The sequence below is a fragment of the Seriola dumerili genome, unplaced genomic scaffold, assembly GCF_002260705.1.
Source record: "Seriola dumerili isolate Sdu_G_001 unplaced genomic scaffold, Sdu_1.0 BDQW01000088.1, whole genome shotgun sequence".
NCBI classification, from domain to species: Eukaryota; Metazoa; Chordata; class Actinopteri; order Carangiformes; family Carangidae; genus Seriola; species Seriola dumerili.
In genome coordinates this window covers 3,799,426-3,866,546 of record NW_019174343.1, presented here as the reverse complement: position 1 = coordinate 3,866,546, position 67,121 = coordinate 3,799,426, and the positions used below count along the sequence as shown (strand labels likewise).

Sequence of the window (67,121 nt, the reverse complement as noted above, 5' to 3'; positions counted from 1 at the left end):
AGTCATTCAGTCTTCTTACCTTGTTCACCTGACCGAGGAACAAATCCTTCGCATAAACGAGGTTTCTTGAGTGAGTTTTGAAGGACCTCCGCTGCTGGAGGTTCAGCACTTCTTTCCCAGCATGCCTGACGTTACAGGAGAGAAGCTGCTTTCCTGCTTGAACAGTTTTAGAGAAGACGATCAATCTGTTTACATTCATCATTCTTCCTTCGTCAACCTCTACTTCCTCTGTCCATTGATGTACTGCTATTATGTTGCACAGACGGGTACCTTTCACCCGTTTCTGTCTCATCTGATGACATAGGCACACTGATGGTTAGATAACACGTTCAAGGACCCTCGGAAACGGGGACTTCAGTTGAGCAAAAGGCTGGCCTTAACGCTTCCAACGTTTAATAGCATATAGCACATAAAAATGTAGAAAACAACGAAGTATGCTTATGACTTTGGTCAACTAGTCCTATTTTTGACAGGATTTTCATATTTTCCGGTATTATAAAACCCAAAAAGTCCAAATTCTTCTGAAAAGGTCCACAATGTATTATAAAATATGTAATTGTTTTATTTACTCTTTTAACAGTTCCGTTACATTTGTGATTTTTTTTCACAACACACTCTTCTATTTTCAATCTTTCCCACCCTGACAGAAAAGGGACTCTTACTGCTTATTCAATATTTGAATAGAGTGAATCTACAAAAAAGAACTTAATATGTCTATAAAATGCTCACTATTATCTTTTTATTGTTGAATCGAAAAGAACAGCGAGGTTGCTAAAAGCGAAATCCCCCAAACAAAACGTTCTAAATGTCATGGATCACAGAAAATTCTGGCACTCCTTTATTATATCGAGTATTGCTGACTTTGCTATATGAATATTTTCCGACAACACTTGAACGCACCATAACAATGCTGCGAGAACACCAGTCGGTGGCGCAATGTGCAAAGGAACTGAGCTACGGAGCAGTGGATGGTTATATGAATAAATATAAGTGTGTCAAAAATGATGTAGAACTTGGTTTAAAGGTGAAGAACTTTCAGCCACAAAACAAAGACTTTAAAAGTGTAAAAATGAAAAAAAAAAAAACAATATATAAATAAGTGAAAATAAATAAATAAATAAATAAATCAGTGGTCTGTGTAGTTTAAGTATCACTGACTAACAGGTCTATAATACAAACCAAAGTTTGCCGGCGGAGGAAATGAAGAAGCCGTGTGTTCGTCCGTCCCAGCTGCACGGTGACGTCGTCCTGCTACAATAATTGGTGTGGCCCTCAAAGCTGTGATCTATTTTTAGCTCCAACCTCAAGGGCCAGATAGACAAACAGGGCAAAACTGTCACTCAGACCACTGCCACAGTCAGAGCGAGCAGCCAGGGCGTGTTGGCTGTGCAACACACAAGAAAAGAAATTAGTGTGCTGCTGCTTTGACTTCATCAGCAGTGACGACGACCAGAGAATTTTGTTTAGGTTTGATACTAACGCCTCACTCTCTGAAGGAGGCCTCTGTGTTGTTGGATAGCTGAGGGTGGAGTAAAACACAAACATGGTTTGCGTCACTTTAGGGCAGCACTGTGGGAGACACAGAGTTTTGTCCTCAGGAAATGTTTGTTGGGATTTTAAAGGGGAATTCCACCAATAATACACCCAGAGTTTAATTTAGGCCCACTCGTCATGGGGTGTACCCACCCTTGTGAAAAATAGCTGTATGTTGTCTTCTTCGGCTCTGAAGGGAGCGTCATCAAGTCAAAGAGAAAAAAAACCCAAATAATGTCATCAGGGTTATTTTAGCTTGAGCCAGGAGACAAACACCTTATGATAGAAAGCCTATGTCACAAACTGTGGGTGGTGAGTTTTTATTCAGGGAGGGTCTAAACAAAAGATGTTACTGAGTGCATTATGAAAAGGTGCAGCAGGAATGACGGGCAAGGGTCAAGTTTCTAATTCGGCAATTACGCACAAATTACACATCACATTGTTTTATGAACCAATTTTACTTATTTGAACAGTTTTTAGGCAATAAATAGATTAGATAGATAGATAGATAGTAGATAGATAGATAGATAGATAGATAGATAGATAGATAGATATATGATTAAAAACATTGAATTGAAATAAATTGGGAACACCTATCTCCTCCACTTAGGACTATGAGTACAGGATAGGACTCTAGGAAACAACTTTAAGATAGAAAAGCATCAATAAGTGCGATACATCCTAGGACTCCTAGAAAAACTTTCCTGTTTTTTTGTAAGTTGGACCACTTTTAGGTAAAAGAAGGTCACTGCTAGGACTCTAGGGGCCACTAAAAGAAAAGCCTAATGTGGTCTTAAGGCACCACATGTAGATGGAAAAGCTACAGAAAGGTGTGGTTAGACCTACCCAGTTTATTGCAGCAGATAAGCTTTGTATATGGAAGGTTATTGTGCATTTATGATGAAGCATGAAACTTTTCTCCTCTGCTTCTATAAACCATGAAGTTTATTTTAGATGTGGAGGCATTCCAGATTGACCCTGGGACAGGGCAGAGCCCCCTGAGTAATGAGTGTGACCAGACCCAATAGCATGCTAGCTTCTGATTAGAATGTTCGCTAATGTGCTAGCTAGTCATGTGACTTCATAGAACACACAGCAGAAGTTTTCAGTGTTTTTAACGAGCTATAGTACCTCAACACCTGGGAAATGAAGGGGCCCGCAGTCCCCTGGCAAATATGGTGGTCTAAGCAAAATTATGTTTACATGACCATAGCAGCAAATAAGCATCTTTTTTGAACAAAAATGCCATTTGTGCAAAGATATACATGATTATTACAGAGTGATGGGGCAAAAACTGGAAAAATGCAGTGCTTATATACAAAGCGCCTCCATGTCTGAATTAAACCTTGGGGTATGTAGATTGTATGCTGAAACTTTCACGCTTTTAGTCATAAAATGCATAATTGGTTTGCCCATCTGGCCCACTAAGTCATTGAACCAGAGACCAAGAAATGGACAAAGCAGGGAGACTCAGAAGCAGCTCAGATTTTACAGTATATCGCTTTATTTTTGCGTTCTCAAATGAAAAAAAAAATTATATTCTGTCAGCATGAGGCTCTAACATAACATATTCATATTTATAATTACAGAGAATATTTGAGTTTTTTTTTTTAATTAACATAAATTTACGACTTAAATACCTTTTCTAATAAATTTACAACTTTAACTCTTGAACATTACCCCAGCTGGGGCAACCGGAATTTTTACCTTCAGATGCCCTCATACAGTAGATTAGGTTAGCAGCTGAGGTTAGACCAGATTTTTATAGGTTAACCAAAGAGGAAAAGGGGCTTCACCCGCCCATCACTGGCGACGACAATCATTCAGTCTTCTTACCTTGTTCACCTGACCGAGGAACAAATCCTTCGCATAAACGAGGTTTCTTGAGTGAGTTTTGAAGGACCTCCGCTGCTGGAGGTTCAGCACTTCTTTCCCAGCATGCCTGACGTTACAGGAGAGAAGCTGCTTTCCTGCTTGAACAGTTTTAGAGAAGACGATCAATCTGTTTACATTCATCATTCTTCCTTCGTCAACCTCTACTTCCTCTGGTCCATTGATGTACTGCTATTATGTTGCACAGACGGGTACCTTTCACCCGTTTCTGTCTCATGCTGATGACATAGGCACACTGATGGTTAGATAACACGTTCAAGGACCCTCGGAAACGGGGGACTTCAGTTGAGCAAATAGGCTGGCCTTAACGCTTCCAACGTTTAATAGCATATAGCACATAAAAATGTAGAAACAACGAAGTATGCTTATGACTTTGGTCAACTAGTCCTATTTTTGACAGGATTTTCATATTTTCCGTATTATAAAACCCAAAAAGTCCAAATTCTTCTGAAAAGATCCACAATGTATTATACAATATGTAATGTTTTATTTACTCTTTTAACAGTTCCGTTACATTGTGATTTTTTTTCACAACACACTTTCTATTTTCAATCTTCTCCACCCTGACAGAAAAGGGACTCTTATGGGGAACTGCTTATTCAATATTTGAATAGAGTGAATCTACAAAAAGAACTTAATATGTCTATAAAATGCTCACTATTATCTTTTTATTGTTGAATCGAAAGAACAGCGAGGTTGCTAAAAGCAAAATCCCCCGAAACAAAACGTCTAAATGTCATGGATCAGAGAAAATTCTGGCACTCCTATTATATCGAGTATGCTGACTTTGCTATATGAATATTTTCCGACAACACTTGAACGCACCATAACAATGCTGCGAGAACACCAGTCGGTGGCGCAATGTGCAAAGGAACTGAGCTACGGAGCAGTGATGGTTATATGAATAAATATAAGTGTGTCAAAAATGATGTAGAACTTGGGTTTAAAGGTGAAGAACTTTCAGCCACAAAACAAAGACTTTAAAAGGTGTAAAAATGAAAAAAAAAAAAACATATATAAATAAGTGAATAAATAAATAAATAAATAAATCAGTGGTCTGTGTAGTTTAAGTATCACTGACTAAACAGGTCTATAATACAAACCATAGTTTGCCGGCGGAGGAAATGAAGCCGTGTGTTCGTCCGTCCCAGCTGCACGGTGACGTCGTCCTGCTGACAATAATGGTGTGGCCCTCAAAGCTGTGATCTATTTTTAGCTCCAACCTCAAGGGCCAGATAGACAAACAGGGCAAACTGTCACTCAGACCACCTGCCACAGTCAGGCGAGCAGCCAGGCGTGTTGGCTGTGCAACACCAAGAAAAGAATTAGTGTGCTGCTGCTTTGACCTTCATCAGCAGTGACGACGACCAGAGAATTTTGTTTAGGTTGATACTAACGCCTCACTGTCTCTGAAGGAGGCCTCTGTGTTGTTGGATAGCTGAGGGTGGAGTAAAACACAAACATGGTTGCGTCACTTTAGGGCAGCACTGTGGAGAACACAGATGTTTTGTCCTCAGGAAATGTTTGTTGGGATTTTAAAGGGGAATTCCACCAATAATACACCCAGAGTTTAATTTAGGCCACTCGTCATGGGGTGTACCCACCCTGTGAAAATAGCTGTATGTTGTCTTCTTCGGCTCTGAAGGGAGCGTCATCAAGTCAAAGAGAAAAAAAACCCAAATGATGTCATCAGGGTTATTTTAGCTTGAGCCAGGAGACAACACGTTTATGATAGAAAGCCTATGTCACAAACTGTGGGTGTGAGTTTTTATTCAGGGAGGGTCTAACAAAAGATGTTACTGAGTGCATTATGGAAAGGGTGCAGCAGGACCTGACGGCCAAGGGTCAAGTTTCTATTCGGCAATTACGCACAAATTACACATCACATTGTTTTTAGAACCAATTTTACTTATTTGACAGTTTTAGGCAATAAATAGATAGATAGATAGATAGATAGATAGATAGATAGATATATAGATTAAAAACATTGAATTGAATAAATTGGGAACACCTATCTCCTCCACTTAGGACTATGAGTACAGGATAGGACTCTAGGAAACAACTTTAAGATAGAAAAGCATCAATAAGTGCGATACATCCTAGGACTCCTAGAAAAACTTTCCTGTTTTTTTGTAAGTTGGACCACTTTTAGGTAAAAAGAAGGTCACTGCTAGGACTCTAGGGGCCACTAAAAGAAAAGCCTAATGTGGTCTTAGGCACCACATGTAGATGGAAAAGCTCACAGAAGGTGTGGTTAGACCTACCCAGTTATTGCAGCAGATAAGCTTGTATATGGAAGGTTATTGTGCATTTTATGACTGAAGCATGAAACTTTCTCCTCTGCTTCTATAAACCATGAAGTTTATTTTAAGATGTGGAGGCATTCCAGATGTGACCCCTGGGACAGGGCAGAGCCCCCTGGAGTAATGAGTGTGACCCAGACCCAACTAGCATGCTAGCTTCTGATTAGAATGTTCGCTAATGTGCTAGCTAGTCATGTGACTTCATAGAACACACAGCAGAAGTTTTCAGTGTTTTTAACGAGCTATAGCTACCTCAACACCTGGAAATGAAGGGGCCCGCAGTCCCCTGGCAAATATGGTGGTCTAAGCAAAATTATGTTACATGACCATAGCAGCAAATAAGCATCTTTTTTTGAACAAAAATGCCATTTTGGCAAAGATATACATGATTATTACAGAGTGATGGGGCAAAAACTGGAAAAATGCAGTGCTTATATACAAAGCGCCTCCATGTCTGAATTAAAACCTTGGGGTATGTAGATTGTATGCTGAAACTTTCACGCTTTAGTCATAAAATGCATAATTGGTTTGCCCATCTGGCCCACTAAGTCATTGAACCGAGACCAAGAAATGGACAAAGCAGGGAGACTCAGAAGCAGCTCAGATTTTACAGTATATCGCTTTATTTTGCGTTCTCAACATTGTCACAGTACTAGTTTTACATCAATAGGGTTTTGTCTACTTAGAAACAGAATGCATAATAAAATAAGAGCACTCCTCCCTTCCCTTTGACTTCAAAAGTGGGCTGTGAGTGTGAGAGAACAGGAGTGTCCCAGGACATAAGTCAGAAGCGGTGTTAACTGTGTAACAGTTGGCTGTTCATCTCTAGATCCTATGATAATTCAGTCCTGACGGAGGCAGAGAGAAGCAGTTTGATGATTATGTAAATATCAGAGGGGAGCAGGAATGCACCTTCAATGTAACTGCAGACACTGAGTAGTAGTAGTAGTAGTAGTAATAATAATAATAATAATTTACAGAGTATTTACATATGTTTTCTCATTCTTTACTTCCCACCCACCCTTAAAACATTTCCTCCCTTTCAAACCCTCTTTACTTCATCAAGTAACATTAGATTTCCCAAGATGGATTTGCTATTTACACTCAGCAGTATACTGCAATGTCTTTATATTGTACAGTGAAAATAGAGGTGAAATGCATGCCGGAGTCGAATGACACAACTTTAAATGAAGACACACACTAGCAGGCCAGAAATCATCTAAATGTAAACAAGCATCAGTCAGAGAAATCAAAACTACACTGAAAGTTTAGGTTCAGGTCGAGCCTGCTGCTCAACAGAACGACAGTTACAGAAAAGAAAAAGAGAAAAAAAAGAAAAGGAAAAGAGACGGTAGGCATCAATGGCATGCGACAAAGCACCTCACACAGAATCTGGACAGGTTTGACAATAGATCAGTCTTCTGAGGGAAGAGGGGTGTGACTGAAAACACTTTGATTAGACGTTTTTTATCGAACTATCGATATCAAATAAAAGCTACGTTTCTTCTCAGCTGGTGTCCGCACCATTGTTCCATGATGACTAGATGGTAATCAGCTGCTGGTCTGATGACAGAATTACTGATTGGTCAAACGTGGGGTTGTGGTGGGTCGGTTTAATTTGGTCTCCAATTTATTTGGTATAAAACTGATTTTAAAATTTAATGACCAAGCAATATTGGCACTTTCCTGACTCCGTAGGTCATAAACTACACTGAATTAAAATCATGTACAAGCAGCATATCTGACAGATCAAGAGTCAAATATATCAGACTGTAGAGTGACCTACAGCACATAAAGTACTGCAAAAAACATTTTGGATCATGAGATATTTCGAAAATGGTTCCACTTTCTAATTAGACACCATTCATAAATTATTTACAGGTGGTTTCATTAATGGCAATTAAATACCGATGCTTTGTAGATTAGTAATAAGCGATTGATAAGGACAACATCTGCATTGCCAGGTTGTGAAAGGTTATCCTCCTCCAGCAAGGTTTTGCACAAAGATCTCAAAGTGTCTCTGTTTAATTTAGTTAGTGGAGGACGGCCTAAGCAACAGCTGATGTCAGTAAATATATTTACTGTGAGACTTGAGGGAAACCCGGGCCAGCATGACATGTGCTTGATGTTTTTTAGTTAGTTTAGCTCTTTAGTTCATCATGAAGACTGACCACTTAAAGCTGCCCCATCTTATCTTTACATTCAGTATTTGTGTGTGCTTGTGTGCATTCTCTTCCTCATCAAATATTTACAAAGCTGACTTTGTGGCATATTTTACATTGTGCAACGTTTACATTCATGTTTGCTTATTCGTCTTCTTCGCTGCCTTTGCCTTTGCTTTGCTCCATCTGCCAACTGTCGATCAGCGGACCAGTGTGCGACTGGGAAAACAGGAATGTGAATTACATCCTCCATGTGCTCGAGAGCACGTATGTGTTTTCTTGTGTGCGTGCACAATAGAAACAAAACAGGGAGCCACTCGTGTGAACGTTGCTCCACAGTGCTACTAGAGGTCAAAAACTCCACAGGGTTCCCTTTAACTTCTTGATCTAAGATCTATATAACAATATCTTATTAACATTTACAACTGCAGACTGGATGGATTATTGGAAACTAAAACATTTATAACTGTAGATGATTTCATAACATTTGCTGGAGGATAAACACCAGGCTAGGGGACGTTTTCAGAACTTGGTAACCCATATGTTCTTGTCAATGGCTTCTTATGGATGTATAAAGCATCAGGATTTATTAACCATTCATAAAGTTAACAGTTAATTAACTTAATTGATTCATTAGATTAGTAGAGAGTATTAGATTACCCATTATAAAGGAGGCATTATTAGAAGGTGGTGCCTTGAAAACTTGAACCTTGAGGAAAGAAGTATTTCTATTTAAGAATACTGATCTACTGGATATCACTTAACAACAGTAATGTGTGAGCCATTGACAGAGACAGATGATAAATATGAAGTCATTCATTATACTCAAAGCTGTCTGTCAATTAGCACTTTGATTTCCAGATGACAAGAGTATATACTTCCTCATGCCAGCTGTAAAAAACTTTTTTTTTTTTGTTGGCCTCTTACAGCTGTGATACAGATGTGGCAGCTTTAACTGCTGCTGTTCACCAAGATCCATTAAACTACGGTATGTGGATCAGGAGAAGATACAGATTTGGTTATCGTCTAGAGTGACACAGATACATAGCGGACTTCAGTTAGATGTAATTGAAGAAGTCAAAAATATTCTACCATTCATTTTGAACAACTGTGGACTGTAACTCTGATATAGTTTGGGAATACACAATGGTTATAAAATAGCCTGAAAATACATTGTTACATGCAACTATTTTCTTTGACATTCTTCTTCTCTGACATTCTATCAGTATGGAAAGTCCAGTCGAAATCAATGTGGATACTTGCACTTCAGTGATACATCGAGGAAGAAATGACAAAGGACTCTGGAGGGAAAAAAAAGACAAACTCAACAGAACTAAAGAAAATGGAACAACCACTAATTTGCAATTGCTCTTAGACAAAAAAGTAAATACATATTGCACAAGTTAAAAATTCCATCTCAGTCTTTAAGCAGATGCAGACTAACTTCTGCCTTTGATATCAACTAAGTAAAACAAGTGCTGTGTCTATCACTTCCAACAGAACATGTGCTCCGGCACACCAGCCCTCTGCCTCCGCTCTGCACACACACACACACAACAGATACTGTGCTCAGGATGGCCGGAAGGTACAACCAGCACATCCCATAATATGTCAGAACAACGATTGATATAAAACTGCCATTTGTGGTGAGTGAAGCGTAAGAATGCTATCACCATCACATAGTGATAATTATTGATTTCTGTACTGTGGCATCTGTGTGGCTCCGAGAAAATGTCCGATGGAGGGAGTGAACAGCGCTGCTCGACGCACTCGCTGCGCGACAGACACACAATGAACCTAAGGAGGGAACAGGGCACACTCAGCCAGCTGAGAGCTTCCGTATCAGGAGAGACACTTGGACAGTCATGTTGCTGTTTCCCTGCTACACAGTTTGCACAGACTCCTTCAGTTCCTATGAAAAACATTGTGAACCTCCTCCTCCTCCTCCTCCTCTTCCTGCAAAACAGACTGAAGGAATCCCACCAGGGTGCAGTAGAACATATAGGGCATTTCTTAGTGTTTATTGGACTCTAAAAAAATAGTTAAAAAAAAAAAAAGACTGTGGACAAGCAGCCACTCTTGAAGGGTGGACATTCAGATGAATCTGTCTGCTCAGCAGCTCGCTGTGGCTTCCTTTCTCCAGAGCGAGAGAGATGAGTCTGAACCGATGAAGTGCAGTGGATGAGACTGTGTGCACGCTGGTTGTGCACCAGCCCTCGTCAATCTTAACAGAGTTCTAACTCAAAGGCAACCATTTACAGTAGTGTTCCAGCTTACTGAATTACCTAACTAATAAAAGCTTTGATTGGTTTCTTAACAGTGAAACTACGCCACCTATGTGCGAGTATAATACTGAGAGTTTTAATTGATGTTTAATTGTTCTGTAATAATAATAATTATAATAACAGCTGATATTATTATTTTACAAAATACTATGCACAATATACATAAAGCGATTTTTGTGACTAAATTAGTAAATGCTTCAATAATTGGCACATTTATCACTGCTAACAGAGATATCACAGTGCACTGTGAGCTACTGCTACATTAAATACTCCTACAGCTACTGCTGAGGCAGACCACCTGTCTGTCTGTCTGTCTGTCTGTCTGTCCGTCCGTCTGTCTCTGTTCAGCCAAAACACTCTCACACTAGATTAAATCACTTTGTAGACATTGAAGTTTAGATTACTGTTTACTTCTTCTGTAAAATACTAGTAAGTGAGATATTTGATCATGTTCTTTAATTTACTGAGGAGGAACAGTAGTTGTGGTCTTTGTGCATGCTCTCGCGTTGTCGTCTGCTGCTCATGAAGCAGGCAGACATGATTTATGACCTGAAACCAAAATGAAAGGAACAACAGGAAAATAAATGTGTTTGGGTTGAATAGACTGCCCCCGTGACGAGCATAACAAAAAATGCTGAAGGAGACACAGGATCTCGTCTGGTTTCACATCCCCAGACCGGTGACGCACAGTGTGACCGTCTCATCAGCCGAGAGCCTCGGAGGAAAAAAATCAAAGTTCAGCAGGAGAGCCCAGAAAGGCCCCTGTGCCGCCTCACACCACCGTACTGATGCCACTGTGCTTGGGCTTGGTGCTGCTGGAGGCCTGGGAGGGTGGTGGTGGCGGGCCATGGTGGTGTGAGCCATGAGGAGGGTGGGAGGAGTGGCTCCCGTGGCCGTGCTGCGTGTGCGGTGGGTAGGGCGGCTGCTGGCCGTGAGATGAGGCCGGGTGGAACTGGTGTGGAGGGTGCTGCAAGTGGGCCGGCGGGTGGTAGTGGTGGTGGTGGTGGTAAGGCGGGGGGTTCTGGGTCATGTGGCAGAACTGGGCGTGGTGTGGGTGCATGGGGCCCGGCGTGTCCGTCTCGACCCGGGCCGTGTGGTGCAGATTGGCGGGGTGCGGGGTGTGGGAGATGAGGGTGGGGTGCAGGGCCTGAGGGGTGGGGCTGGGGGACTTCACACGCCTGGTGCCAAACAAAGATCCGAGCAGAGAGGAGGAGTTGGGCAGGGACTGGCCGCTGTGGCGGGACGGGCAGTCTCGGCTGGAGGGGGTTCTCCGCCGCATGTGAGGACTGCTAATGATGGACCCCTGAAAGAGAGAGGACAGTCAGAACACAACAGCAGAGAGTCCACTCCTGCTATCCAGTGGGAAACAGCAGAAAAAGTCGAAATATACTTACTGCAGATTCTAATTTCTGCAGTTTTATGCCGACTGAAAACATATTTGTGGAAGTGGAAACACAGCAGAACTACCTGCATGACCAGCTACAGCTGATCTCAAATCTCATGTGATTGCTTGTCTTGCCTCGTGGAAAAGCGTCTCCATTTCCTTTTGCCGCTCACTGCCTTTGTTTGTCTATCCATGCTAACATCTCACGCTCGACTCTCTTTTAACGGTTCGGAGGCTTTGCTTGCTGAGCTGGTGAGAGTCGGCGTATCTGCTCTGTCATGAACAGACAGCTTCTAAGTCTTTAGACGCGCTTTGCCTGCTGATATTGTTGTGAATTCCTGTCACTATTATATCTGGTTTCCAAGGTTACAGTATCCTATTTAATATTCACATGCCCCCAGTTTGGATCCTTTAAATAAAAATGTGACACAGCAGACTGTATACAGTACACACATTTGCGTGCATTACCATCCTGAGCTGTCATGTTTAGGTTCACTGTAAGTGCACTACTGACTTAATTGACACGTGCTGATGTTTCTAAATCCCTGCTCAGCAAGACAAACAAAAAAAATCTTCACAGGATTTTTTTTTTTTTCTGAGGACCCAAAGCACAGAAACACAGTTTAACAAGATAAATACAGAACAATTAAAAAAAAGGGTTTATGTTAAAGAAATCAAGCAAATATTTCAGAGCCATGCACTTCATGCAAACTGAACTATTCATCAAAAATATCCACAGTCTTGAATTATGATGCGTTCACATGTTTCCATAAATCATTCATTCAAATCTTTGACCATAGTGATAGGGCAGTGTGACCTGTTCACTGACTCTTACATAAAGTCCAGAACATTTGTTCTATAATCCACCCGGACATATATTTCATTATATGATATCTTCATCTTCATGGAACTTTTCACAGCACTAGCAGTGTGCTAAAGTTCTTGTAGTGCTAGCATCCTGAGTGCTAACAACTAGAAACCCAAAACAATATGGAGTGTGTGTGAGTCCTGTTGAGTCACATCATATATCCTGATCACTGATCACTCCACCAGTCTCTAAGCCAAACGATACAGGGACCAGGGCCTAGTTCTTCATGTGCCTAACTGATTCAGGCTAACATGTTAGTCAGCTAACAGGTAGCTTAATTAAACTCTGATATTTATTGAGGATTATTCAGTAACCTACAGTGCCAGCTATGTCAGGAAATTAAGATTAGATGAATACATTTTTTTTTTTATATTTCCATTTTGAGCAGGAACTAATGAGCTTCAGGCTGAGTACCACAGACAGTGTGGAAAATACTGACAGATAGACTAACACATTATTGGTCTTTTTGTGGGTTTTGTTGACAGGAAGAAATATATAAAAAAGTGACAGCCTTATCCTTTAAAGGTCCCATTTTACACTTGATCCATAAGAAAAATATATTTGTTTATTTAAGAACCAAAAAAACATCTCAATATAGTTTTACATCTCCTCGCGCTTCTTTATGAAGCTCTAGCAAGAACAAGGTGTTTTGTTTCGGTCTCTGAGCCGCCCACCTGATTGACTGACTGTTTTCTGAGTGACCAGGTCCTGGTCAGTCAGCGCTGAAAAGAGCCAGATGGTCAAATTTGGTCTCGCTGTGCAGTAATATTTTGGCTTCCTGACAGTGTTTTCCTCTGATTTTATGTCTTGTAGTTTGCTTGCTCAGTGATGCAATGACCTTTTGGTGTTGTGTCATTAATGGTTAAAACAGCACCAATAAAAAAAGGTTGGACAGTAAGTCTGTGTGGACCTTGCTGGGGACATGGCTGAGGACGATGACCGTATGGTTGTGACATCAAAAGTTAAGGGACTCCTGACAGGCACATTTTTGGATACAGACTGTGTGCATTTCCAAAAAGACATGGAAATATCACTTTCTATAATATGGAGCCTTTAAGGTCCTGTTGTGACAACAGCTTCACATTCAAACTAGCATTGAAAATTTAGACTTGTGTCAAATTATCAACAATCAAATCAAGCTAAGTCAGTTAGCCACATACAAATGGCCCTGGTCACACATATTGTCTGGCTTGTCTGGCTCAGATTCTTTCACTGCAGTACACTGATGTCTAAGTGCGACAAGGTCAGGGGTCAATAAAAGGAAGCAGTGCGAGTCAGTCACTTCAAACTGTGAGCATGCAGGAGCTGGAACTAAAGCACAGCCAGGTTAACTTTGAATGAACACAAAGGAGACAAAACTCAGAAAATGGCTAAAAATCTAACCCAATGAACAAGAGAGGGTGACTCAAAGGTGAGGGTCTAACATCAACATGGAGCAGCGCGTATGTGAGTCAAGACTATTGTTAGTCATGCCATGCTGTGTCAGCCCGGTGCATGCATGGTGTCCAAGGTGCTCACAACAAAAACACCAAAGCAGAGAAGAAAACTCAAAAGTACAGAGAAACAATAACACAGAGACTTGTGTGTTCAGGATGAACAACATAAAGTCAGAGGACAGCTCGACATCAGTTGCGTCCTACTTACTTCCATATTGCTGTCTAGTGATCCTGCACTGCTGCGTCTCCCACGCTTGCCTGCCCAGAACATGTAACATGACAGATTAGACACGCCTGGTAAACACGTGAAGGTGCACACATCCCCGTGTCTAGTATGGGAGGACACTAGTTCTCTAAGGTGACGAAGATGGCACATGACTAACTAGCAGCAGACTGTCAGACTGGCAGAGGGAGGTGAGTAAGGACTAAAGAAAGGGGAAGAAGCGAGTCACTGCTACAACTCCACAACAAGCTCAGCCTCTGGGAAACTCTAGCTAATCTCTTTAGGTGTCTACACAGCGACTTCAGGCACAGCTGGCAGGACACCATCCCATTAGTAAAAGACTTGCAATCTCGCGGCTCCAGTCCACATGTCAAAGTGTTCTTGGGCAAGATACTGGACCCCAAATTTCCCCCTATGGCTGAGTGTGTATATCAGTGGGTGAATGTGGCGCTTTGAGTGGTTGATAAGACTATAAGAGCGTTATATACAGTAAGTGCAGTCCACTGACCATTTGCCATATCCTGAATTTTGGTCCAGAGTCTCACTCCAAAAACACTGGATCCTACATTTCCCACAATGCAACCAACAGCATTTTTCATGTGATTTTTATTTTGGTTGGTAACTGACCACATCTTTCAAACTCCACGCCTCCAGTTTCTAATGGAAGCCTTGTGTTAAAAATTTGTAGTCTCTAAAACCAAGGTGAGATTACGCTGATGACATCACTATGACATCAACAGGGTTATTTTCTTCAACTTGACAGGGCTAATCAAGAGCCACAGAAGGCACAGTTAGCCTTAAAAGGCAGAGGAAGATGTATCAATACCAGTCACGTTTACACACACCAAAGCCAACTGCAAACCTTGTCAATTTCATTTCAGGGACGCTGTGATCCTTAAACAACTCTGAAAGAAAACACAGGCCTGAAACATACGGTACTGATCGTGCTCTATAAAAGCCACCGCTAAAATACATGGATCCAGAACAACCGTCTTCATTTCATTCTGTGATGCTGCTTCACTAGTCTAAACCCAGTGGTGAGGTCACTGAGTGTGTTTGTGCACTGTGGAGGCGACTCTCTGCACCCTGTCTGAATCAACTGCACAACATTAATTCCTCTTACCGCTAAGACGCTCAAATTGATTGCAGTGACCTACATAGCACTGTCTCCTCCCCTGCTGGTGACACAGGATTATTAGTGGATAGCCTCTAGTAAATTACACCTTGGTCCATTAGCAAACACACCCGTCACTATCTCCCTTGCTTCACCGTCGGCCTCACTCAGAGACTCTGCTTTGGCAGGACAGTTGCCGTGGATACCACCTGAATCAAACCTGTGCGGCAACAGGAACACGACCTCTTCTGACTTTCCAGAACAATTAACATCCAAAGAGATGTGAGTAGTGTCATGCCAGCATTCAGCTCGGGTATACACTGTACTTTGTCTAGCGCAGGGATGAGACGTTACATAGAGTGTTACCATGGCAACCCCCCCCCTTTTTACCTGCATCTGAGAGGTCACGTAGAGAGCTGCTCAGGGCGCTCCTCTTCAAACCTTCACCAATCGCGTAGCTGTCGTCAAGGCTCGCTCGGCTCAGGTTGCCGTTTCCCGTGTCCTTCTTTAACCCAGAACTCTGGGACATGCTGGGCCTCACCACCCCCTTCTGTTTTTCAAGCTCCGCTGTGGAGGGAAACATAAGCAAAGCTGACTCCATTTGTCCACATATGATATTTTTTACCAAGGTGAATGAGTCAGATTGGATTGAACAATGCCAAATGTCCTTGTAAAAAGGAAACTCTTGCTCACACTCTATCCGATACTTCTCCATCTCTTGGACTTCAGCGATTGATTCTCGCAGATCATCTGTGAACTTTTTGCGGTCCTGAGGATTGGGTGCATTAAAGTTGATGAGGACTTTGATGTCAGCTCCTGGAATGGCCGAAGTCAGACGGACTCCATTGGGATAATCTAAAGAGTGAAGATATCAACACTTTAAACCCCTGTCCAGACAAAACACACAGAGCACAAAACTAGGGGCTTTTAATAACTGACAGAAGTAATGCCACCATGAGGGTGAAATCAGACAAGCACGCCCACCTAATGCAGCGACTGGCTCGGTGCGCAAGATACCATGCTTGTATGAAAGTGTATGCTGTTATTCCCGTACGTAAAATTCACTGTGTGCTGTGCCTCTCTATGACAGCAGCCTTTCTGCCCTGCGTGAGTGTGACCCTTAAAACAGGCATTTCCTCACTCAGACGACACAGACCAGTTCATCTGAAGCAATGACATAACGAAAAGGAGACGTGAAAATTTTTTTTTTCTTAACTGAAATAAAGATACAAACAAGGCTTTATAAAGAAACTATAACGAATTGAAACTGTATTGTGTGTTTACATAACTAACTAAAATGAACAAAAATTGTGTAGAAAACATCTTTAATGTTGGTCTTTGTCAGTTTATTTCATACATAAACTTATAGTACTTTGTGTGAATATGAAATCACTGTATTAACGATGTCAAGTATTTTATTGTTAATTAACTGCAGTGATGAGCCACACAGCTGCAGCACCTACGACTGGAGCTGGACAGTCCAACTAACGTTGAGTTGGTTTATTTAAATGAATCAAACCTCCTGCATTTGGTTGGGTTGTTGAGTCTCATGTTTTTTTCTCAGATTGACTCGACCTGCCTCTCACCTCAGAAGCACAACGACACACATTTTGCACTTCAGGCTTCATATTGTGTTGATTGTTTACATATTGTGCCCATATCTTCATTTTAGATTCTGTTGTTGTTGTGTCCAGTTGAATTTTTTTTGGTTAATGTCAGTGAGAAGTCAATACATTTCTAAAATGGTTTGATGATTAGTTGAGTTTTAAACACATTACTTTTTCTGACCTTTCTGAATCATATATTACATATACAATATTATATGTTATATTACATCTTACAAACACTGAAGCTAATAAAAACTAAACTCAAACTAAAAACTAAACAAGCAAACGTGCTTTAAAAACGAATTAAAACTAAACTGAAATTGAGAACAAAATAAAAACTGTTATAACCTTGATTTGAAGCATAAACAAACAATCTCCATGTTACTTACACTGATTCTCAAAGAGCAGCACTTGCATGCCATAAAGTGAGAAGGACTGCCGAAAGCTGTACGTCACTGAGTTCTTCTTCTTCTGGAAAATTTTGGTAACCTATGAAAGAAGCAGAACATATAATGTCATTTGGACTCTCTGAGAGTAATGCGTTCTCAGTGCGCTGGAAGAATAACGCCTGCCGTACCACAAGCAGGTCATTAAAGAGGAAGATCTCCCTTTGGTGCAGACCCAGCTTTTGTGGTTTGTTGGGGTCGGGCACTTCAAAAAGTCTGCAGTAACACACCAGCCTCCGGTGGGGCAGCGATAGAACCTGCACACACAAAAAACACCATCAGTGTTTCTGAGCTGGTCTCTTGGTGCCTCGCAGACGGCTTTCAAGGTACTGACGAGCAAAAATATAACACTTTCTAAAATCCACAGTCGTTACATCTGTTTCATGAAGCCTCTGGGTGTTTTACAAATAATTCCTCTCAACCCTGAGATGTAGATGAAAGAAAGAGTAATACTTACACAGCCCAGACCGTGGTGTAAAGAGCCGATCTACGGAGTGAGCGATACATACAAGAGTCATTTTACAGGGATCAGTGAACACGTACGGGAACTTTCACATTCCCGATACACCAAAGAGAAGACATTCCACTTAATGTTCAACAATAAATACAGGAAATACATTTAAAATCTTTCCTTTTAATATGTTGTGTCTCCAGTTTGTGTCAACCTAAATGATCATGATAACGTCAAGGTTCCTTGGACTTCTGCTGATTTGTGTCACTAAAGTGAAGGTAATTTGATGAAGAGGTCATCCAATTCCAATTGAACACCTTCCTGATTGTTGTTAATCTTGTTTATTATTACAGAGCTTGTCAGGGAGAACTTTTCTTGGCTGGCACTCAGGGCAAAAGACATATTACAGTCATTCAGCATGAAGGTCTCCGGCCCTGAAGAATTGACGTGTCACACAGTGGAGAAAGCAGGTTCAGATAAAGAATGCGCTTTCATTTCTTTTCCTCTTCAGAGGAGGTTGGCTGTGGGTAAGCTCACGCTCTCTGCGGCAGATTAGAGGTACATTGGGTAATTTGGTTCTGCATGCTCTCTGCTAGATTCAGGTCTTGAAGAGAGGGCAAGATAAAAGTAGTCACACTCTACATGCAGGAGCCCAAGGGCAAACTCAAGCTTACCGGCTTTTTTCCAACAATGAGTTTTTCCACTTTCTGAACCTGGGACACATGGTCTTCATTAGTCTTGAGCTCCCGCTTGCGAATCCGCTCATATATCCCTACCAGCATCTCCCGGGGGATGTCCTCCCCATCATCCACTCCTGAGGATGAGAGGGAAAAAAGAGAGAGAGAGAGAGAGGGAGGAAAAAAAAGAGAAGGATTAATGATTAACTCAGATTTATGAGAGTTGATGAACGACTGAATTTACTTATACACTGCAGTGCATATTTCTCGCAGTGAGGACACAAACGTCCTTCAGAGCTCGCTGAGGGTGAGTTCTCCTCCACTCAATACTGTACTTTAATTACTGACACTCCAATAGGCAGAGAGACGAGTTAGCCATGCCACAAAGCCCCTCTTAATTCCCTCAAAATCTGTTGAGGGCAACTAAAAAGTGCTTTGCCTCAACAGCAAAGCATTCTTGACCATGACTTATAAAAAAAATTAAAAAAAAGTTTATGCCATAAATATTAATGAAAGCGAAATGCATGTACAAAACTCAATTTGAGGTAAATCTTTATCCTTGATGCCTCGCAGTAATGTCTCAGGAGAATATTGGTTTTGTGACAGGGAGGGTAGAACAAACTACCTCGAAGGTTCTTCACAAAGTCCTCCAGCTTCATCTTCCTCTCAGGCTTGACGTTGGGGCTGTACATGTCTGTGTTGAGGAGGATGATGGCAAAGGCCAGGATGAAGATGGTGTCAGGGTTCCTGAACTGCCGCACCACACCGGGGTTGCAGATGCAGTAGCGTTGGCTGCGAAGAGAATATTGGACACAGAAAACTGAAATGAAGATTTCCCCCTTCAAGGCAGAATGAAGCAGTTAAGCTTCCTGTTTAGTGATTGGTTCCGCTTGTGGGCAGCGGTATCAATGCCGATATTGATATTGAGCTCTCCCCCTGTCTGTGCTGTGGTCATATATAGTTAAATAATGCTTCATAGCCTCAAGTCAGAAGAACAATGCGCCAGTGCTAGTGATTGAAGACTGTCAATAGAGCCTGCAGCCATCAGACAGGCCATTTAACAACTTTCTGAGTCGCCATAAAGTGAGCTCGTGATCATATCCGCGCTGTGCTGTAGGCGAGTGCCAGATGATCAGTTATCATCATCTCCTCAGTGTAGCAGTGACTGTGGTGTTTACTGAGGCCACAGTGTCCTTGCTCAGTGCTGATTGAAGCTGATTCTCCGTGGCTACGAGATCACCTTTCTACCAGAGGTGTGCAGGAAATAAACGAAGAACAAACAACATCAACATCAGCATCATCCTCAACTTTTTTGAACCAATTTTCTCTAAATCATTTTCAGCAATGATCTGGGCGAACAAAGCCTGGATTTAAAATGGCTTTGCACTGCTCCACTGATCTCTGCCTGCCAGTGTTTCAGTAAGACGGTGACTTCTTGGTGTCACCTCTGTTTTAGAGGATAATGGTGTTTTTGAAGCTGTGCGAGACTAGCTTGTGCCATCCATTAATCATACACGCTGTGCTGGTGTAAAGACTACACATGGCAATGAACCCTGTAATGATCATCCCGTCACATAATCAGTGGGTCTAAGTTGATGTAAGAGCCTATTTGTAGAAACATCGCTTTATTCCTCCTTGATGTAGACTTGGGTTGATCCAGTCACTGATTCTAAGCTTGTCTGAGAGCCGAAAGCCGTGACACGTGTCGCGCCCGCAGCTTTCTCACCTGTAGGCCTCGATCAGCCGCTCAACCTTCTGTGCTTCTCCCTGGACTCTGATGTGAGCCTGGAATTTCCTGAGCGCTTCGTCCAGCTCCATACTGGAGAAGTCCATTTCATCCACCACACAGCTGGTGAGAAACACACAGTCAGCAGCAGGAAGACCATTAGTTTGGATAGCAACATATGGAACACTGTGTCTAATATAAATATAATGAATATCAAAAACTCCTAAAGTCTGTGAAAAAAAAAAAAAAGAGTTTCTTCATGGTAAAATAGGAAAGCCATTTGGTGATGAGTTTTATGACAACCAATCTAAATTAAAGGATTAGAAACGCATGTATTGGCTTCATTACAGTAATAAGCCACTAGATATTTAAAGTGTCCCATACAGAAATGTAATATATGACATATATGTCCCTATATTAGGAGCGCTGTTGCCGTATACGTCAACTATAAGGGGATACATTATCATCACATATATACAACTTCTGGATATATTAAGATAAAAGTTTATGACAAAATGAAATACCCATTGTAAAATTTGTATATTTACATATATTAAGAATATCTATATAATGTATTTTTATACGGTACAACCATATTGATTAATGATATATATTTAATTTATATATGCAAGTTTATTAAAACAACAAGATTCCATATGTTGATACTGTATATGTTTTTCTTGTTTACTTTTTAAACTCATATTAAAGATACATGACTATCTTTTATATTTACATATATAATATCAGAGAGTTATATGATTCACTCCTCTGCTCAGTGTGTGTCAGTTCAGCTCACCTGCAGAGCTGCTGCCATATTAAACTCCATAATCAGCCTGAATGTGTCTAATGTTTCAACCTGAAGGACTCACACTATTGTCTTTGTTGATCATGTGTGATGTGAAAACATCAGATTTCCACACCATCACAGGAAATACAAGTTCTGGGAACTATTTTTTTTGGCCACTTGCAGAACTCCTCAACAACTATAAAGTACGCTCAGATGATTTATTCATGATCACCTTATAAAGTTGTTATGGCTAACAAGTTGGCTAACAGATGCTTATTTACTCATCCAGTACACGGGGCGCAACATTAGCATTCATTTGGAGTGGTGTTTATGGTAATTGTAATATATGTATGGTATGATAATCACTGTCCTTTTAGCTCTGTTTTGGTGTCAATCAACTGTGGAGGGAAATATGTTTTGTATGTATTTTCATTGACTAGTCACTAACTTTATCTGGCTGCTGTTTGGTGCAGGGCAGGTATCGTGCACTGAATGTTTAAGATGCTGGAAACAAAAATGCTGAGTGGTGAGGCCGAACCAAACAGTTAAACAACAGGCTCTAAAACCAAAACAATGAGCTGAAAGATGCTAAAAAAAAGCTCCACAGAGCTGAGGAGAACTGCAGAGCTGGATGACTGACTGATGACTAATTTGATCCACTGTTCATATACAATTATTGATTTGTTCAGCTTTAATGTAAAACTACTTACTTGAAATAGGTTCTTTTTTGCTCGGAGCATATATAATTGCTGAGGTGAGGATTGTGACTTGGCTCTCCAGAGCCCTCATACCTTGCATGCCAGGATTTATAGACGTTTTCTCAAGGAGCTCTTTAGATATGCCTGTCAAACAGACACTGACGGATCTCTCTTGGCTTTATCCTCTCCTGAATCTCAATGGGACCTGATAGAGCCGCTGTGCTTTTAAGTGTGACTCAGATAAGTCTGTCCAGTCTAAAGCATAAAATCGAGCCACTATTTGAATAATGCAAAGAGTCACTACTGGAAAACACAAGATCTTTATGACATCCCCTCCTTATTAAGAGGACTGCAGAATATAAATGGAATCTGTAAGTTTATCTGAGCATCACAGCAACTTCCTGAGTGGATTCTATTTCAGTTTATTTCCTGGATGCAACTTGAGTCATTATGTTGCACTCAGAAACTCCAAAGACAGTTTGAATGATAGTAGATTGCACACTGGCAACCTTCTTTGCAACTAAATGATGACTTATAGTTAAGTTCCTGGGAGGCACATAAAACAAGATTCTGTGCTCTGGCATAGGTGGTGGGATAAATCAAAAGTTTGTTTAGAGAATCTGGATGTTTTCATCTGCACCTCTCTCTGATCTGATCCGCACATACAAACACGTCAAAGAGCGCACAAACATGAACCGCTTTCAGACTCACTCGAGGACATCCCGGTTGAACTGTTTCTGTCTGTTACCCAGGAACTCGCCAATCATCTGCCTACTCAAGCCCTTCCTCTGAAGCAGGAAGTGGGCCACACCCACTGGAGTGTCTGGAACAAAGTTGCGCTCGATCAGATACTGGATGCCTTTTTCTGGTTTCCTGGAGACACGGGAGAGGTTAGAGAGAGAGAGAGAGAGAGAGAGAGAGAGAGGGATAGAGAGAAAGAGAGACAAAAAGGGAAAGAGTGAGGACACAGTCCAAATCTATGATTATCCTACTGCACTCCTGCCCCGGGCCAAATGTGTGTCAGATGAGGGACAGGATTTAGGGGAGGCAGGGAGGGGGGGTGGTGGAATGAAATAAGGCTGAGAGTGGGGAGGAGGAGGAGGAGGAAGAGGAGGATGGAGCTACTTTTCTCTCTGGTGTTGATCACAAATGATTAAAAGAAACTTAATGGCCGGCTCTGAAAGAAACCAAATCCACAATCATCTATGATTAAACATAATCACACAGGCTCAGATGAAGATGAAGTGGGGCAGAATGAGTCCCGGGCTCATTTGCACCTTAAGTAGAACAGGCCGATAAGTTGTGTTTCAATCAACATCACAGCATCAGCATATCTATCATACAGAAGAGTTTCATGTTCTTCAACGGAAAACATTCTCTCAGCCACAAGTAATGGACTGGATCTAATTTACATAACCTCTTCCATCCCTCATTAGATATGTGATGTGTGACTGTGCAATTCAGAGGCTAAAAAGTGCAAGCGATGTGTCAGATAGTGTCTGGCTCTATGTGCGCAGTTTGTTAATGATCTTGTGTAGTGGTGCGCATACTTGTTAAAGAGGTTCAGGCCGATGCGGTAGTGTCTCTTGCGGATGATGTCATTGCTGAAAGCAGGTGAGTCCCAGCTGTTGCGAGTCTCTTTGTGGTACGTCTGCTTGCTGAGCGTCTGCTCCCTCAGACTGTCTCTGGACGAGGACTCGGAGCTGCAGTTGATGGTGTCGTTGGAGTTGGATGTGCTGTTGATGCTGTCGTTGTCGCCGTCTGAGAAGTCCGACTCCGACTTGCTTTGCCGGTTTGCTGTGCCGTTGATGGCCAGGTGGGCCTCCAGTTGCCGTGGCCGATGACGGGGAGCGTCGTCCTCTCTGGAAGGCCCGCGGGGTGGCAAACCGTGGCTGATGTGTTTGGGGCTGCTCTGCTGGTTGCTGAGGCTCCGTTCGTAGGCGTTCTGTCTCTTCAGAGAGCTGCGGTCAGAGCGGTCGCTCAGCTCCACTGAGCTGTCGCTGGGAGGCTCAATGGTCAGTAAGGGTAGGTGGTCTACCCGCAAACGTTGCTCTTGGCATTCCAGAGAAGGTGTGCTGCGACAGCTGGTGTCCGTGTCTCCTTTCTCATCCTTATGAGCCAGAGACCAATAGTCCTGGGAGGAGTTGAGGGAGCGCTGACGCAAGTCCGATTCTGTGCTGGAGGGCCTGTCTACCGACTGAGACAAGGGCAGGGGTGGTGACAGTTCCTCTTCATCAATGTAAAGAGTGACATCACTGTAAGATGCCGTCATCTCATCCAGTTTGCGGTGTTCTGAGGCGCTGTGGGAGGGTTTCACCTGGCAGCTGACCTCCCTGTCCATATCCTGGTGGCCTCTCCCCGTGTCCGAGTGGCCGTCGTCACCGTGCAGACTGCGGCAGTTCAGAGCGTCATCTATGGACTCAGCTAGAGATTTGACCTGCCTGGAGAAGGCGTCTTCTAGTTCTGTGATAGCGTCTGTGAAGTCGCTCTGCGTCGTGGGGGTCTTGGCCTGCACACCCATCTCCCCACCATGTTCGGACTGCACCAGTGCGCCGATTTTGGTGCCGTCGTCTGTTAGTGAGACCTGCTTTCCCTCGAAGTAGGAGCTGTGGACTTTTTCAGGTCCTTCAAAGGAAAACTGCATTCTCATATTGGATAGGACAATCCGTCTGGACATACGGTTCTCAGACATAGAGCTTCTAAGACGCTCAAAGTTCTTGTTCATCTGATACTGGCGGAAGGCTGTCTGGATGGTGCGGGCTGCATGCCGGGTTATGAAACGCCCACCATATTTACGCTCTAGCATCTCCACCTGCAGACAGAGAAGGACAGATTGTGTCATAAATCCCCCTGAGAAACAACTGGGAACAGTCTAAACAGTATGTGTTCTTATTATCACTATAAGTGAAAACAGGGATGAGGAACACATTATTATGACAGGTACTGTATTTTGGATTTTATAGAACCCGAGTAATTCTTTGGATAATTCTAGTATGAAAAGCTAACACTCCTGTCGACTTTACAAGTGCGTGTTAAAATGTATTTGTTCATTGTTGACATTGGAAATAGAAGTTTAACAAAACAATTTAAATTCAAAGTCCATTTACTATCTTTTGCTGGAGCTTACAAACACAACTCAGTCTTCGAGATGACTCAGCTGTCATCATGTGACATGTGAAGCAAAAAGGGGTTTTTAGCTGCTGACAGATTATTTGGTTAGTACTTCATTTGAAGCATACTGAAGGCCCAATGTCACTAAATGACAACTGAGCCACCTTTAAAGGTCCCATATTTTACACTTCTGTGTTTTATTTCAAGTGTTGATCCATAAGAAGATATTTCTGGTTTTAAGCACCACAAGCTCTATTAACAACAGGTCGGTGTTTTCTGAGTGAGCTTATAAAAATATAGCAGATTTTAGGTAAACACTCAGAAAAACCAAATCCTTGTGACATCACAAAGTTCCGGAAGTCCTGACAGCTTGTTTTAATGCTCAGTTTCTGAATACAGTCTGAATACTTTCACTGTATTAATATAGAACCTAGACCTGCTTTATAATCAAACAACACATGGACATCTGCCTTTAGACTATATGGGAAATTTCAGAGAACTCAGCCAACTCTATCCTCTAATGAAGACCATGAGATGCAGTCGAAAGCTCTGAAAAAAGCCCACTAATGTCGTCCAGACCTAGACCCAGACAGATTATTTTGTCAGACAAGTTGTTTAATGTTTGCTGTTTGCTTTGATTCATTTCAGTTATAGTACAATGGTTTCCCATGGCAACCTGTTTTGATATAGAGACTTCATTCATTCTCAGATCACTCCTGCAGCACAACACACTTCACTGGCTTCATCAATATGTGTATATTCCAAGCAATTACACTTTGGCAAAATAGGGGACTTCTAGCTGAGCGCTGGAGCTGATCCCGTCAGGGCGGCAGGATGAAGAGTATCTGACTGTAACTGTGATTTCATTACAACCCCTGCTACATAAACTGATCAGAGCAGGGAAACTTCAACTGTTTTATAGCTTTTATAGAAGGTAGATTTTGTGTGTATGAGTATGAAATAAAAAAAAAAAACCTCAGTCTAGAAATGACTGGAAAAAGCCTATTTTCACCTGGCTACTAAAGTAAGACTATTACCTAGGGAACACGGACTGGACAGAATGAAGAATAGTGCCGCCGTCTTATCTGCTTTTGTCACAGCTTAAAAAACTCAAGAGGAGTGAAGGTGGCATTTAAAAATGGAAGAAATTTAAGGCTTATTAGACTCAAACAGACCCCCAGGGAAGATGGATAATGTTGAACTGTGATGGGAACCCAGTTTGACTGATAAATGGGTAATGGCCTAAATAATGATGAAGAAATGCTCTTGAAAGAACTACCAAATACAGGATTTATGAGACAGATATGATTATAGCTGGGCTCTGCAGTGCTGTTAGACATTAATTAATCAAGAAAAGACTTACTAGAAAAAAATGGATTAAAATATAAACTTATTAATAATGGGTGTTACAGTGTTTAAATATATTTTATTAGAAGAAGAGCAAAAATTACCACACCAAGGAATCAGTCAGGATTATAAACTGAAATGACTTAGAAACAGATCATTACACTGAAGTTATACACCTATAATTAGCGTCCAGGGCTATATCACGTTAGCCTCCTCTCTCAGTCCTGTACCTTTTACACACTGACCCACCTTTCCCACATCTGGACTCATGGTGTAAAATGACACTAGTCATGTCTCTCTGCTCCATGTGAAGGCCAAGGGGGACTCAAACCATGACAGTGAGTCTCACTACAAGAGGCTACAACTGTCACTGCTCAACAAGAGGACCAGTGTCCTTCCCACACAGACACAGCTATATGGCCATGAGGCCAAACCAGACCACTATTATCTGACTCGTATTTGACTGTCATGAGGAGATTCAGCCTGACAACAGCTTGTAGTAACAGATAGTAACCTTTAGATAATATTATATGTGTAAATAGGATGAAGACGTAATTGATTACATTGGTAACTCATTATCATATTTCTAATGAATAATTCAGAAGGGTATTTTGTTACATTTTGAGCAGCATTATCTGACAGTTACTGCATTGTCATTGACCTTGCACTAGAGCTCTTCATTGCACTGCTTCAGGTTTCAGTTCTGTGTGTTGATTTGTGTGTGTGTGATACCCGAATGGTTTCAACTGTTTGGTGCATGATGATCTTCATAGAGCAACAATGATGTTTTTGGTTTCAGATAACTGTGAAATGAAACGTACTGCTCCTTTTTTTAAACTCTGGCCTTTCCAGTAATTGGAGGAGAATCTTTCCCTGTTAGAGTCTGTTTGACCTGACCACATCATGGATCAGGGCTTATCAGCCTCAGGTGTATTTGGACCATGGGTTCATTTTGGATCAGGTCCAAAATATTGGACCTGGGAAGATCTGTACTCTGTAGCTCCTCTGAAAAAAACATTTTACTGGTAAAGAAGATAAAAAAAAACAAGTTGTTTAATGAAACTTAAACTGAGGTCAGATTTGTTTCAGTTCAGGCAACCTCACCCATTTGAGCTGATAGCTGATAGCTGGATAAGTAGCTGTAGGCACATATAAAAAAAAAAAAGCAACTGATGTTATCATGAACATTCAAAAAGAAAGAGGGCTGTGCACCAAAGGACCATGTTACCTCTCAGAAAATAAGAAAGACAGTGTTATAAGCACAGGTTAGAACCATGTTAGTGACCAAACATGCGTGGCTTCTTTGGCTGTTTTCTTCTTGCCTCTTGTTCACAGGCGCCGAACACACTCCAGCTGATGTTTGATTTATTTTCAACACTGATCTATCTCCACCCTTTATCCAATAGATTATAAGCACTTAACTGCAGAATGTTGGCTAGATTTGTGAGGACATGCTTACTGATACCACACCACACGGTTCTCACGACTACCTTGTAGTAAATACCTGATTCAAACATACTGTTTTAATCATACTGTATATTAGATATTCTCTTCAGTGGATTTATGGCACTTCAGCTGAATAGTGTGAAAATGTTCTGCACAGTTTGCAACATTTCACCTCAGCACATGATGCAGTTGAACACTGTCTGTTTGTATTGTGATATCCTGGTGTGGGTGCCACCTCTTAGATCTAGTTGTTGTTGAGTTTTGTGGTTTTTTTTTTTTATCACTGCAAGTGTGACACATGTTTGCTGTTTTAAAAATGTGACTCCCTAACCAGTTAGAACTAGTTAGTAGAACATAAACAATACAATACAGTACAGAGAATTAAACCATGTCCGCTAAAGTCTAAAGAAGATCTCCCATATGGCCAGGGGGGTGTATAACATAGATAGTCTGACATTATTTTTAATCAACTTTCATTGGTGTTTTATTGTAATGATATAGTGTGTTATCAATTTATAAAATTCAGTTAAAATCAAAGCTGTGCAGAGTATGTTTTATAGTTGTTAAAGCTAACGTGTTAGCACCTAATTACACATCCAGAAGACACAGTGATACTAGCATTCATCCAGAGTTAAACTCAACAAAATTCACCAGTGAATCAAAACAGTCACGTTTTTGCCAAAACAGCCAAAACAATAAGCTAAAAGGTGCTAAAATGCACAAGAGGCTTCACACCTATCACTCAGCCCTACATTAGGTGTTCACAAATGAAGTTGTCCCAGTGTTTGTGTATCTCGCCCCCTCTCACCTGTTTGTCCTGGAGGTCTGATGAGAGCTCATAGCTCTCTGACAGCGAGCGGGAGCGCTTGATTGCCTCTTCCTCTGCCTGCTTGCGGAGGATGGACTGGGAGTGCTGGAGCTTGGGTCGGCGGGGCCGCAGGTGGCCCGGCAGCAGGATGTGTCCGTAGAGCTGGCTGTCCAGGTGGTCGGGGCCGAGCCCGCCACTGTGGGTCACTGGGACGCAACTGTAGCCACCGCTGGGGTCCACAGAGGCGCCCACCTCGCTGCCTGGAGCATCACCTTCCACACTGTAACACACAGAGACACACAGCAGCACACTGGGTTAGTCTGCTGAGTCATTTTCCTGAGGGCTTTGTGTTTCAGCATGAAGCACGTGACAGATGGAAACAGTGAACTTTGATACTGCTGGCAGGGTATAAATATGAGTGAGAGAATTTATAGCAGCAGTCTGAGCGCTGCCGGTTGTCTTTTACACATACACGCAGAAAATAGCTCAAATCACCCCGAGCAGCTTAAGACTGAAAACTGTATCTTGATTAGAAGAAATTAAATGACTATGAATACATTATGAATACCAAAGAAGCACATAAAGCTCAACAGACACTGAAATCAACTGCGTCTTAATCAGCAGCTCATTCTTTCAGCAAAAACAAAGCAGCACAATGTCAAGTGTGATTAAAGAATGTGAAGCGGCGCCTTGAATATTAAGATCAATAAAGATCTTTGTGTACTCACAGGAGCACAAACACAGACCTGGACAGATGATTGGATAAACCCTGGCGGCGTTGAGCACCGCGTGCCACGCCAGACTGCAGCGGCTAAATGTCAACCGCAGATCTATTCACTTCCTCCACACCTCTTACACTGCTGTGATTAGCTGAGAGGGCTAAGGTGCACTGTGCTGCGGTACCTGGAGACATCTCACTAACTGCTACTGTGAGGAATCAAAGCAGTTTTTACTGGAAGTAAAGACAGAAACCTGATCTGACTGCTTTTCTAATGTGTGAAATAACAAGCCGTCGCTCTCCAGAGACACACGCCTTGATTGGGAGAAGTTAAGACTTTTTCAGATCTGGGTGCCAATATAAGAAGATTAAAATGAATGTTATACTGTATATAGAAATTTCAAATGAATGCAGAAGCCAGCTCAGCAAAGAGGAACTGCTGACATGAGAACAAGGAAGGAATCTGAATATATCCTGAACCAAAGTGAATACATATTGGTATAAGTGTTAATGATGTATTAAAGTGCTCAGATTTCTTCTAAACATATCAACACACACTCAAAACAGACGGTATGGATGTTACAGATGCAACTCTGCAGATGAGATGAGAGATTATGGCAGAATCCCTGCCATTAATCATCATCAGTTAACTTATCATTATTATTATTATTATACACTTGCATTAAGCTGGAAAACTCAGAAGACTCACATCAAACAGAATAATCAAAACTGAAACAGCAGACCCCAAGACGCAAGTAGTTTGTGATTGTCATCTCTAAGCCTGAGCCCAGAACCCCCCCCCACACACACACATGCAGACGCGCACACACACACACACACACACACACACACACACACACACACAGACACACACAGACACACACACACACACACACACACACGCACAGACACACACACACACACACACACACGCACAGAAGATGTTTCGCAACTGTTTTCACAGGCTGAGTAGTACTCCTGTGTAAAATCAGTGGAGTGCGGCTTTAAATACCTTTTTCATCACATTGATTGATATAAAAAAATCCAACACTGCAGTAAAGCAGTCCTGCTCGTTGATTTGCAGCATTGGCCATAATGGCCTATAGATGTGTCTTAAAGTTGTAGCTACGAGTATGGCAAAATCCTGACAGCTGACAAATTCATCATCTTATGGTTTATTTACCTAGTAATACAGTAGAATAAACAGTCCCAGTTATGGCAGCATCTCTGTCGTCCACTGTCGTCAAGGTTCGGCTGGTCAAGTCACATCAAGTCAACTTTATCTCAAGAGCACATTTAAACACAGCTTGAAATCAACAAATGCCAAAATATCCAGAAGTAAAACATCTGTCACTGTGCACGAGAACTGAATATTTGCATTTATTTACAATGCCACAGTGAATTCATGTTACAGGGTGGAAGCCTATTGTTGTCTACGTAACACCTGACCTTGTATCAACAGCACGGTCGATCAGTCTGAGAGAGAAAAATGTCTCCACTTCACCAAACAAAAGCAGGAGTGAGGCGATACCTTTTGTTTTTATGTAGTTCCGGACCCAGACTGACAGCTGACTTCCTGAACTACATGTTGCCAGTTAAAAACTATGGTGAAAATTTTAGCTTTTCTACCTTAAAGCAACTTTTTTTTTTTTTTTTTTGCAAAGTCAGATCAATATTATTTAATTTTGTTTGTCAAAAGCTGATGGATGAAGTGGAACGGCTCAGAGCAAGGACATCTATCTAGAGACATCTATCACTATCTAACCTTGTCAAATAACTGCACCTCTGTGGGAGAATGTGTCAAGGTTAGATAATAAAGGCTGAAATAAATCCTTTAATAGGAAAGAGATGTAATGTCCAGGAGAGGCTCAGAGCTGTAAACACATGCAAGGTGAAATGAGTAGTAAAAATGGCGCCTGTCATTATTCTGTACCAACAGACTACCAGAGGCATTTAAACCAACTTGTACATCTTTCATGCACATTGGATTTTCAGTGAGAAAATATTGATGCAAAAGCTGCATTTTATCATTTTGGCGGGATGGGAAGGATCTTATCACCTGCCTTGAATACTATCATGCCATTAAATAGCTGTAGGTCTGACCCCAATGTCTCGAAGCTTCTAAGCCTCGACTGTTGCCATGGCAGTCTACATCCTAATCAGTATTTGAATGCCGTGATTTTTTGTTTTTCAATTATAATATATGCATAACCAAAAGAACGCCAGATAGCCCATGAAGTAAGAAACAGTAATTGAACATTATTCATTAACATTAATTATTGGGACACAGGGACAGGGACACACATGACCATATGACAAGTTTACAAGTTACAAAAATGCTAGCAAGATGTTGAAAAAGTCTAACTTCCAAATTTGTGAAGATGATCCACAAAAACTTGAGTGTCAGATAAACCAGAGCAAACAGGCATAATCACAAATGTACGAGTGCGTCGAATCAACTGTAAGCAACAGCTTAGTTACGTAGCTCAGCCACCGCTGATGTTACTGTGACGTCTGAAGTCTGATTCTTGTCCTCGTCTCTCCCTGTCTCTTATCAGCTGTCATCTGGAACAGAGAGGTGGTTTATATAGGGCCCCGCTCCACCTCCACCCAGGCTCAGGAGGCTGTTATCATGTGTCGCCATGGTTATAATTATGAACGTAGAGTGACTTGGTCAGGTTACGAACAGCCGTCTCTCGCTTGAAAGTGTGTTTTGTCATCGCACCGGTCCACCCCGACCTCCTTTGCAATGCAGACTTTGTTGCTCTTTATGAAACATCACCAGCGTCGCACTCACTTCTGCTCCTGTCATAATTACTACAACCGGTGGAGGTCACCTGATGATAAAATGCAACTCCGGGTTGTAATAAGCTGCTTGGACAGACGACCTATAAGGTGGTTTTTTCAGGGGAGCATAGCGTCGACCATGTGAATCCTCTGGTAGGAGGAGTTTGCCCCTTCTGAAGCATAATTTTGTCAACTAGAGGGATGACAACTGATAACAGACATTTAATAGGTGTTAACATTCAAAGCGGTGGCGTTATCCAGATCGGTGGATCCTAATCTGGGTTTGGGGTCCTACCGAGGGGGGCATAAGATAAATATATCTCTTGAGATGATTAAAGGCACAAAGTAAAAGAAAAATATTGTTCCACTGCTCAACTTTTTGAAATATTTCAGAGGGTGGGCCAGAGGGTGTCATATGTTGTACAGACTGTAAAGTCCCATGAGACAAATGTGTGATTTTGGGCTTTAATAATAAAACTGACTTGACTGGACTTGTTAAAAACTGGGCAGTCGGAGCTCCTCACGCCTCAGCTTAAAGTGAAAGTAAAGCAGCGAGCCTGGCTCTCTCTAAAGTTCAAAAACATGTCGTTTCTCATGCGTTCAATTTGTACACGAAATGTTAATGTGCTGGAACTGTTCCTGGGTGAACAACAGCTCATTGTAGCTAAATGAATCACTACCTGACTCCAGCTCAGCAATAAACTCACAGACATGAGGCTGATACTGATCGTCCAGTAAAATAAAGTGACAAAGTTCCTATAACTTAGTAGTTTTGGAGCCAAAACCAAAAGAAACATTAACCATAATTCACAAAATGTCCTTGTCATTTGTAGCACTTCTGAAAGGCAGTGACACACATAAGCCATTAGAAACGACCTATTTTGGAAGTTTAGTTTTGACTTCCAGCCACGTCACAGCGAGGTAGGCTGAGGGTGTCATGGCAAAACAGCTCTCATAAAATGTCCTCTCTCTCCAAACTGGACACTCAATGCTCATTACAAAAACTCTTCCTGCATCTTCATGTATCCTCAACACATTTTTAATCCTAAAAGGAACAATTCTAATCAGACAGAGTCCTGTAATTAGACTGGAGGGTGGGCTGCAGTGTCTGCTTCAGCAGCGGATGTCTAATTGGAAATATCCATTTGTTTAGATGGAGGAGAGGCTTATCACTCAGCGCCAAGCCTCTAGCAACGCAGACCTAAAGTATGATAGCACTTCAGGCATGTTTATGTCCTCGCACAGCTGGTTCTGTTCAACTGAACAAGATGTTCTGCTCTTAGTTGCACTAAAAAGAAGCAAAAAAAAAACATAAGGACAAACAGCCTCGTCAAAGCAGGGACGGGCGGTGGAGGACAACCATTCATTGCAAAATATAGATGCTTTAAATTTCGATATGTATGGACCCACTCTACTTCTTGAGGAACAGAGGTGTGAGTCACTCCAGCAGTCAAAGCGTTACTGATCCAATTCCCTTAGAAAGCACAGGGGAAGAGAGAGAGAGAGAGAGAGAGAGAGAGAGAGAGATGACTTTGGTCAGGCCCGCTGACTAACCGAGAGACTTCTGCCGTCTGTGCCAAGAATTCATCCAGCCTCATTAAAATTAATATGCTTCACCTCCAAAAAAAAAAAAATCCCATTTCAAATCAGAGGCAAAATGGATAAAAGGGCAGAGGAGGAAGAATGAAAGGCTGCGGTTGTGAGAATATGTCAAGACAGAGGGAACCTCATTCTCTACCAGCGGAGAGTCGTCTTCAGATGGAGAGAGAATTGGGCTAACATCCATTGATGTAATGAAATGTCATCATAATAATAGAAGAGAAAAGGTTTGTGTTTTATCTTGACACAGTACCACAGCCGTGCACTACAAAGCCTCCCATTCAAGTCTGATGTGCAGACAGAAAACAACCTAAACTGCCTACCAGGAACTCGCATACAAGCATATACCACACACTACACGACTGCCTTCTAACAAACACAATTAGTGTCAGAAAGGTTTGTTTTAGGGATCCGCCTTTTATCTCAGTTACAGATCTAAGATAAAATATCTTGGAAACAATTTCCACTTGTAGTTTTTTTCTCAGGGTTTTCAAGGCAATGATGTGTAATACAAGAAAGATAATGGCTGCAACTCATTTGGCACTCGTTGAACTTAGCCACTTGTAGCATTAGGGTGAGAAGTTTATATAGAAGCACTCTCATTTCAGCAGTTTAACTGACTCTGAATTGACTGCAGTGGTGAAGTACTTCCCATCCTGGCTAATTAAGATCCTGTAGATTGAGTCTGAATTACATTCTGGTTGTGGTTACAGTCCCGCAGAGACGAATCCAAATCTATATTTGAGGGACTGATATTTATGTCTAAATACTATGTGTGTGTACATGTACACAAGGCATTTTCTGAAAAGAATAAAACACAAAGAATAATCTATTCCGTGCTCAATAAATGTATTAAGCGTATTCGCTACTAACCATTAAGTGGATAATAATAACCTTTCTCAGACTCACAGATTCTTGCTCACATTGCCTCTCTTTCTTTCTTAACATCTCTGACTTGTGTGCTTTGAAGTTTCATATACAGTTTCATATACAGCACGTCACACATGTAAAAACACGTACTAACACCGCTGGGGCTGTAGAGAGACAATGTGGAGACAGGAAGGACTGTGATTGGTCAGTGTGGGCTGCTTCTGCTGTTTCTGATGCCGGCGGAGACAGTTGATGATGAAGACAACATGGAGGAATCTCAATAAAAGCGTCAGTGGTCTGCTCATTTTCAGTAACACACATTAAGCAAAGGCATCTCCACTTTGATCGCCACTTGAATGAATGACCGCAAACACAGAAACAGCATGCAGTAGTCTCTTATTCTGCAATGATACACGGTGCGTAGTAATGCCAGCTACACACTGTCAGTATACGTGCAGCCCACTGTTGCTCTATACTACAGTGTGAAGTGAAACAGTTACTGTGGGGGAATATAATTAAAGCAGGACGGGATCATGTAAGACACATCTGTTTAGCGCTGCTGTGGTGCCACTGATGGGTGAAATGACACAATAAATTACAAAACAAAACCTACACTAAAGGTATCTGCGATGGGACTCCAATTAATGCCTGAAGTTTGTCTTCACACTCCTCAGCCTGACGGAGTGTTACTGTTTCAGCTAATTGGATAAACAGGGGGGGGGGCGGTTATTTTTGATTTTATCTACACCAGGGAAGTGTGTAAGCACCGGGAGACAGACTGCTGGAGACATATTCAAAAGAGAAACGGAGGTATCCTGATTTCTTTATTAAAAGATCGAGCTGCAGAAACTGTGGCTCTCTTCTGCTATCTCGACTCAACAGTGTTTTCTGCTTGACCATCCCCCTGTGTGATGAACAACCACTTCTTTCAAACTCCTCAACCCTTTTCTCAGATTCACAAGACTCCTCCGGAGCCACAGAAGAGATTATACGACTGTTTTCACAAGAATAAACTCCGCGAGACGAGTAAATTTACTTTGACTTGTAAATTCGGAGGAGTGCCCTCTAAAATTGTAACCCCTCCCTGCTATAATGAGGCGACCGTCAAACAAATGTGGTTTTAAAAACTTAAAAAACACTGTTACCAGCGAGTTTTTATAACAATTACACCCACGTAAAAGGGCGTGCACCTCACCTTCACTCATGTTAGATTACAGACACCTACTTAATTCAAAAACCCACAAAGTACCGCAGTGTCCCATGACAGTGCATAAATTGCTGGCTGATAGAATTTTAATGATGTGTTTGTAGAGGAAGGTGGTGGTGGTGGAGCCAGCGGAGGGGGCAGGTGATGTGAGGACAGCTCTGGTGTCAACACCTCCTCTGGAGATGCCCTCCCCGTGCCGCTGAGTGGCTCTCCAAGAGGAGCTTCTTCTCACTGTGTCACTCCGCGGTGATGAATTAATTACTCCGACATGCCACTCACACACACACACACACTCACAAACTCATGCACGCACGCACACGCAGCCTGCTTCGTTTGGTTGTCCTCGCTGCGCTGTGTTTTCACACTGACTGTTTCGGCATGTTTTTTTCACAAGTGAGTAACTCTTAGAATCAGCCTCAGCAGATTAAAGATGAGTTAGAAGACACTGGATGAACAACTAAAATATAACTCAGCTGTGTTCACTTCCTTGGCACACAGTAGGAAAAATCAACTACTGGCTCATCAGTGAAGCACCACCCTTTGCTGCATCACTAATGAAGCGCACTTTATTTACACAAAGTGTGCTCTTTGTGAATGTCATCAGCAGCTCTGCGCCCTGGCAATAAATCTGCTGCATTAAAGGCAATTTATCCAATAAGGAGAAACAGCAGTTTTTCTTGGACATTAGTAAATGCTTTCTCAATTGATCTCAGCTGAGTCGGGCAGCAGAGCCTGAATAAAGGAGCGAACATTAGTGAAATGTACAATCTGCTTCACGAGACTAATCCGGAGCCAAATCAGTAAGTAAGTGCATGTCAAGCAACTATTAAAAGTATCGACTTCTGCACACAGCACCAGCACGCACACACACTCAAAAGTTGAGCTTACCAGCTGTCTGATTCCAGCTCCAGTAAGGACTGAGTCCTGTCAGAGGCGCACTGCAGACACCACATGTTGCCCTCTGAGCCCCTACGCCAGACCTACATCGCCACCCCGATCTCCGTTACTCCATCCCTGGGCTAAATGAAGCTTTCATAACCGCACGGCTCGGACACCTCTATCACTCTAGTCGTCTTTCATCCTCGCAAGGAGGGGCGTTCTCAGGAAGAGGGAGGGAATTCCTGCATAGGAAACTGGGTCGTATAGCAGCAGGAGTACTGGTGTCCCACAGATCAAGAGGGTCTTAAACAGGAAGGGGCAACAAGTAAGAAGTAAAAATGGGTGAGAGAGAGGGAGAGAGAGAGCTCTGGTGGCTTTATTAATAGTAAGAGGCAAGGATGAGGCCAGGGGAAACCCCTGGATATACCATTTTAGCTGTGGTGACTGAGGAGGTGTGGCGGCAGTAATGTGAGCTTTACATCCGTACAACTGTCTTCAGATGTCAAGCCTACGCTTCATATGGAAGACATACACAGTCTCCACTTTACAACTGCTGATCAAAGTCTTACAGCCAGTGATTAAAGCGATGCCATCACGACCACGGCCCTGTCACAGACGACGCAGAACAAGCAACAGCTGTGTGGCCAGTTGACCCACGCCAAGCTATCCTTTAAACAAACATGCAAGTTAATAGGGAATGTTTGACTCACATCTCCTCCCATCTCTCTGCTGATGTTTAGGGTGATTCAATAACCCCAACAACCCACACACACACACACACACACACACACACACACACACACACACACACACACTCCTATTCCCCTGCTACAGCCCACAATGTGAAGTGATGAGGGGGCCTATCCATTCCCGCATAATGACATCATTATCCAAACAACGGGCGTGTATCAAGTGGACCGAAGATGTTATCGGCCAAGGCAACCATGCAGTGTGAAGCAGTATGATAACAGAGCTAATAGGTTTAGTTTGGGCAGAGATACGCCGCGACTGTAAGGCCATCAAGATGTCGGATTCTGCACTGTAGCCTTCAGTGAAGCTCAGACATTTACAGAGCATACGAGCCTTGAGAAAAGGAATTCTTAATGACCCTATATAATGTGGAAAATAATCCTAATTACAGTATATAATAAGTAAGAGGGGACAGGGAGTTGGTGCAGAATGCCTCTCTAATGGGCCGTTACAGATCTTAATAAACAGGAATAAAATGTCTCCCATATGGTGAAGGTTCATGTAAAGTGCATGAAGTAAAAAACCTTTTTTGAAAACAAACTATAAAATGTGGATAAAAATTCAGTGAGCCTCGGTTCAGGAGGTGCAGCTCTGTAGTCCCAGAAAATGTGATCCTGCGATCAAATCTGAGTTTATATTAAAGCAGACCCTAATTTAAACACTAAGACCAACACTATCTAAGCCAGTTGTCTCCTTTAGCATTAACCACGGCCGTGAAGCTTAACGTAAAGCTGCAGCAGTTAACACCCACTTACATGTGTTTGAGTGCAGAGAGGGACAGTTTGAGGCAGCTGCCTTTGATCAGACCTTGGGTTATTTTTGTCCTCCTCATCTCTATCTTGACAGTGAATAGCCAGACTGTACAGACAGTAGTTAGGAGAGATGTGAGGTATTTTTACCTCACGGATGAGACTGAATCTGTGCCAAATGCCCAACGGAGGGGGGACTCTCGTCAACAAGCCACGGCTTTGTGACAAACTCAAAGTTTTACGGACTGAACTGTTAAGCTGATAAACTTGACGTTGTCATATATTGGTGCCACCAAAATGGCAAAGAAAGGCAGCCAATGGAAAACCCAGCTGTAATAAGATTATAGTCATTGTATCGTTACTGTTACCTCATTAATATCAGTGTTAAGAACATGGTATGTTTATACAGACAGAATGAGCCGATTAGAAGTTGTAGTAACATTTCCAGAAGTGTTCCAGTACACAGTGGTTTACATTTAAAGAATAATAATGATAATTCACTTTCTTGTATTAGACTGACTCCACTCTCATGTGTGTGTGTTCAGCATGGAGCTGGAGCCGGGGGAAGCTGCTCTGCTCAAAGTTCAAAAATACACCAACAGGGATCATTAGTGAGCAAAAGCTTAGTAAGTAAGATGTATCAGGTTTGGTTAATCTGTACAAAGAGTATAAACAAGAATGTGTGGTTTTAGAAGGATTAGCTCTTGATGAACAACAGTTTCTCCATCTGCCTCGTACTTCTGTTGAGTGTTTCTGCTGGTTCCCTGGCGACCGTACACGCCCACAGCAAGACTCAAAACTAAAATGTCAAACTACAGTATAGAGCAGAGGTTGTCACGTGGACCCCCATGCCTCGTCAGATAAGAGAACTCCTTCACAGACACCGACAGTCAGCCATTAATCTACTACTGAACTAATTCAACTCACTTCATCCATTACTGTTAGCAAACTATTTTAACTTCTCCAGTTTTCACATACTCTAAAGATTTGGTGTTAAGTTGTTACAGATGACTTCATGTGGGTTTATATATTTTTTATGGACTGCAGAAGCACCCGCTGGGTAGAGGCACCCCCCCTGGTTGAGAATCACCGGTGTAGATTATAGAAGTTGTTTATGGTTTTTCAGATTTATAGATTTAAATTCAGAGACTATTCCACCTCTGCTGACTATGCTGCTGGTTCTCAAACACACCACTTTTCATCAGGTTTCCCTCGTGACCTTTGAGGTGCGTGTGCAGAATGACAACACCTGAAGAAACCAGACTGGACTGTGTACATGACAGGAATAACTGAAATATACTCGAGTCATATATTCTAGTATTATGACCTTAATGCAGGGAACATAGTTGAGGCGGTGTTGACAATCTCTGTTTTCAGTCTTTGCTTCTTTGCAGCAGATGGCTCTTTTAAGGGTTTGTGTTGCAGACACACCTGTCACACTCTGTCTAGACTTCCAAAGTGGAAACAACAGGATCCTTCGTCCTAGTATTAACCTCTACATCAGCTCCTGCTCCTCAGCAGGCCAGACGAGAGGTATCACAGATCTGCTCTCTAACTATATGTACCATTAAAGACCCTAATCTCCTTCTACACTCCCTTTTACTCCATCTGCAATGTCCAAATCGCTTCTCTTCCTTCAACATTCAGGCTGCAACATGCCACTCCCACAGCGGTGATGAATTTCACATAATGCATGAGACTGATTCTCATCCAGCGGGGACGAAAATAGAGCCAGTGACAGACACTGCATTTTCTGCTCTGCTTGGTAAGTAAATTGACCGGTTTGTGTGAGCGTGCCGGCTGGAGACAAATGTGTCTGCACGTCCACCTCCCCAGATGCTGCGGTCTGCAACCCAAAACAGCAGCAGCGGCAGCAGCAGCAGCGCTGATTAGAAACACGAGGAGCTCTGCTGAGATTCACCACGCAGAGGGAACAGGGAGCTCTAAAAAAATATGCAGTTACACTAAATCATTTATATGCTATTCATATAGCATTCTAAAAGCCCCGCCCCCATCCCAGCATCCACCTGAAGAAGAGCAACTGCGATATTGTGCAGCCAAACAAAGCATAGGGACATTCCACAATTTCAGTTGGAATGATTGTTTTTACATTTTAATTTTAATTTTCAGTGATAAAAATGATGATGATGGGACTTTTGTTGGGGTTTGAACCAAACAAACATGTTCCTTTAGGCCTGAAGGAGATGATTTGTAGGCTGGAGCGTCTCTGTGGCAACACAATGCTTCATTTATGTTGTGACACATTTTACCTTGATAATAAAAATTGTAGCTCCTGCGATTGGGATATTGCACTTGGCCATATTGCGATTTTGATAATATGTGCAGACTTAATTATATTATATTGTTTTAATATAGTAAACACTAAACAATGTCCTCTATTATACAGCAGTTATACTGAAGTTCTAATCGAACATTGCGAAATGCATGGATGGACCCATCTTGTCTTCTACATTACATCCAGAAAATACATGTATTGTTTTCTCAGAATCCACAAGTTGTGAATGTCCCGTGAATATGCAAATTTAAATCCTGCATAAACAATGCTAACAGCTACAGTATATAGAGAGGCATTCATTGGCTCACAGCTGAAAGGAAAAGTGACATAATGTCAAAAATGAAATCTGAAAATGGGTTGGACATCATGAAAATAATAATCCAATAAATTCATCCAAAAATCAAACAATAATCGACAAATGAAAAAAAATGAATGGGCTTACCATCACAGCCTTGTCTGCTACAAAACACATTTACATAAGACGAATCTGTAACAGCAAATATGCTCTGACAGAAATGTAATGCCACCTAAATTACGATTTTTACAATGTATCTGCAAAATTTTCACTGACAACATATTTCCTTTGTGTTCCCTACAATATCTGCCTGATATAACCAAGACCTACCTTATTCCCTAATGTTAACAAACGTCTTTTAGCAAGCTAAAGCTAACCGTACACAGTAGGATGCAGGATGCAAACACTTTATGGACTGAAAAAACAAAACATTGTTTGTGAATCTAATCCAGACAGCAATTATGTTTCCAGGGTTGAGTGTGTTTGTTGTAGCTTGAAATACGAGGTTGTATTTGACCTGATTCCTTTTACAATCAACTCCACCTTAATTAGGAGCCAGAACTACAGCTACACAAACAGGCATGCAATTAAACAACAACTCAGAGCCAGTAACAGAGTCATAAATGCTGTTTTCCATTACTCTACACCATCTTGGACTGAAGACTGTGTGCAGGGGCACACCAGCAACATGCCAGTACATTTATAACTATCTTCTGAGTAAGCATCATATCCTGTTTACAGACACTGGGGAATAAACTCATCTTGACATTACCATGAAGATCTAGACAGCCACTGCCCTCATGCTCTGGCCAGGCTCCATCTGCTTCACCCACACCCCAAATGAGTATGGCCCAGGCCTGGCCCAGCAGGCGGACTGTGTCTCTGCTATCCACTGTAAAGCTGTTCACTTCAACCCTGTAATCCCAGAACCCACCCACATGTGGCCCTCAGAGGGAGGTGGTGTCCCTGCCGTCTCAGCCTCAAGCCTCTCCACCCAGAGAGACTGAGAGGGCAGAGGAGAGAGGCGTGCATGGGCTTGTGCACCCATCATACATCATGCATTTTATCAAGTCAACAAGCTGCACAGTCAGGAGCTGGCACGTGAAAACACAGTTGATGTTTTGTTGATGACCATATGGCCCTGAATCTGTCTAATGTTTATGCTCTGCTGTGGTAGTCGCTCTGACCAGGGTGCAGCATTCAGCTTATCTCTGCTAATCCTCCAACCGTAACTCTGCCTCCACCCTGTTCCTGAGCCGCCCATAAGCTCTAGCGGCGAACCGACACCATTAACCCGCAGCATTGTTGTGAGCAGCAGATACCGAGCAGTCTCAGGCAGAGGCTGAGGTGGGTTTAAAGGATAGCTCCAGTTTATAACAGCCTGGGTCTTATTTCTGTAGTGTTGGCCATCATTTCTATCAGGTATAATGACACCGTACTCACTAAAGTGGGTAACAAGTCTGACAGGACAGGAAACACGAGCAGTCAGAGGTTAAGAAGTTAGTCGGTAATAATCCCTACTTACACAGGAAAACGATACGAGGGAAAGTACGTCGGTCAAAGTTCAACCAGTGTCAGCACAGGGTGTCCACAGGGTTCACCGACACCTGCTTATACCACAAAGAACGCTAATTTTAGACCCATTTCATAAGTATATGTAAGCCTAAGTACATAAGGTAAACCAGCAGAAATGACCTAGAATTATTTACTACTACTCTCTTTAAGTTTTGTCAATACTTCCCAAAAGTTTATAACAATAATTCCAAATAATATAATTAATTTAACCAACAAACAATAATCAACTTAATTGCCAGATGTGAATTTGAGATTAAAGTACGTTAAGAGGCAAGTTATTTATAATGTTACAAAAATGTATAAATAAATTCCGCTCAGCAAACTTATTCTTATTGTCTCTCCTGAGTGGGATTTGCTGATTTACAATCCTGCCTGCAACCCTGGTTAGACATTTTGACCTCATCATCTTTAATAGAGTACTTTGACATTTTGAGAAATACACCTGTTTGATAGTGTATGAAGAGTTAGATGAAAATCTCCGTGTGTTAAATATGTGGTCAGAGCCAGGTGATAGTTAGTTTAGCTTAGCAACATGACATCAAACAAAAGGCAAGAGCTAGCCTGGCTCTGTCCAAATAAACCAGCGCCTCCAAAGGGGCCATTTCTTGACCGAGCTGAGTGACTTCTTAGTGTCTTGCCATCACTATGGGGTTGCCAGGCAACCAGCAGAGACTACAGTAAATTACTGCACCCAGCCAAGAAATAGTACAGCACATAACCCCCTGTAAAACCACAGCTTTGGCCTTTAACCTTTGTAAACTTTTGCTTTTGTACAGATTAAACAAACAAGTTACATGTTACATGTTACTGTGGTACCTTTGTAAAGGAAATTCAAGACTTTAATACCTTCTAAGGCCTTCAATGATTTTCCTTTTACTTATTGGTTTAAAGTAAGTTTTGCTAACCCATGGGTTAGTTTCAAACTTGTCTAATCATCTCATTGTCATATTTCTTTGACCCATATCTGACTCAGCAATGTCGCTACAGTCCCAGATCTCAGCAATTAACCTGTTGAGTCCAGTGTTATTACTACTCATGGGAATGGTGGCAAAAACGACTAAAATAAGAACCAAGTTGTAATAAACCAGATTTATCCTTGAAGTAATCCATCAGATTTAATCTCAGCTAGACAAAATAAGATACGCCTCCACCTCTGACTCAATTCCCAGGCATACAGTAAATCCTTGTCTCATAGTGTTCCACAGCAGGGTTAAGTTGCTATCGTCAACTCCCATCTTCAGTGTTTGTTATTGTCAGGTCTGAACGCTGTGCAGACAGTCCCAGTGAACCCTGATGCTATCTGGTGATTCCAGACAGGAAGTGTGACACTGCATCATCAGCTGGCACAGGAAGTTCAGCTAACTGAGATTCTGTCCATAGAAACCTCACTAGCAATCAGATTTCAGCATGCCAAGTGATACTAGATAACATGCAGTGAAGCAGACAACTCATCACCTGTCATGTACACACGCAACATGCCTTTCCCTCACACAGGAGACGCAACAGATCCTGACATGTTTAGTTTGCACCGAAAACACATGAGAGCCCTGCAGTGACGTAGAGCTGAGGTGCGTCCGGACGAGCTGCTTCATCAGTATTCATAAACACTTTGCTATTCCAGGAAGAGCAGCCGAGCTGAGCGTGCACAGACTGTGTCTGAGAATGGCTGGACACCTGCTATGTTTGAAGGAGGAGAAGACAAAACATGAAAGCTTAGAGGGGGATGTAAAAGATGAGGCAAGTTAAACTCAAAGGGGACAGGTCTCTGCACCATGCTGGTGAAGGTTTTGCAGGTTTTGTCCATCCTGTTTGTCCTTTTCTGTCCTTTGACTCCACTGAACTCTCCAGGCACAAGAGGCTGCAGTGAATCAAATTTCAACATCTGCTTCTTTATACCAATAAAACCCTGGAATCCTAACAACAACAGAGTATTCTTGGAAGCAGAGGGAATGTTGAATTTTCACAGCTGGCTCACTGTGGTCATTTGGTGCCACTTGATTTTGCCCATATGACCCACATTAATGGAGCGAACACTCAAATTCAAATGTTCTGAGTTTCCGAAATCCAGATCAAAGAGTCTTGCTGTAATTGCTCCCAAGTTTTTGCCTGACACCCAGGCATGGTCTCTGAGCTGCTGACTTTAATGGTTATTTGCATTAGTGAAGTTTGTTGGGCAGAAAATGTGCATCTTTTGCACATTTGCAGGAGTTCATAAAAGTGGTTTGAGGTTTTAATGGGATTTTTTTATATTTCTTTTATTGAGGCTCCAAGGTTGTGGAGCTGCAATTAGCAGCTACACAAATACCTCGGATCTGACTCGATAGGTTGTTTGTGTCTGTGTTTGGTCTGTCGTCAGCTCTGTATATTAAGTTGTTTTTTCTTGGCACCAAGTGGATCAAACTGGTTGCGTAAAAAGCGATTTAACTCCAGGTGGTGTGGAGAAGTTTGACGCCAAGTTTTCACTCCCCTAAATGTTCCACACAATTCTGCAGAAACTGTGTCTCTCTGTTCCCACTTTTTTCTTCTTCTGGTAGCTGTTACAGCCTGCACATTCACACCCTCTAGAGATGAAATTAAATTTCAGATTGCAAAAGTCATGAGGAAAAAAATCACACAACTCGTTACTGAATTCAACGTTACACTGAGGCATTGATGCCATTTATTATGACGACACTACAAGAAGGGTCCAACAGTCACCAACAGCCCACCAACTGTATGACAGACTAACCAGGCCAGTGGTCTACAGGGGAAAAAGGGAGAAATAGACGAGGGCTGAATTATCTGCATAACCCTCAGAGTTCCTCCCAACCTCCTCTTTCTTCCTCTCTCTCCTCTTTACCTCCCTTCCCTGCCCTCCGTTGCTCATCCCTGGCACAGAGTGGGCAGTGCTGCTGCCAAAGTGACTGATGGACAGTACCCTCCGCTGTCCACTCAGAGCTGGACCATCAGCGCAAAATTGTGCAGTCTTAGACCCTAGCTGAGTGGCCTTGACAGACTATAGATCCGCCTGCTGCCCCTGCTGCTTTCAAGGACGTTTTATCCAGACGAGGGAAAGGAATTGGGAGCTCAGGAGGAGCAGCTGTACATCATCTGCTGCGAGGCACAGGACTGAAAACTGAAGGGGGGGGGGGGGGAGATCTATTATCTACCACCAGGGAAGAGCCAAACCCATCTGGCTCAGGCCTAAAAGGATAGTCCCCAAAATGTCACAGACAGGACAGGAAAAGAAATGGCAAAAAGCAAGGAGAGCAAGGTGTTAGACTAACACAGAAAATGAAATGTCATCCTGTATTACAACATAAGGACAATAGTTTCTCTTTGGAGCCAACACCAGCGGGAAACTGATGAAGTGAAGGATTCTCAGAGTTACAAACAAATCAAGCCACAGAGAGATCGCAGCGAGGATGACAGACATAAACCTACCTTTATAGTACAGATAAAGTAGAGCTGACTCCAGACCTGTCAGCTAGCTTGACTTAGTGTAACCTGATTGGAGCGGGGAAGTTAAATCTCCACAAAGATGTGCAGGTAATAACAGCAGGACTCCTCTCCTTCACACTGATGGGTTTCCAGTGGAACGTGGATCTGGTTCTGGTTATTGTGGCTAGTAGGCACCACCCAGCCTGGCTCTCCCCCTGCCAGCTCCTGTCCCGTCCCTCTTTCTGTGGTGTTATTACACACACTGAGGCTATTGAAGGACAGGCAGCACCTCTGTCTACACGCCGGCTCTGGGCGCTGTTGATGTTGGCATCTGCAATAAAGGCTGCCTTTCTCTTTCCTGCATGTCCCCCCCTGCCCTCCTGCTGGAGTTTTCACCTCTGCCAAGGAGAGCTGTGAGGCTGAAATGGAAGAAAGGTTGTGTGGATGGCGTTGTGCTGGCTGTGTGTGCCTGCCTGTCAGGGGAAGGGAGTGGCAGCCTGGTGTGACACACTTGATTACCCTGGTTGATTGGGGATTATTTTTGGCTTTCCAATGGCACCCTCCTCAACCTGAAAGTCTACGCTGTGTTTTCTTCTATAATTATCTCATGCAGTTGTCACATCAGTTTGACTGTCACTCATCTGACACCGAATTGTTCTCTTTTTTTTATTTACTGGAAAACATGCTATCACATAACCAGCGCATGACACCCGGAGCTCCCCTCTCTTCCTGTAAATAGACACGCTGGGTGAACTTTAAAAAGGGATGTAGTACAGTATGGGACTCTGAGGTTACAGCATGTGCTATGTTACAACAAAGTGTATTACTTAAAGCTCCACTAATCAGTTTTTAAAAATATTATTCATATTTTTTTCTATTAATCAATTAAAGGACTACAGTGTGTGTAATGTAGAGAGTGTTGCTTGTAGCGACAAACCAACAGACTGCAGCCCCCCTTATCTAGAGGGAGCTTTTAGCTAATCCTTTTGGTTAGCTTTACAGCATATTTACAGGACAGCTCATCTGCACCACTTTCTCCAACCAGCAACAGCAGGCAGCGATGTTCAGTGAAAAAAGCTCTTACCCTGAACAAAAATGTTTGACGGACAAAGTTAGTGACGAGCTAGCAAAGAAAGTCGCATGTATAGCGCATAAAGAGCCAGATATTTGTCTCAGGAGTAAAAAAAAAAAAAAAAAAAAAAGTTAATATTTGATTTATATCAATCCGGTGATCACAGACTTCAAATAAATGCAAAGGCTGCTTCATGTCTTCTGGATGAGTAAATAAGCAATTATTTGCTAGCGTGTTAGCCATAGAAATGTTGTTGTTAATTAGTATGTCAAATGTGAAGTGTTAGCTCATTCGGCCGCCCCTTAAATGGTTAAAAAAAAAAAAAAAAAAAAAGAACTTTGGAGCAGAGGAAATTCTCATTCTCACTGCTGATGCACTCTAAGACTGCCCTGATGCATTATCATTAAAGAGCTTACAAGACACAATCTACAGACTCATAAAACTAATGCTGTAGCCTGATCACTTGACTCCCATTGAGTGTATTTGCTTATATTTCAAAGAGGGTTCTCTACCATATGGTAAAAGTCAATCTCCATAATTTACCTCACATAAAGGCTTACAAATGGCCGCCTTAAATCGCGCTCTGCGTCATCAAATTGTTGATAAGCCAGTAAACACCACATCTGCATTTCCGATCTAAGCGTATGCTGTCCTGTAGGTCTGTGCAGTATTTGTAATTAGACTAATTGTGAGTCCCATCTGGCAAAACTGTCAATATTAGTCTTTATTAGCCACACAAACAGGTCCCTGGTGCGATTCATGCATACCAACATATACACTGGCAGTCAGAGAAACTGAGACTGAAACATGAGATCTTTTAACCTGCTATTAACAGTATGCTGTTCAGCATGTTCTGATGATTAGTTCTCCTACAATTAAGACATATCTATTATCTGTTATTTATCTAGGCCAAGCAGGGGCCAAGCAGGGGCCACCAACATGCTTACTGTGTATGTTCATATATCCTAAGCACATGGCCTTTGTGGTGAAGAGACCCCCGGTTGACTTTTCTCCTACATATCCGTTTATTTCCTCTTGAACACTTCCTCTTCAGATGTGACCTCTGCTAACCTTCTGAACCCACACTTCCTGTCCATGCCTCCAGACAGAGGAGCCCTCTTGCTCCACAATCCACTGTGTGGACAACATGCGTCAGCTTGTTGCACTCACATCAAGTGTGTCGAGTGTTTGTGCCGTCAAAAGAGATGCTTCTATTAAAGCTCCAAATCATGACAAATCTGGGCAGACAAGGCGGGTGTTGTTCAAACATGCAAGTCATGGTAGTGAAGTACAATACAAAAAAAAAAACATTACAGGAGTGAGGTGTGTTGTCTTTTCCAAGAAAAGGAAGATATATGATTATGCTTCATTTGCCTGACTCGTGTTTCTCATGATTATTAAATGGATGACAGAATATGTCCAGTATGCCTTATCAGTAAAGTTAACCTACACCATCCATGTGTCAGTATGGTAAGTAACCCTGATGGTCTCTAACACAGAGCCTCAGCACACTGACAGGCTCACGTTCACTTATGTGGAGGAAGAACACTAAAATTTCAAACAACTTTCAAATCCAGTGAAATATGATGTGGACAGTCAGCAGAAGTTATTTCCCTAAGATAAAAAACACATGGATGTCATGAGGAGAAAGGATTGGTAATTGTTTTTTAAGGATGAGAAGGTGAACAGTACAATATATCAAAAAGAACAGGAAGGAACATTTTGTTACTCCGTCCCAGTCATCATTTCCCAGAAACTACTGTTGAGAGCCTCCACTTCAACCATTTGACAACAGCGTTTTATTGCGGTGAGTCCCGCATGTGGGACTCGGTGGGACATAGTTTGACAGCGGTAGGTAGAGTGAGGGAAAGCGAGACTTGAGAAGCACTGACAACTACTGCACCCCTGGCTGTTTTTTGAAGATGCCAGTTGGTGTCTCAGTCAGACTCCAAAGGCAAAAATTCTCCCAAGACAATAATGTTTTTCTACAGGAGAACTGCAGGAGTTCCTGTCTCCCGAGGCGATGAATTTGGTGTCTGACTATTCGCCAACTGAATGGCCTGACAGGGCCTGCCAGTGTTAAAGTAATTGCCAGGTATGAGCACTCCTCCCTACTGTGTCTCCCTTCCCTTCCCTGAGGTTCACTGTGGCGGCCTCCTTTGCATGGAAAGAGATTATGACCAGACTGGAATAAGACTGAACTGAAGCCACTGAAATTTGTCATGCACATGCTGAACTTGAAAACAATTATAGCATAGATATGAAGTTAGATTGGGAGTGGAATTTAATGGCCGTGGTCATCATGGAGGAGTTCTTGAACGTGACAAGCTTTGGACTTGCTAGCCTGACACTGAGGTTTTGAAATGATCTCTGTCCATTCTAACACGCCTGAAAACAAATGTCACATAGCATCACATTAATGTACACTGGGCATGCTCATGCTGGTGTAAACAGGAAGCAGATTGTCTACTCTGCAGGTGGTTAGTTACATAAAATGCTTCAAATGAGGAAAGCAACGGCAGTTGTAGGGTTAAAGTGCAGACTCAACAACAGCTGCTAGCAAAGACAATAAGGTCAGGAACACTTGTAATTCCTTATCCATGTTGCTTTCACCACTGGTAGTCATTACTGATAAGACCTGATCAGGTGGTGAACGTGGGTGTCTATGTCATCGTTTCCTCAGTCTCAGTTTCTGCATGTCCAGACTACAATGCAACCCCGGAGGGTTCAAGCTAAAACCAGGCCAGCAGCGTTTCTGAAAGTCTCTGTTTCAGTGGCTGAAAAACTCTGGACATGTCAGTGTGGATGTAATCTGAGTTATGACTCCAAGACAGAGCGTGAGTTTTGGCACAAAATGCAGCAGTTAGGCTCTGAAGGTTTGGTTGTATTTAGCCCGTTGATAAAGGTACAAGGACCTCTATCAGAACACCAGCATGTACCTGTCCCTTTCGCACACGGCACCCCCCGCTCTGGTCTATGCTACACTTTGCATTTCTCTGGTCCACCGGCATCACTCATTCACACATAAATCACTCTCGGATATCTACACTGAAGCCTGCAGTTTTGTTGGAAAGAAGTGTGTTTGAAAGATTAGAATTGTCTCTTGACTACATCATCTTCAAAAGGAAATCCATTTACTGCAATTCAATATTTAGAAAAATACTCTTGTAGGAATTTTGGGCCATTACCTGTTTAAACAATGAAGACCTGATTTTTCATCTCCAAGCAAGATATTCACCTCTGGGGGAACAAATTCAACAGAGTCTTGGCGCGAATAGAGCTTGTAAATATCTCTCACTGTTGTTTAAGTTGCTTATGTGCCAGTTGGATGGGGATTGATGCAACTTCTATATTCAAGCTCATTTAGTGTTATCTGCAGTTGCAAGCTGGACTGGGCCCAGCGTATTAAACCTACCCATCTGGAGTGCACAGTATAAAACACTCTAACCCCAGTCAGCGTAGGAACTAAATCAGATTCTCATCTTATTGTGAAATGGCAAGAATGAGTCTATAAATGAGCAGCTCTTTGCTCATCATGAAACAGAAACAACTCCAGTCGGCCTCTCTGGAATCCAGAGGTGCCTCTCTTCACATTCCAGTGGAAGTGAAGCTGAGCATCTCTGCCTCTGGAAGTGTTTTCCTTCGGTGAGAGCATAGAGAAAGGCCAGCAGCAAAACCACAATCACCACGGGCCATTTGGCTACAAACACAGCGCTGTGCTACAAGAGGAAAAACAAACAACTTGATTTGAATACCATGTGCTGTACACCTCCGATAGATTACTTTTGGCTACATTGTGGGAGACACCTGAAAAAACACTCGGAAGCACAGGTGATATATCACTGTCCGACAATGAGAAAATACCGTATAACCTGACTCATGTTGAAGGAACAGGCTTCTACCGATTTATGTCTTTATTACTCATGCCGAACTCAAGCCAGAGATGTTGCAATTTAGGGTCAGCACCTTAATGCAAGTCCAGCACCAGTCTAATGAAAGGTTGGCTTTCAGCACTTGCCCCTGTAATTTATAAGCACGAATGAACCCGCAAGGTTCAATCTTGAATCAGAGACACAGAACAGTTTATGCACCACACCACGCTTCATGTGAGTGAGCTTTTCCAAAGCACAAACTCAAGTCTCCATTTTCCTTGGCAAGACTAAAGGAAAAGTACACCCACTAAAAAAGCTCCATTCAGTTTATGAGCAGGAAAACACAAAAGCATCCCATCTGAAGACGCCAAACACAGTCACAGAAGCAATCGTGTATGTTTTGGTGTTTGTTATACGTTTTCATATTTTGATAAACATGAACATATTAAACACATCTACATGTGTAATGCTTTTTTTCTATTAAAGCCCTCTCATTCCTCTCAGCAGTAGCACACATTTGCCTGAAGTGCCAACACTACAGTGAGAGCTGCTAAGCTAGCTAAGAGCAGAAGCCACAAGCCTGCAGGATGTCTCGCTCTGAGGTTAAGGATCCTCTCCAGACATGTTTTAAACTCTCCAAAAATCCTCTGCTGTGATTAAAATTTTGCTTCACATAATTTTCACAAGTAAAAAGCGATAAATATGTAAAACTGAGTCTGAAGCTCATTTCGTCTTACATCCTCATTGAGAAATTCTGGATCAGGCCTTGTGCCCCGCCCACCACCGGCCTGCTCCAGGTGGACAGGTGAAAGAGCAGAGAGCATCAAGATGGTTAGAGGAGGAAACATCACAGAGACTCAGCCACATGTTTGAGCCTCAGTCAGACCCAGACTCAGGAGTTTCTGAGGAGTGAAATCGGCGACTAGCAGACATATCAGAACGGTTAGCTCAGTTAACTGGTTGTGTTGTTTGTTAGCTTGTAAGTGGCAGTGGCTGACAAGGTTTCAGGTTCAAGTTGACAGAATTGGTTCCTTAGGTTTGTGTTGATGAAACCCTGGCTGTCTGAATCCGTGTTTATGAGACTGTCATTGGTTCACTGCAGTTCAAGGCGGTAAATGCGCTGCCATGGTGTTGACTGATTGTTTTTCTCATGATACGTCTTGTATTATATAAAAAAAAAAACATATGGACATCGTTAACAAGGTTAAAAACTTGATTTTCATCTGAGGGTGTCTTTAAAACAATCTTCTTCATAAGGAGATGCAGCACACACTCTCTACAAACCCACATTTCACATGGAGTTGGTGATTTCACCTTATTTCGCTGTTAACTTGCCCCACAATTACAGTAAAAGCCTGATTTTATTCCAGCCTCATCTTCAGCCAGAGCCTGTAAAAACATGTAAAATATTCCCTTGTGCCGTGACTTTGCTTTGACTTGCAGCAGCTACATCTCATGACTAACTGCCGCCTTGTTGTAATAGTGAAACTAAAACACTGTGACACACCATCGTTCACAATGTACATCATATCCAGAACATTATGTCTACTGACAGTAATTGTGGTAATAACTGAAAGAGACAGAGCGAGCACCAGCAGAATAATCCCCTGCAGCTTTTCCCTGCCACATGTTACTGTGCCTTATAGCAACCTGTTGACACCAATCCCAGAGAGCCAGTGGGCCAATGCTGGGCATGCATAAACAGCCTGTAATCCGCATTGCACACTGGCTGAACCACGCATCTTATCACTGGGCATGTGAAAGGCAGACAGCTGCGTGTGCAGAGGGCAACTGGCCTATTTTAGCTAAATAATCACGTTCACATCTAACATGCTCGGAGAATACAATTCAAACTCAGGAGGATTTTATGGTTTTGTCCACTTTATTTGGTCAGATGCAAAAAATGGTTGTTTTTATACATGGTAAATCTTCTTAAAGTATAATCACTTTCCTGATTCAAATCATTTCAGAAGACTGTGATGATCAGCACTAACTGTGTGTACTGTGTCCCAGTCCACGGGCGGCATCCTTCAGAGGCTGCATTTCAAGACCGATTGTATCACAGACTAGACTGTCCCATTTCAAAGGCTCCTTCAAATGCGACCAAGAAATCCGCCCTCCTTTTCTTGGGCAACGAAGGATCCAACATGCGGATTCTTCACGGCTCACCCTATCCCAAGATTCATTGTGTGCCGGTAATGAAAGCAAGCAACACTGACAGAGAGCCCGAGGATTACACTTTTAAAAGCAAGTATTGGATTTCAGCTCAGTTCAGCAGCTAACGGGTCAACTGTTTAAATCAAGGACCTTAAAACCTCAAGTTTTTTGTAAAAAACAAAGTTACGTGTTGTCAAGGTTGCTAGGCGCTATGGTTGCACTTTGCGACAAAATGGTAAGGGCGGGAACAGCTTGTGACGCTAAGTGAAAAACCTCTGTAGGCCAGACCGTCTCATTTTGGTTCGGCCTTCGCGGCCTACAACGGCTACGAAGAACCACACCTTCGGAGACCACGTCCTCTGATGGATGAGGCCTCTGAATTGGGACACATCGTATAGATCATCTGTGCCTTCAGCTTATTTATCATGACCCCTAGAAACATCTTATTGTCAGACAACGACAACCTCTGGCATCTATTAATTATGACGAAATCAAAGGACGAAGTCAGGTGATGTTCTACAAAGACAGCTCGGTCCATGTTAGGAGGAGGTCGGGGTGCGTGGATGGCTCAACAAAACACAGGACTTTGACATGGGTACTGTTAATTTCTGGTTCAAACCATGGCTACTTTTATCCTAAATGTTTATTACTATAACCATGACGACTAAGGTCTCCTCACCTTACACTGTAAGGTAAGACTGTCGCAGTGCTAAGCCTTTGAGGGACGCACAGGAAGCCTCCACATTAACTGCATGGCTGAGTATCATCTAAAAGACATGTATTTCTATAGAGCCAGTTTTTTAAAAAAAAACAAAACGATATACTTGTTAAATGTGGTCACATGACAAACGGCTGTACAAGGCTTGTCTACACACGAGCAGCTTCATCTGCGTTCTTCAGTCATCCGTCTCACGTGCATCTGATCTAATCACAACCCAAACCAATTGATCATCTTCCATTTTACACATGTAACTATAGTGTTTGTGTGTCGGATGGTGACACACAGTACACGCAATACTGAGCCTGAGTGCATCCTGTGTAGACAATGACGGACTGAAGCTGCCGCTGCTTTTACGACGCAGCCTGTGTAGACATTGTGTAACAGTCTAAAATTGGCAAATCTTTTATTCAAAGGAGCAGGATTTAGTGAGCAAGATTACCAGTCACACCAGACATTCACTGCCAACGTTCAGCACTTGACAATCCAGACACATTTTGATTGGTACTCCAAGTATGGAGGTTCCTGTGTCAGCTGTGTTGCACCAGCCGATTGTATTGTATAAACCCCCCACTCTCTCCAATCATAAGCAATGCCATTTTTGCCAAGAGTAAAACTAGACATGATAAAATGGTGACCGCCATTCCTCATGCTTACAAAGTTTAGCATGACGAAACCGACCCCATTCAGTGAGTTCTTCAAACAGATCTGGTATCAAATCCACCTTGGCTGAGCACATAATAAATAAGATATCACTCTAACAGCCTAATTGCTTATTCGCTGCGTCAAAATGAGCCACATCGACTCAAATTTGAAGATACGGAGATACGTCCTGCAGTTTTTAACGACTCAGTGCCAATTCTGTTGAACCTGAGCAAACTCCAGTCAGAACCATGACGCTGGAGAGGAGTTTCCTTGCTGTGATAATGAATGACAGGCCAGCAAACGGAGCCTGTGTCCGGGCCCTTCCTAATGCCTTTGAAACGCAACGCGAGATGACTCATCAGACGCTTGTCACAGCTTCCTGGCTCCCTCTCGTCTGCTCTGAATACTCCTGAAAACTCCTATGATGGGCCCATGATTTATTTAACACATGCTGATGTATTTTGCATTAAAACAGCCTAAATGCTTCAGTGCGTTTCACTGGTGGAAAAGGCTCCTCCAGCACAGATTTGGATGTGTTATCCTCTCTGAACACTTTTTGCATCATCAGTTTTGTTTTGCCGCGGACGGCCCGGGTTGCAGATTCAAAGAGGGCAGGAAATGTTTTTGTAAATGTTGGACAAGAAAGCAAATTCCTTGAGATATACTGAATCTAAAATCATCAAAAACATAAATTCACTATACTACACATCGATTTTCGGGAGCATAAAACAACAACAGCACAGCTCAGCCCATTTTAATTCATAACCACAGAGGATTTCATCATTGTAGAATTATCTGATACCAAGCAGCTTAATGCTGCATAATCTACCCAACCTGAAAATCCTGCCCCGGAGGATATAAACGAAGGACCGAAAAAACAGATCTGGCCTCAGAGATGGAATTATATCCAGCAAGATCACACAAGTCACACGTAATCCTGTGCCGTGGGCCAGAACCCCAAACTCATTATTGATGAATTAATGTGTGCTTTGCTAAAACCTATTAAACTGTATTAAGATATGCACGATGAGGAGAAATGTTGTAAAGCTGAGAAGTGACTGCATGAGACTGACACTCCATCTAATTTGCAGTAATGGCGAGAATGGCACAGGAGCCCATTCGCTTTGAAAGTTGAAATGTTGTCGAGGTCAGCAGAGAGCAGCCTGATGTAATGAACTATTCCTGGGCCTGCTTAAAGGATCAATAGGGATTCATCACACGCCCGCCCTGTGCTCAGCAAAAGAGCACAAGGAACCAGGATGCAGAAAAAAAAAAAGAGACTACAAAAAAAAAAACAACAATCAACCCCCCCACCACCACCTAGTCTGTAAAGCTGCTTGGAGGACACAACAGCCTCTGCATTAAGGGAGAGGAAAGAGAAAGGCATGGGGACGGAGGGGGGAGGAGAGAGAGAAAGGACAACAACAACAGTCAGGCACTGTCTGAGAAGTTGAAACGTCCCTTCAGCCCCAGTTTGCAGCGAGCTGTGGGTGTCCTCCAGCGCAAACATCAGCTGCCATGACATCAGACTATGGGAAGACGGGAGGAGGGAATGGCTGGGGGGTGGGAGGTGGAGGGTGGTGGTGGTGGTGGTGGTGGTGGTGGTGGTGGGGGGACATGCCAGTGCAGCTGCTGCAGTCATCACTGCCAGCCACCTGCCTAGGCTGAGGGTGTAAACAGAGCATGCAGCCCGCAGCACTCCTCTCTTCTCTCCTCACCTCACACACAGGACACACACACACACACACACACACACACACGGCAGAAGTGCTTCTAACAGAACCGAGCGCAGAGGTAGATGACACGAGAGAAATACAAATACAACAGCAGAGACACGAGATGTGAAAGCAGCAGCCCTACCGGCAGAGAGAGGCAGCGAGCAGCCCGGCACACAGTCGACACTGGCAGGATGAAAGGGAGGGACCATCCTTACACATTCACCTCCAGCTTCTCAGAGAGACGGCTCGGGCCCTCTCCACCCTCTCTCTATCTGCCTCCTGTGCTTTGAGCCTCTCTCTACCCCCCCTTCTGTCACTCTCCACATGACTCTCTCGGCCCCTCCCCTCTTCACTCTCTCTCTCTCTCTTTCTCTCTCTCTCTCTCTCCAACCCCCCTGCCTCTCGGCGGAGTTGTGTCCAGCCTGATGCAGCCTGGCGAGTCCTTGCCTCTTACTGGCACTGCTGCAAGGTCAAGGTTTGTCTTTGCACCTCGTCCCTCACAGAGAGAGACACGACACAGAGAGAGAGAGAGCAGGTTTTTAATTCACTCCGTTCACCGACCGACTTCTTCCTCCCTGGGTGAAGGTGTGGTAATTAATGAGATGAGCTGCTCTGAGTCTGATTGCAGGGAAAATGTGCAGACCTCTCAGGCAGTGAAATGGAAAATAAAAAGGAGGGTAAATTGTGACAAACAAGCAGCAGCACAGACAAAAATCAATCATGCTTCTGAGAAAAGGTTTTACTTTCTGCTTTTCTCTCCCTGAAAGGCCCCATCAGCAAATAACACAATGACACAAGATAACTGAGTAACCTGAGTTACACATGGTGAAGATTTTGACACAAATAGTGGTGGTTGATGGTGGTGAGTTTCAGCAACAAAGTGACCGAAAACAGCAGGGTTAGGGTTAGATGTTTTTCTTACAAAATCCCAAAGAAGCCAGATTCTCAAATGCCAAGTGCTGTCTAAACACACGTTTGTATAAATAAAACAGTCTAAAATAAAATGGCAACATTATGATTCACATCAGGTCGCAGCAGGCCTTTTAATCCATGTACCTTCATCTCAGTCGATTTCCTATTTCTTGAATGAAAAGTGTTTATAATAAATATTTCTAATGATCAATGTTTGTAACAACTTTTTAAAAACAGAAATTGTACTGTTTTCTATTTAGTTTTGTCCTCAAAATAGAATTTTGTTGTTTTCTTATTGCTATTTTTCACACAGTAAATCACACATCAGAAAATCCAGTTTCCATTGGTACAAAATGCTAAATTGGAGCGATTTTAAATGATCTTTGTTTTCAAAAGGTGAACTGTAATATTTAATCTTTTCTGTTCTGTCATTGTTTTATTTCTCATTGGGGTTACTCATAAATCACCTGTTTGCCTATCTTGAATGAATTATAATTTCATTAATTCATTACCTAAACCACTTATCCTTTAGGCTGGACAGCTGACATCAGGCGAGGGCGGGGTAAACCCTGGACAGGTCACCTGTCTGTCACAGTGTTTTTGGACTGTGGGAAGAAACTGGAGTACGCAGAGAAAAACTACTGAGAACATGCAAACTCATAGTTCACACCCTGAACCTTCTCGCTGTGAGGCGACAGTGATAACCACTGCACCGTCATGCTGCTGTTATGAATCTGATTTAAAAAAAGAGACACCACAATCGCTCAGGTCTCACGGTGACCTATTGTTTCACAACCATGGACATAACTGTGGTAGTACTGACACAGCGCAGAGGAGATCATCAGACAGACGGACGGAACATGCCAGTAGCCCTTTCCCACCACATGGTACTGACTCAACTTAACTTGACTCTACTCGCCTTTTTTGTGGATAGTATCTAGTACCTTTTTTTGTTTTCGCTATCACCTCCACTGAGGTTCCAAGGGAGCTGAAGCGAAAGCAAAAGGTGATGTGAAAACACTGAAGACAACTGACTGATCAGAGAGAATCATCACTACTGTGTCAAGACGGGCTGTTCTGAACAAACCTGGCATTGTTAGTTATTGCACTATTTTTCTCTGTTTGGTATCCCTGGTACCCCCCCCCCCCCCCCGAAGGATTCGCAAATCCTCCCCCATTGTAGCAGACAGAAGGGAAAAGACAGCGAAGTCAAGGGATAGTCAACAAGAGAGAAAGAGCCACAAACAGCTCTTTCTATGCACCTCCTCCAGCTGATTTTGAGTGGTTATTGTGAATGCTCCGATTGTGAATTGTAAATAAATAATGTGTGATGACAATAATAGTGTGATGATCCACCAACAGTCAACATTTAAATTTGTCCAATACTTTGGTTTTATGACCAAATTCCTACAAAACTAATGACATTCCCATTATACGTGTTTGTACTGTGTGTGTTGTGCAAATGCAAATGTTAGCATGCTAACACGCTAAACTGGAACACGGTAAATATTATAACACCTATATATCATTATGTTAGCATTGTCACTATAACCACATTGGCATGCTGACATCAATATTTAGCTGAAAACCTCAATGTTCTTTACAGCCTCACAAAGCTCCCAGCATGGCTGCAGACTCTTAGTCATGTTTCCTGTTAACAAAAGTTAAAGTTAACAAAAGCTGAGTTTTGTCTAAAAACAAACTGCCATACATGAACTTTGCCTAAATAGAGTAGGAAAGGAAACAATCTGAGCACAGTCAGTGCTAACTTTTTGGCCCACATGGCTCATACAGATTGAGATTCTCTACTACAGCACAGCAGCACAGCGTAGATACACAGGTGTAAGCTTCTTCTTTGCTCAAAAAACGATCACGCCATGTCTTACACATTGTTCAAACTGTCAAAACCTTCTGAAAAACAAGCTGATGATTCAGCACGCAGCCCCATATCTGACAGTACAGGGAAGGAAAACCAACAACCACACAGAGAAAAGCATTTCTGCGAAGAAAAGCACCTCAGAAGATAAGACTTACTGTTGCGACTGTAAACTGCAGCTGGCATGGAGCGGCATTAATATCCTGAGCGAGCCTCTCTATCCACCTGGGAGGAAGTTTGCCAGGGGTCGTGCCCCCTTCTTACTCGGGCACTCACAGGCCTGTTGCCAAGACGACTGGTGTGGCAAGCACGGCTGTCGGAAGTGCCAGCAGTTACAAACAGAGAGACCGAGGGAGCGAGTAGAGACTAGTTGCTGCGCTCCAACCACTGGGCCTATAGGATTACTGGTAATGGGATTTCCGACTAATGGCTCCTTCTGACAGGTGGCGTCCCCGTTTAGCTCAAGTTCAGCTTTGGCTATAAAAACATTGCTGAAGTTTAAAGCTTTCCTTGCCAGTCTCTCCGTCCTGCAAAAACATCTTTCTCAGAAAGCTTTTTATATCGGTGTGGAGACACCACAGCAAGCACGAAAATCACTACCAGTAGGTTCAGATTCCCTTTCTGCAAACCAGTGATAATCCCTCTAAGTGAGGGAGACTACTTCATAGCATTGTTTTAAAGTTTTGTGTTTATAAATATATTTTATTTAGTTTGAATATTAAATGAGTCATTAGAGCCACAGAAAAAGTTGGGCCAATTTTACATCTGTGTTCATAAACATTACTGAAGTTTTTTTGTTTTTTTTAAGAACTCAATAAAGAGTAAAAAAAAAGTGTGTCTCTTGTGTGAGATCCACTTACTGAAACATTTCCCAGTCTTTCAGCTACATCCCATGGCCTTCATCAGTGAGTAAAGTTTGCTGGGCAAATTTCCTTTGCTGTTAAACACATTTTAACTGGGTCGACATACATAACTTAGATAGTTTTTTGTTGTTTTCTGGCGTCAGTCTCATCTGAAAAGACCATTTGTGCTTTAAATGGGGATTCCAGTGATTTTTGTATTGCATTTTCAAATATTTAGAACTTGCAAAAACAAAAAATGTTTAAAACAGTGATCAGGCCCAGATCTTGATCATGTGATCAAAGCTGTGCATGTGACACTTAACAAGGCTGCAAGATTGCAGTAAACACAGCGCTGTAAAATTATAATCCTACCGGTTCAAAAAAAGTGTCAATGATGCTAATCTGCAAATCTCCATTGCTAACTGAAATCAAAGTCACCCAAACTAGGAAAATGTTACTGAGCAAGAAATAGCTGCCTGATGATGACAACAACTGTTATCTGCTGCTCCCTGTTGTTAACATGCATTTTAGGCGAAGGTTGCAGCGTTGGTTTGAACCCTGCTGCAACTGCTGGCCTCACTGGATTGACTGGAGTTAAGCATCGTCCTCAACAGCAGCACCTCAACCACTTCCAGTGTCACACGGACACACTGAGGGGAAACTCCTCATTAGCGGCTCTGACATTTCCTCTGCCACCTTGTCCCCTCCTCGCCTGCATCTCTCTCATGCACATTCAAATAAAATGTACGTTGTCTAGTTTTCACTGAGGCGGGGGGAGGGCAGGAAAACAACAGAGTCAGAGGGAGGCAGAGCTGGAGACAACAGAGAATGACAACAATAGCTGGAGGCACGTCATAATGTAATGATGCTAATGAGGATAAAGCAGCTTGTTACCTTTTCTCCATAAGCCTCTGAAGGCAGGACAGCTTGTGACATCACAGGGATCAGCAGCACTGTTTCACACATTGCAACATGAAGTAGCGGGAGAGGGCGTTAATGCTGTGCAGATGGACACAAACAAAACCCGACCTGAGTGCCAGAGGAAAGTTATGTGGATCTATATGCCCTCTACATCTAACTCCTTTGGTTACATGAACATTTTAAAGGCCGGGTAAGAACAAAAGCTTTTAATCTCCGGTCTGTTTTTGAGGTGCTGGTTATCACTTTCCACCAGAAAGGCAGTTCCAACATGTTTGCAATTTTCTCCTTTTTATTGAAGAGAAAAAACGATTAGCAGCCCTCATTACGCAATATGTCTCTGTTCTTAACACTTTCTGAACTCCTCACTAAACAGTCATCTTCATCATTACAGTTTGCGAAACCATTACAGCTGAAAATTCCTCCCCAGGGTCAATTCATGTCAGCCTTAGATACACCACGCACTCACACGACACCTCACGACATCTAATCAATATATTACACTGTGGTTAATAAGTCACTGTGTAAAACAGCAGCTTGTCTGTGTTGTAAAAGTTGTAAAGCAACTTTGATTTTAGATGGAAAGAGATTAGAGGCAGAACAGTTATCGTTTGACTCCCTCTAAACAGTCTCATCTTACTGTAGAGTTTCCATACTCCAGATGTGAAAAAGTATAAAAATGTTTCAGCAGTATTAAGTGTCAGGTGGACCTATTTTTCTGCTCTGGCTCTCACCTGGAAGTACCGTACAGGATGACCTAACCATGTGGCTGGTGGAAGCTGTCCTGGGCCTGAGGCAGCCTGAGAGGAACATCTGCCAGCAGACACTACTCAGGGCTGAAATGTTTGATCTGAATCATTTTTAAATTCTATGCATTTAATCTAAGTCAATAAAAGAAATACAAACATATTTCAGTTTGCTTTGTGTAAATGTAAATGCAGCAATCTTTCTCAATACAAAACAATTTACAGTTTAGGTCAGAGATGTAATTACTGTGACTTTATTTTGGTCTCTCTTTCCTTCTTGCAGCCTCACGGTTGTATGGTCAGGCTGCAGTTGACATCCATGTCAGTCCAGACTCATGTAATATATGTAGTAAAAACTACATACATGCAAAATGCATTAAGTGTATTTGCAGAATATTAGGATGTCACAGTTAAGTTGACCTTTGACCTTCTGGATATAAAATGACTTCATATAAATTCTTGTGTTATGATGCAATACTTATTTTGTAAGGTCTTAGTGACTTTGAACTTTGAACTAGTCAGTTCATCCTTGAGTCCAAGTGAACGTTTCTGCCAAATTTGGAGAAGTTACAAGGGTGTGTTTCTGAGATATCACGCGAATGGGACAGACAGATGTTCACGGCTGTCACCAGCATTAAAGGCATGAAAAGAATTTCCGCAGATTAATGATTATTTGTCTTGTTGTTGAACGTCAAGCCTCATTGTGTTAAACCAAACCCACGCTCATGACTGACATGTGATAAACAGAGCGAGGAACCACACTGATCCTATTAATGAAAAAATAATGAATTTTGGAAATGGAGAGAATAATTAACAGAACTGAGAATCAGAAAATCAGAAAATCAGAAAATGTAAGATGTTGGAGTAATTGCTTTGGATACGAGGCCCTTAATTAAACCGCTCAGAGGGGGTTGTAATTAAACTCGGACAGATGTAGAAATTACATAATAGAGGTACAACCTTGAGAAATGGTCAATGTGTTTCAAACTGGATGGCTAGCCAGGCAAAGTGCGCAACTGCCTCGGTACCAGGTTCACAGTTTGTCAGCTGTTTGTTTGTTTGTGCTCATCTGGTTCATTTTAATTTTGTGTGGGAATACTTTAATATGCACAACATCTACCGACATGACCAGGACCTTAAGGTGGGTCCTGCTTCACCATCTGAATGAAAAGTGGGTCCCTGTGGCACAATCTAGTTTTAAGAGCTTCATTATTTTAGAGTGAATTTTCCTGAATTAATTTGTGTTTAATAACGTGATCAAACACCCAGTGTTGTAATAATTCAGCATAGTTAGTAAAGTTAGTCTGATTACCATGGCACGGCAGTTTGGCACATTCCACAAAGGATTCAAAGACACTGTTGGATCAAAATAATACATATTCCAGTAAAACATGCACAGAGCCACAAGTAAACCAGCAACTATAATAATATACTGCACATACTATATTTATAGAAACAGAAAGAGAAGACATGCTACAAGCCTAAACTTCCTACTGATGAAGGACCAGTGCCTCTTCAGCTTTCAGGTTTGGTGGTTGTGTTGAGCAGTGACCAGCAGAGGGTGTCATTATTCCAGTTTTCAGGCCCTTTCAAGCTCAAGAACATGAGCAGCACTTTGATATTCAAAGCCAACAAGACAATCAGAATTAGGTGAAAAACCAGCAGATATCTGGCACATGTGACTCTTACATCATCCAAAAAGAACACCTGATACCTCTCACTTCACACCTGTCCTTCTCTTTATGCTTTAAGACATATTGACTGATGTAATCTTCTGGCCTGCACCAGAAATTATAATTGGGGTGAAGGGGCTTGCATTCTGATGAGGCGGAAGTAGATTTCTTTTTTTTTTTTTCTGTCCTCTGACCAAAGTATTGTCTCCTATAATTTTGAAGCATCCCTTTCTTCCCCCACCAATTAGAGCCAAGCATGCTGAGTGAGGGGGAGGAGAGAGGATGGACCATCTCCATCAGCCTGCTAACCACTCAGGGGAGCTCATTAGAGTGGCCTGCAGCCCAGAGGCTTGGTGTTGTGCTGGCACTACTTCTGACACCACGTCAATACCATCGGCTTCAACGCCACTGAGAAAAAGAGCTGGAATGAGACAGCGAGAGGAGCTTTCAACTGCATCTCCTGACAGCCTGTCACAACACTAAGGTGTCCAGATGTGAAGTGTAACTACGCTCCTCAACAGCGCTGATGACTCATGAAACAACTTCCTTTAAGCGGCCTCCTGGATCCGCTAATTGAATCAAGGTTTTTGGTACAAAGAATAAAGCAATTTATGAGGATGGTAGCTGCACAAATCTCTGAAGACAGTTCACACACACCAGGTTGATGTAATCACTCCGGCACTGATAGAAATAAAACAACGCTTGCTCAGAAGAACACCTCTGTATGCCCCGTACAGAGTCAGGCAGCGGCTCTACAGCAGCGAGAATCGAAGGCGATGAAATCCTCCGCCTGTGATGTCGTGCCGGAAATCCTCCGCAGGGAGAAGACGAGAGCCCTGCTTCTGCTACGAGAGGGCTTTTGTCAAAACATTTAACAATATGCTCTATCGTATGTGTGCTAACAGCAGGCTCTGTGATGGATCCACCAGCTCAGCCCCTATCACATGGCAGCCCTCCTTCACTCCAGAAAGAGGTGTGTACTCGTTTTGGTACCAGACGGACCGTGGTTGGCTGGCATAGCGAGCCGTGAAGCATGGTGTACAAAGACCTGGCATGCCACGGTGCCTGCTTTGAGAGATGACTACAGTAGGTGCTGGATAAGGTCCACTGACTCACCATGACAACAAACGGCAGATGTTTGTTTGTGCAGGCAGAGCTAGGATTAATGAGTGTTTACCGTCCTGTGCAGAGAGATGTTGGCCACATCCTGCTGTCAGGCTGCTGAGTGCCACCTCACCAACCAGACATGATACATTAGTTGAAGGACAGATCTGGTTTATTACAGCTTGGGTCTTATTTTCATAGTTTTGACTAACAGTCTTGTCAGTAACAAGAACACTGTAGTCACCAAGTTCAATGCTGAGATCATGGCAACACTATTAAACCGCCATATTTTCTTCTTCTGTGTTTTATTTGAAGTGTTGATCCATAAGTAGATTTTATTTGTGGTTTTAAGAACCAAAACCCGTCTCAATGTAGTTTTACATCTCCTCCCTCAGGCTTCTCTCTGGAGCTGGTCATCGAGCCAATCAGAAGAGAGGAGGCTCTGAGCCTCTCTTCTAACTGTTTTCTGAGTGATTGAATAAAAATGTAGCAGCTCTCAGAAAAACCAAGTCCTGCCAGGTTGGATGGTGGGTCCAGGTGGGAGGGGCTTGGGGCGTGGCTGAGAGCAGTGACTGCCTTGTTGTGACATCACAAAGTTACAGAAGTCACATTTTAAGGCTCAGTTTCTGAATAAAGGCTGTGTGCATTTCTCTGCGGACTGAGCGCTTTGATGCTTTCACAGTACTAATATAGAACTTACAATCAAACAACACATATAACACAACAACACATATATATATAACACAAATAAAATTTCAATGGGGCAGGAAAATCAAGCAGTTACACAAAAACAGTTAACCAAAGAGAAAACAAAGGCAAATGGTTAAAATGATTTTATTTAAATATATTTATTTTGCAAAATGTCTGTAGTAAATATCTGACTCAACTTTGTCCTGTTGTATTTGCCATAGCTGTACAGGTTTCCTGTGCTTCTTTCTGTTTCACATCCAAATAGAGATGGTTAAATAACGATGGCTACATTACTGGTTTGTTGAGAAACTGATAACCTGACTGACCTGTTGTTGTTTTTGCCAAAACAGTTGATTATTTACTCAATTAGTCAGTCAACAGCAAAGATTTTCTTTGTCTTATGTAATGAACTGAACAATTGGGTTATAGACTACTTATCAGACAGAACTTATTTAAGCATCTTATTTTGGGCTTTGTTTATCTCTTTGTTTATTTACATATCAACACTATGTTCACTATCAACACATTTGTGACTTGCCAAATATGTGAATTAACAACATTTCCCCACTTCCATTTTTTTTTTTTTTTTTAACAGAGAAAATGATTTGCATTTTGAAGAAAATGTCATTTTCTTGCTCTTGCAAATGAGTTGTATAGGAACATAATGTCTAGGAGACAGTGTTGGAAAAAACAGAAGCTTAGCTCTGTGACTTGAATGTAATGATAATACATGGGCCAAACCTGGGGCTACTGTGTTCCCACATTTACTTTAGAGAGTACAGTGTTATCGTAATGATCTGAAGGAGGGCCAAAACAATAAAATAAGACCCTAGTTGTAATAAAGGAAAATGTCCTTTAAGCTTTAGCGCGATCCTGCCACTCTCAGTTTATTTACAACACATTTTACAGTGCACATGTCAGAGTTCTGTACAGACAAAGTTGAGCATCACTGAACAGAATATTCAACATCCGTTCCTTTGACTAAATGCTGAGTTTGTACAGGCAAATATTAGACAATTTCATGGCATGCCCTGTCACACAGAACACAATACAAGCCCGCTTTTGATCACTTTATGAACTGTCTTACTTCGAGACTGTCAAGATATTAGTCACTGCAAAACATCTGTCAAATGTGTTGTCTCTCGTGAAGTACAATGCAAGTCTCCCTGACGTTTGTGATAACTTTCTTGTCAAACAGTGAAAAACTGACAAACTGCAAAGCCAAGAAATTACTGAAAACAAGTCAAAGAATTGTTTTGATGGAGAAAGTTCTTTTTTGTTTTATGGAGATAGGGAACATGCTGTTACAGTATGAAAGCTCATTTCTACAGAGCAACTCTCCTCCCTGTGCTTCCCTGCAGACACACAGCTTGTCACCAATGTTGTTAGACGCTGACATTTGGTTCAATGTAAGATGTAACGTCAGGTGACCAAAGTTCAATGCCAGGAAAACATCCAATGACAATATCAATTTGACCTCATGAAAGTTGACGTTGCATTGTTAAATAACCAAAATCCAGCGTCTTCCAAACGTCTCATGACGCCATCTTGACATAAAATAGCAACATTCACTAGTCATGAGCAAAACCCAAGTCTGCTCAAGTCACAATGTCCAATGTTAGGTTTTGACATCAACACGATTTTCATTTCCAACCAATATTCAAGTGTTAGAGTCGTTAAAGTCCAACGTCTTTATGACGTTACATTGACATGGCTGTGTTGATAGAGGAGATCAGATTAAATCTGAATAAAGTATAAACAGAATAATGTGATCGTTAGCAGCTTTTTGAGAAACTGTTGTTTTCAAGCCAGAAAATGAGAGAGAGGGTAAAGTCATTTTAAAATAAAGCAAAGGGTAAAATGTCAACGACACTCATTATGTTCCTGATGCCCATTATGGTTTCAGTTGTGTGGATAATCTGCTATGAATTTCTAATGGGCTTTGTCTCTCCTGTGTCATCAAATAGTTTATCTGCACAATCCATCAACCAAACATCTCAGAAATGGAGGCAAGAAAGAAATGCATTCACAAAGTGGTTCATATAAACATGCAAACACACACTTATGAAACCATTATAGACCTCCAGCGCAATTATCAACACCTGGATCACACAGCTCTTCAATCAGATACTAATATCTGCATACTGCATTCCCAGTCTCTCATATCCAAACCACACCCACGACCACAGAGTGGCATTAAAAGCTAATCAGATGTTAAAAGGCTTTTCATTAGGGTCAGAAGAAGACAGATTGGTGTGTGGGGACCACTGACTGTGCAGCAGTGCTGCCCAGTAATTACTAGTGGTCCACCACCTGCCCCCCAGTTACACTGCCATCTCATCCTATTGCTCATAAAACACGCTTCCACACAGCTGTGTACTACTCACATAATAGCTCAATTCACTGTCATGAAACTTTCTTTCTCATCTATACTGGCTTTATCTTAATCTACTCGCTTTGTGTGGGGCAATCAGAGGTTAACCCCTGTTTTACAAAGGTTGCGGATGCTGCTTTTGTGTTTTCACAAAGGTGGGATATGTAAGTAGTTGGCACATACTCTAGCAGCCATATTGAAGGTTGGCTAGGAAAGCTAACTGTCTTTTTTAAACTCACAACTTTAGCTGTGCCAATACAGAAGACACATTTCTTCTTCATGACAAATATGATCAACTTAGTGTCAGTAGTTAATAAAGCCAGCTTGTTAGCTAGCAGAGCAGTATCATGCTAA

General features: G+C 42.3%; 2 protein-coding genes across 2 annotated transcripts in view; both read right to left on the bottom strand.

Moving 5' to 3' along the window:
• Nucleotides 1-225, bottom strand: part of acad9 (acyl-CoA dehydrogenase family member 9) — a 15,393-nt gene extending 15,168 nt beyond the window's left edge. The window contains exon 1 of the mRNA XM_022745525.1: nucleotides 20-225. Coding sequence (XP_022601246.1) covers nucleotides 20-202 — 183 coding nt within the window. The 5' untranslated portion in view covers nucleotides 203-225. The remainder of the gene's footprint in view (nucleotides 1-19) is intronic.
• A 10,354-nt stretch (nucleotides 226-10,579) lies between these two features.
• Nucleotides 10,580-36,439, bottom strand: LOC111221740 (IQ motif and SEC7 domain-containing protein 1-like). Its single transcript, XM_022745274.1, has 14 exons — nucleotides 36,375-36,439; nucleotides 28,306-28,585; nucleotides 23,144-24,405; nucleotides 22,305-22,466; nucleotides 20,109-20,231; nucleotides 19,008-19,174; nucleotides 18,380-18,519; nucleotides 17,712-17,741; nucleotides 17,386-17,511; nucleotides 17,198-17,297; nucleotides 15,895-16,056; nucleotides 15,592-15,768; nucleotides 14,073-14,122; nucleotides 10,580-11,479 (listed from the first exon to the last, which is right to left on the bottom strand). Exons 1-14 carry the CDS (start codon nucleotides 36,437-36,439, stop codon nucleotides 10,949-10,951), a joined length of 3,375 nt encoding a protein of 1,124 aa, XP_022600995.1. The 3' UTR covers nucleotides 10,580-10,948.
• Between the last annotated feature and the right edge of the window lie 30,682 nt (nucleotides 36,440-67,121).

Coding starts and splice junctions, on each gene's coding strand:
- LOC111221740 (XM_022745274.1), bottom strand. CDS start 36,439: ATGTGGTGTCTGCAGTGCGCCTCTGACAGGACTCAGTCCTTACTGGAG. Junction 24,406..28,305: donor CAGACCTCCAGGACAAACAG/GTGAGAGGGGGC, acceptor CTCTGTCTGCAG/GTGGAGATGCTAGAGCGTAA. Junction 18,520..19,007: donor CTTTGTGAAGAACCTTCGAG/GTAGTTTGTTCT, acceptor TCTCATCCTCAG/GAGTGGATGATGGGGAGGAC.